The sequence below is a fragment of the Ranitomeya variabilis genome, chromosome 4 (genome assembly GCF_051348905.1).
Source record: "Ranitomeya variabilis isolate aRanVar5 chromosome 4, aRanVar5.hap1, whole genome shotgun sequence".
Lineage (NCBI taxonomy): Eukaryota > Metazoa > Chordata > Amphibia > Anura > Dendrobatidae > Ranitomeya > Ranitomeya variabilis.
In genome coordinates this window covers 266,416,041-266,488,129 of record NC_135235.1, presented here as the reverse complement: position 1 = coordinate 266,488,129, position 72,089 = coordinate 266,416,041, and the positions used below count along the sequence as shown (strand labels likewise).

The window sequence follows — 72,089 nt, the reverse complement described above, 5'->3', positions numbered from 1 at the left end:
ATCTATATAAACCTGGCCTGGGCCTTCAACCCCACATATATGGCCACGTTATATACGTGGCACTTATATACGTGGCACTTATATAAGTGCCACGTATATAAGTGCCACGTATTTAACCCTGCTGTTCTGTTTAGATTTCACATACACTTGTACTGACAAATAAAGTAAACAAAAATTAAAAAAAAAAAAAATTCCCACAGGGAGTACCCCCCTAATGACGAAAAGTCAGGGAGCCTCAAGTCTCAGAATCACACGCTGAATTTTTATAACATTATAGAATTTCAAAAACGGTCATTTTTGACCTAACAGAACAGCAGGGTTAAGTGCCACGTATTTAAGTGCCACATAGTTAAGTGCCACGTACTTAAGTGCCACGTATTTAAGTGCCACGTATTTAAGTGCCACGTATTTAAGTGCCACGTATATAAGTGCCACGTATATAAGTGCCACGTACATAAGTGTCACGTACTTAAGTGCCACGTACATAAGTTCCACGTATTTAAGTGCCACGTATTTCACGAAAATGCCACGATTTTTCAGTGCCACGTATAACCACGTAGTTATAGTATTTATAGTACGTGGCACTGAAATACGTGGCACTATGACTGTCAGAAAATGTTCATTAAACGGTTAGGTGTGAGGTCAGGGGTAGGGTTAGGGTTTGGATCCCTTTATCATCATCCGTAGTTCATTAATCGGATGAATCCACAGTTGTCTCCGTCTCCGTTGCTGCAGAAGCATCCTACGTCTTTCTGCTGCCGCCTCCTTCTCCCGCACTATGATATCCAGGCGATTTGTCTCAAAGATAACGTCGGTAACCAAACTAGCAATCCTCACAAGAACACCTTCCATCGCTGCCACAAAACTAAAACCCTCAAAGATGGGCTGTAAAAACAGTAACTATATAGTTTTCCATATTTTCCAGTAGCCAATCAAATTTGGGAGCCTCCCATTTTAAAAACGGATCCGTCGTAAAAACGGATGCAACGGATGGTAAAACGTATGCAACGTATGCAACGCATCCAGTATTTTCGACGGAAACGTTTAGCGGATTTGCGACGGATCCGTCGAAATGCTGTATGCGTTGCATACGTTTTTCACTTTTTTTGACGCATCCGTTTTTTCGGCAAAAAACGGATTTGCGACGTAATGCAGTTAACGCTAGTGTGAAAGTAGCCTAACACACGGAGCAACGGCACCACAAACGTACAGTTCAGTTGCTTCAATGGCATGCACCTCGTGCCGCACCCATTACATCAGGTTCCCTTTCCCGGTCTGGGGTCAGGGGTGACTCTGCGGCCACAGCCTGTCACAGGTGGCCTCAGAGAAGCAAGGGTGGCAGAGGTGGCAAGAATATCACGGGCACTCGACCGGGCCGAGCTCAAGTCCACATGCTGTAATATCTCTTCTGAGGTGCATAGAGCCACCGCCACTGCAAAATAGCCCCGAGGACAATGCTCTTTGAAAAAGGAGACCCAGTCCCCTTCTTCCAGCAGCCTTCCAAATTTTACCGAGGCTGCATTTTCATAGATTTTGTGATGGGGACCTTGCATATGAAGCAGTAGCCTCGTCCTGTTTCCACATAGGTGAGCTGGTCATAAGTGCGGTGACTAGCCATAGCGCCACCTCCTGGCTGACGCAATTCAGCCCACACTTCCTTCTCTCTTCTTTTTCTGCTCCACAACTTCAGCGATTCAGGCCTGTTGGTCGGGGGAAAGGACCCCCTCTGAGGTGAGCAGGACCTGTTGCTCCCTGCGGCACCTGGTGACACATGGCACACCTCCCCTCTAGTACCCGATGAGCTGTGGTGTGGCTCTGGACCTCCAACTCCCTGCAGACGGACAGGGACAGGACCCTGGGAACAGGTGACGTGGGAGAGGGCTCGCTTTCTTGGGAAGCCGGTCAAGGCTCACTCACCGCCTCGTGTTGTTGCTGTCCGTCTGCGTTAATGGTGTCACTGCTGTCTTCTGCGAAGGAGATGTGCAGTGGTCTCTCCATAAGTAGTCCCGGCTTCGGCTTTGCTTCCGGTGTAGGCCCTCATGGACGTTCGGCCACCGGTGGAGGTGAAGGCTCCGGCATCCTGGCTGTTGGCACCGCTCCTGAAGGATGGCCCGATCCCAGACCTGGAATCTTCGGACAGACCACCGCTTGCTCAGCTGGGGCTTGCGGCTGGTCTGTCTCAGGAAGGCACACAGTCTCAAGCAGACATTGAGGTTCTCCGGGTAAAGGTAGGGACTCCGCTCCCCACGTGACGTTGTTCTGTTGCACGGACCGGGCCCGCTTTCCTCTGCTGCCATTACTACTCGAAACAGCTCACTCCTTCACCGCCACAGGACCGATGCCGAATCACATAATGACACCGTTCAGCCGCCCCCATCATGTTCTTCTGCTTCCAGTCGCACCTCCCATTTCTTTTCAAATCGCCTTAGTAGGCGTGGCGGTAAATTTCTTCGGCGCATCCTCCAGAGGCGTCGCTCAAAGGATTTTCACGCTTTCAGCACAGACACACCCACGGAGGGTACAAGCATAGCAATAGTCTTTCTTTTTGGCGCCACTCACCACCATCTTGGTCGTCATCTTGGCTGGATCAATCCTTAACAAATTCTCAGTCACATGCAAGTTTTCCGCCATTTTCAGGGCATCCCTTCCTCCTGAAGTTGCAGCATTAGTCACATCAATCACAGTCTCTCTCTCTTCTCCGCGCCAGCTTCACCGCCATATGGGGCAGTGAGATCCTGCCAACTATGCCAAGTGAAGGAAGGACCAGGGGGTGCTAGTGTGATAGCCATGGCCAACAGTAATCCTTGTATGACTCCCTGGTCCCTTCCCCACAAAAGTTCACAATTCTCCGCTGCGTTACCTTTGTGCTGGCTTTCTGCATCATCTGGACTTGCCCGGTACGGGGATGGTTTCCTCACAGACGGCTCCAGAATAAAAGAGACACACTCCGGGTTAACTTCAATGATAACTTCTTCTTTTCTTAACAGAGCTTGATCAATTACAGGCACTTCGGGTAACGCATACAACACATTCTTCTCTGTCCGTACTCTATCCTTTCCTTCTTTGCATTCAGCCCCAGGTCGGACCCGCAGAATCGATTCCGTCCGGAATTCTTGCCTCACATGGGGGAGTCCTATACCGTTTTGCCCCGGTTCTAAGTACTGCCGCCCAGGCAAAGATCTGTCACATCTCGCGTGTAATGACCGTGCTGACCTGTCTTCTTGCTCTATATGGACAGATTTCCTTCAGCTGCATCCGCAGCACATCTGTTTGCGTTTCCTCCTAGAGGAATCCTTTCTTTATAACTGTTCTATGCTGGACCCCTTCTTAAACGTTGTGGGGCACAGCAACTTCTGGCTGGGCAGCCCAGTGAGCTGCACGGGCGCTCAGGCCCTGACTCCAACTAACTAAAAGTGGGAAGCTCTCACATCCCCTACACCTCCACATAGTAACGGTGCCCCCTCTGTGCCTCCTCATAGTAATAGTGCCCCCTCTGTGCCCCCACATAGTAATAGTGACACCTCTGTGCCTCCACATAATAGTGCCCCTCTGTGCCTCCACATAGTAACAGTGCCCCCTCTGTGCCTCCCCATAGTAATAGTGCCCCCTCTGTGCCTCCACATAGTAATAGTGACACCTCTGTGCCTCCAGATAATAGTGCACCTCTGTGCCTCTATATAGTAATAGTGCCCCCTCTGTGCCTCCAGATAATAGTGCACCTCTGTGCCTCCACATAGTAATAGTGACACCTCTGTGCCTCCACATATTAATACTGCCACCTCTGTGCCTCCACATAGTAATAGTGCCCTTCTGTGCCTCCACATAGTAATAGTGCCCCTCTGTGCCTCCACATAGTAATAGTGCCCCCTCTGTGCCTCCACATAGTAATAGTGCCCCTCTGTGCATACACATAGTAATAGTGCCATAGAGCCATGGATATTACCCCCCTAGCCTAAAAATAGCAGCCCACAGACACCCAGAATAGGTGCATCTATTAGATTCACCAATTCTGGTTCTTTGCCTGGCTTTTCCCACTTGCCCTGTAGCGGTGGCAAGTGGGGTTCATATTTGAGGGGTTGACCTTTGTATTATCCGGTTGACATCAATCCCATGGCTCAGTAATGGAGAGGTGTCTATAAGACACTCATCCATTACTAATCCTATAGTTACATGGTAAATAAAGACACGGCCAGAATAAAGTCTTTTATTAGAGATAAAACAAAACACTTTTACTTTTTTATTTAAAAATAACAAACACAGTTATACTCACCTGATGCCTAATTCCACTGAATCCCTCATCTCCTGTAATAAAACAAAAGTAAAAAACAACAATATCCCTCACCTCTCCGTCGTTCTGTCCCATGCCATAATCCATTTTTAGGGATAAATAGTTTTCAACCTGGACGGTGCCAAGATGCGACCATCCAGGATGAGAACAACTGGTAAATGAGCTAATGAGAGCGCAGCCTCAGTGACCAGTGGTGATGTCATTGAGGATACCGCCGGTCAGTGAGGCTGCATTCCCAGACAAGCCAATGAACTGCGGTGACCTCAGAGAAACCTCATGTAATTTTTTTTAAATACAGTTAGGTCCATATATATTTGGACAGAGACAACATTTTTCTAATTTTGGTTATAGACATTACCACAATGAATTTTAAACAAAACAATTCAGATGCAGTTGAAGTTCAGACTTTCAGCTTTCATTTGAGGGTATCCACATTAAAATTGGATGAAGGGTTTAGGAGTTTCAGTTCCTTAACATGGGCCACCCTGTTTTTAAAGGGACCAAAAGTAATTGGACAATTGACTCCAAGGCTATTTCATGGACAGGTGTGGGCAATCCCTTCGTTATGTCATTCTCAATTAAGCAGATAAAAGGCCTGGAGTTGATTTGAGGTGTGGTACTTGCATTTGGAAGGTTTTGCTGTGACGTATACATGCGGTCAAAGGAGCTCTTTCTGCAGGTGAAGCAAGCCATCCTTAAGCCGCGAAAACAGAAAAATCCCATCTGAGGAATTGCTACAATATTAGGAGTGGCAAAATCTACAGTTTGGTACATCCTGAGAAAGAAAGAAAGCACTGGTGAACTCATCAATGCAAAAAGACCTGGGCGCCCACGGAAGATAACAGTGGTGGATGATCGCAGAATAATCTCCATGGTGAAGAGAAACCCCTTCACAACAGCCAACCAAGTGACCAACACTCTCCAGGAGGTCGGCGTATCAATATCCAAATCTACCATAAAGAGAAGACTGCATGAAAGTAAATACAGAGGATTCACTGCACGGTGCAAGCCACTCATAAGCATCAAGAATAAAAAGTCTAGACTGGACTTTGCTAAAAAACATCTAAAAAAGCCAACACAGTTCTGGAAGAACATTCTTTGGACAGATGAAACCAAGATCAACCTCTACCAGAATGATGGAAAGAGAAAAGTATGGCGAAGGCGTGGTACAGCTCATGATCCAAAGCATACCACATCATCTGTAAAACACGGCGGAGGCAGTGTGATGGCTTGGGCATGCATGGCTGCCAGTGGCACTGGGTCACTAGTGTTTATTGATGATGTGACACAGGACAGAAGCAGCCGAATGAATTCTGAGGTATTCAGAGACATACTGTGTGCTCAGATCCAGCCAACTGCAGCAAAACTGATTGGTCATCGTTTCATACTACAGATGGACAATGACCCAAAACAAAGCCAAAGCAACCCAGGAGTTTATTAAAGCAAAGAAGTGGAATATTTTGAATGGCCAAGTCAGTCACCCGATCTCAACCCAATTGAGCATGCATTTCACTTGTTAAGACTAAACTTCAGACAGAAAGGCCCACAAACAAACAGCAACTGAAGACCACCGCAGTGAAGGCCTGGCAGAGCATCAAAAAGGAGGAAACACAGCGTCTGGTGATGTCCATGAGTTCAAGACTTCAGGCAGTCATTGCCAACAAAGGGTTTTCAACCAAGTACTAGAAATGAACATTTTATTTAAAATGATTGATTCTGTCCAATTACTTTTGGTCCCTTTAAAAACAGGGTAGTACATGTTAAGGATCTGAAACTCCTAAACCCTTCATCCAATTTTAATGTGGATACCCTCAAATGAAAGCTGAAAGTCTGAACTTCAACTACATCTGAATTGTTTTGTTTAAAATTCATTGTGGTAAAGTCTATAACCAAAATTAGAAAAATGTTGTCTCTGTCCAAATATATATGGACCTAACTGTATATTTATTTATAGGGCAGGTGGTGGCTGATGAATACTCCTATCAGTGGCCAACTGCTGTTAACAGTTGACTATAACTCTCAACTTTACCTACTGCTAGCGTTGATCGCCGGCAGAGCAGGGGACTGTGACGTGAGCTGTCTTTAGCACCCGGCTACGGGGAACGGCATGAACTGTACCACTGATTCCCAGGTGTCGGTACGTGTGATACTGATGCAGCACACGGGCGGCAAATAGTTGCCACACGTATGTCACAAGTATTAAACACACATACACACAGACACGGATATCTCTGGTACTGTTTTTTTCCAGTACCAGAAATATCAGGACATGTGAAAGAGGCCTAAGGCTGGGGTCACACTTGCGAGTTCAATGCGAGAAACTCGCGCAAGTCTCTCGTTTCAAGTCCCGTCACCGGAGAGTTCAGCTGCATAGAAATGCATGCAGCCGCACACTCTGGTCCCGAGTGCTGGCAGCAGTATTGGGTATTGATGCGCGAGTTTCTCGCATTGAACTCGCAAGTGTGACCCCGGCCTAACAACGATTTCAACAAATTTGTGAACAATATTTGAAAATATTAGTCGACTCTTAGGCTATGTGCACACGTCAGGATTTCTTGCAGAAATTTCCTGACAAAAACCTGACAATTCTGCCAGAAATCCACATGCGTTTTTTGTGCGTTTTTTACGCTTTTTTTGCGTGTTGTTTCCTAATGCAATAAATAGTGGGAAAAATGCGAAAAATCCGCAAAATTAATGAACATGCTGCTTTTTTTACCGCGATGCGTTTTTTCCACGGGAAAAAACGCATCATGTGCACAAAAATTGCGGAATGCATTCTAAATGATAGGATGCATATGTATGCCCTTTTTATGCGTTTTTATCGCAAAAAAAACGTGAAAATTCCTGAACGTGTGCACATACCCTTACACTTGGATGTGCAGTGGTGACCTCTTTGCTAACCAGTGACCTTGAGAAACCCAGTACTGTACACCAGATCACTGCTTTAGGCGGTGCAGAAATATCAGTTGTACACGACTGGAGGGGATCTTGTTTTGGAATGTTTGAGGGTGGGGGGTTTCTTAATATTTTTAAATAAACCTTACGTCATTTTTCATCAGTGCTGGATCAGTTTTTCATCTGGTTTTTGTATAAGGCTACTTTCACACTAGCGTTAACTGCAATACGTTGCAATGCGTCGTTTTGCCGAAAAAACGCATCCTGCAAAAGTGCTTGCAGGATGCGTTTTTTCTGCATTGACTAACATTAGCGACGCATTTGTGACGCATTGAAACACGTCGCAACCGTCGTGCGACGGTTGCGCCGTGTTGTGGTGGACCATCGGGAGCAAAAAACGTTACATGTAACGTTTTTTGCTCCCGACGGTCCGCTTTTTCCGACCGCGCATGCGCGGCCGGAACTCCGCCCCCACCTCCCCGCACTTCCCCGCACCTCACAATGGGGCAGCAGATGCGCTGGAAAAATGCATCCGCTGCCCCCGTTGTGCGGCACAGAGAACGCTAGCGTCGGTAACCTCGGCCCGACGCACCGCGACGGGCCGAGCCCGACGCTAGTGTGAAAGTAGCCTAAGAAGGAAAAGGGTGCACCACCATAAATCCAAAATATAACAGGTGAGTAGCAGGGTGCAGCACCTAGTATGGACAACACACTACGACTCAGTATTGAAGAAAAAAGACCAAACAAATAATCGTGTGTACACCTGACACAAAAATGAACATCAAATATATCCTTTATTAGACACCCTAGACATACATAAGGATTCATTAAAACCACCTGAAAACATGTATAACCATGATAAATAGATGACACTCCAGAAGAGTAACCATATGGGACATTAAATAAGTGGAGCTCCACAATTATACATATGACCTGGGCATAAGAAAGGCACGTGCTAAAGTCATATAAGTAAATTCACCATTATAGCATGCAAGGACATAAATATGTTCACATAGAATCCTCCTCAGATATAATATCAAGATATAATGCATCAATATAAATCAACCGCCGGCTGAAAGTATCCCCCTAACCACACATGCAAAGACTGAAATGCCCATATGTAATATACTCAGCAAAGCTGACATGGTTAAGAGGGAAAGGAGGCAGCAGCCATGTAGTAAGTCCTGTGGCATTTGGATTGCATGGTATAGCGTATGTAGCCCTGAAAACAAAGTGTTAACACAAGAGATAGTATGAAAACAGGTAAACACAAAAATAACCTGCTGGGAATTTAAGTGCAGGAATTTAAGGAGAAATGCCCATAATCACGAATGCCTCAAAGGGAGCTCACATTGAAAGCCAAAATGCTTGAAGCCCTCATGGAGCAGGGGTGTGGGAGAGACCCCACGGGCATCTCTGCTGGAAGCAGCTTCCTCAGGGGATATATATGCCCTCCATCCTGATATATATGTCCCTCATCCTTGTATATACAGTACAGAGCAAATGTTTGGACACACCTTCTCATTTAAAGATTTTTCTGTATTTTCATGACTATGAAAATTGTACATTCACACTGAAGGCATCAAAACTATGAATTAACACATGTGGAATTATATACTTAACAAAAAAGTGTGAAACAGCTGAAAATATGTCTTATATTCTAGGTTCTTCAAAATAGCCACCTTATGCTTTGATGACTGCTTTGCACACTCTTGGCATTCTCTTGATGAGCTTCAAGAGGAGCTTCAAGTGGTAGTCGCCGGGAATGGTTTTCACTTCACAGGTGTGCCCTGTCAGGTTTAATAAGTGGGATTTCTTGCCTTATAACTGGGGTTGGGACCATCAGTTGTGTTGAGAAGAAATCTGGTGGATACGCAGCTGATAGTCCTACTGAATAGACTGTTAGAATTTGCATTATAGCAAGAAAAAAGCAGCTAAATAAAGAAAAATGAGTGGCCATCATTACTTTAAGAAATGAAGGTCAGTCTGTCCGAAAAATTGGGAAAACTTTGAAAGTGTCCCCAAGTGCAGTGGCAAAAAACATAAAGCGCTACAAAGATACTGGCTCACATGAGGACCTCCCCAGGAAAGGAAGACCAAGAGTCACCTCTGCTTCTGAGGATAAGTTTATCCGAGTCACCAGCCTCAGAAATCGCAGGTTAACAGCAGCTCAGATTAGAGATCAGATTAATGCCACACAGTGTTCTAGCAGCAGACACATCTCTACAACAACTGTTAAGAGGAGACTTTTTGCAGCAGGCCTTCATGGTAAAATAGCTGCTAGGAAACCACTGCTAGAGGACAGGCAACAAGCAGAAGAGACTTCTTTTGGCTAAAGAACACAAGGAATGGACATTAGACCAGTGGAAATCTGTGCTTTGGTCTGATGAGTCCAAATTTGAGATCTTTGGTTCTAACCACCGTGTCTTTGTGCGACGCAGAAAAGGTGAACGGATGGACTCTACATGCCTGGTTCCCACCATGAAGCATGAAGGAGGAGGTGTGATGGTGTGGGGGTGCTTTGCTGGTGACACTCTTGGGGATTTATTCAAAATTGAAGGCATCATAACCAGCATAGCTACCACAGCATCTTGCAGCGACATGCTATTCCATCCAGTTTCCGTTTAGTTGGACCATCATTTATTTTTCAACAGGACAATGACCCAAAACACACCTCCAGGCTGTGTAAGGGCTATTTGACCAAGAGGGAGAGTGATGGGGTGCTACGCCAGATGGCCTGGCCTCCAGTCACCAGACCTGAACCCAATCGAAATGGTTTGGGGTAAGCTGGACCGCAGAGTGAAGGCAAAAGGGCCAACAAGTGCTAAGCATCTCTGGGAACTCCTTCAAGATTGTTGGAAGACCATTCCCGGTGACTACCACTTGAAGCTCATCAAGAGAATGCCAAGAGTGTGCAAAGTATTCTTCAAAGCAACCTAGAATATAAGACATAATTTTAGTTGTTTCACACTTTTTTGTTAAGTATATAATTCCACATGTGTTAAACCATAGTTTTGATGCCTTCAGTGTGAATGTACAATTTTCATAGTCATGAAAATACAAACAAATCTTTAAATGAGGTGTGTCCAAACTTTTGGCCTGTACTGTATATCCCTCATCCTGGTATATATATCCCCCATCCTAGTATATATATATATGTCCCTCATCCTGGTATATATATCCTGGTATATGACCTCCATTCTGCCACTGCTCTTTAATGTATAGAAAAAATAAACCATTCTACTCACCTTCCCTCCGCTCCCCCGCCGCACGACGTCTTCTTCTGAAATCGGCAGCTGACTTCAGTATGCAAGCGTCAGGAGCGCATGACGTCTCTGACATGTGCCCTCAGTCACATGCACGTCAACGTCAGCTGCCAGCCCATGATTGGCCCACATGTATTGCCGTGCATGGACCTGATGGGTCTCTGTGCCGCAATACACTTCAGCTGAATGTGCACATTCAGTTGAAGTATTTGGTGGCATCTGCAGCTCCTCACCGGCCAGGCCTGGTCGTGGTGGCGACCTCTGTGACAGTGGTAGTCACACCCCTGTATAATAGATATGTGCTCTATCTGTGAAAAACACATACGTTAAAAATGCCCATCTGAAGTTCCAAAAATACAAGGATTAAGAGACGCTTTTGGAATATGCGGCACGGTATAATACAGGGAAGCGTCCTAGCTTATAATACCACACAATTCTACAGAACGCCATTATCTTCAGCTTATTATTCAACAGCATTCTCCCAAAATATGATACCATGTCAAGCCATTTGGCATCTGGGAAGTGCCATGCAAATAACTAAAGGCAAATGAGATGTCCTTGTCACACAGCATGAATACAAGCTCTATTCACCGGTACGGCAGGCGCAGTATCCTCTGAACTTTCCGCAGTGAATACACAATGGTCCCTATGTTTCTTTTTGTCAGCATGTCTTTAAACCAGCCACAGATAAAAGGAGACTCATGTAAAGCCATGTATGAGTCATGTAAAAGCGCCACTGTCGGTCTGTTTTCTGTCAGTAAGCGTGAACTCGTTATCTATTTCTAAGATTCGGGAGAATATACCACGGTGTCATCCTTAAAGGGTAACTAAGCTTTTACAAACTTTTACAAACCTTTTACAACATGCTAAAACTTTTGATCGACGAGCCTGAGAAACCCAACTTCAAAGAGCGAGCCTAGAAGTCTATAGACTAATGGTATTTAAAGAGAACCTTTCAATAGATTTTTTTTTATTTCATAGGAGGACCTGTCCTCAAATTGACACCGCTCCACTGATTCTGGAACAGATTTTCTTTTTCTTTTGCTCCCCTCTGTTCCAAAGTTATGCCCAACGGAAATAGTGGAGAAAGTTTTTCCTCCGTCCAACTGGGCGTGTCCCACAGAACTTCTATGTGGGCGTGGCCATGTTTAGATTGGCCGGCCCCCGAGGAGAAAAAGCAAACATCCAAAGAGAATTTGTACCAATAAGCACAGCCGTGGGAGAAGTAAGCAGCCACAGTCTCATGGCAAGGGTTGGGTCTCTTAAAGGGAGACTATCAGGGCAAAATGATGTCCTAACATCAGGATGTTTCCATGTAGGGCAGCTTGCCATGAGAATATTCTTACCCTTTATTTCCAAATTTGCGGTCTGGATGTCCAGGGAAACTTCTTTAAAGAATGTATGCACATCTGCAACCCAGAGCATCGTCCCGCAGTGTCAGTCAGGTTGGACAGATCCTTTCTCATTGTACTTGATTTCATTCAGTCCACTGGTGTTTTGCATGGAATCTTGAGCACGTGAACTTCCGCATAGTTTTGGTGCATATACAGACAGCAGATGTGGAGACAACACTGTCAATCAAGGACTTGGGGGGAGGGAACAGTAGGAAGCCCCGCCCATGATCCAACAAGTGCCTAATTTCCCTACAAGTTTTCTGGACATCTAAATCCCTAAGGGCATGAATATTCTTAGCCAAACCTTCCCTACATGGGGATGTACTTACCTTGGACATCATTTTGCCTTGAGAGACTACCTTTAACACTTTAATTGCCATTTTCGGTAGCAGACTTTGAAGTGCGCTTTTTATTTTCTAGGGTCGGCAATCAAAAACCAGCAAATGGGGTATAACTATGAATCTCAGATCTGTCCGAAAATCCAGGTTGCTGCAATATACGTCGATTGTGTATAGACAGGTAGTAATGTAATGTTGTACTGCAAGATTAACACTATAGTTATAAGAAATCATTAAAAAAGGCAAAAATCTCAAAGCAGTAAAAAAAAAGTGTAAAAATAGCAATATTGTTTTTACCTTATAATTTGTGCCCAAAAGTAATGCCCTAAAAACTACAATGTATCCACAGAAAAAGGTCTCATAGACTCCAGGTCTCTATAGGGCTCAAAATAGTCATAGTTTTGAGCCCTGTAGACAAACTATGGTAAAAAAAAAAAACATTTTGAAAAAAGTGTGAGTAAAAACACTGTAAAAAAAACACACACCGGTAAGATATGAATTTATCTTTGCCTCAATGTCAGCTTTTTAGTGTAAAAATTCTCAAATTAATTTTCCTTTTTTTTTTCTGCTACTGATGGCATTGTTCTTATAAGTGGGTGGAGCCTAAGAGGGGGGTAATGGTCGCCCGTGGACCAACAAATTTACTGCATTTTATGCCAGAAAAAATGCATAAATTATAGCAAGAAATTATTTCTGAGTTTCAGGATTTGCATCACAGAAATAATTGTAAAAAATGGTGCCCAAAAAATTAAGTGGCGTGAGTAACGCCTCATTCACATGTCAGTATTTTCCACTGCCGATAAAAACGGGTGGATTATTTTGATCTGATTTACAGTACAGACCAAAAGTTTGGACACACCTTCTCATTTAAAGATTTTTCTGTATTTTCATGACTATGAAAATTGTACATTCACACTGAAGGCATCAAAACTATGAATTAACACATGTGGAATTATATACTTAACAAAAAAGTGTGAAACAACTGAAATTATGTCTTATATTCTAGGTTCTTCACAGTAGCCACATTTTGCTTTGATGACTGCTTTGCACACTCTTGGCATTCTCTTGATGAGCTGCAAGAGGTAGTCATTGGGAATGGTTTTCACTTCACAGGTGTGCCCTGTCAGGTTTATTAAGTGGGATTTCTTGCCTTATAAATGGGGTTGGGACCATCAGTTGTGTTGAGCAGAAGTCTGGTGGATACACAGCTGATAGTCCTACTGAATTGACTGTTAGAATTTGTATTACGGCAAGAAAAAAAGCAGCTAAGTAAAGAAAAACGAGTGGCCATCATTACTTTAAAAAATGAAGGTCAGTCCGTCCGAAAAATTGGGAAAACTTTGAAAGTGTCCCCAAGTGCAGTGGCAAAAACCATCAAGAGCTACAAAGAAACTGGCTCACATGAGGACCGCCCCAGGAAAGGAAGACCAAGAGTGACCTCTAGGGTTGAGCGAAACGGGTCGACCATTTTCAGAAGTCGCTGACTTTTGGCAAAGTCGGGTTTCATGAAACCCGACCCCTGTGTGGGGTCGGCCATGAGGTCGGCGATCTTCTGAATCTGGTATCGGGATTCCGATACTGAGTTCCGATATGTTTGCGATATCGGAAATCGGTATCAGAATCCACATTTAAGTGTAAAATAAAGAATTAAAATAAAAAATATTGATATGCTCACCTCTCCGACGCAGCCTGGACATCGCCGCTGGTAACCGGCATCTTCCGTTCCTAAAAATGGCGCTTGAAAGACCTTTCGAATGCTTCACGGCTTGTGATTGGTCGCGGCGGCCCATGTGACCGCTGAGCGACCAATCACAAGCCGGTGACGTTATTCTCAGGTCCTGTTCTGGTTCTCAGGTACATGAGAATTACATCACGGCTTGTGATTGGTCGCTGAGCGGTCATGTGGGCCGCCGCGACCAATCACAAAGCCGTGACGTCATCGGAAGGTCCTTCACGCGTTCATTCTTAAGAAGGAAGGCTGCCGGAAAGAAGCCGAGGGTGAGTATATTCCTATTAGGTATATACTCACCCTCGTACGTGCCCTGCTTCTTTCCGGCAGCCTTCCTTCTTAAGAACGAACGCGTGAAGGACCTTCCGATGACGTCATTGCTTTGTGATTGGTCGCGGTGGCCCACGTGACCGCTCAGCGACCAATCACAAGCCGTGACGTAATTCTCATGTACCTGAGAACCAGAACAGGACCTGAGAATAACGTCACCGGCTTGTGATTGGTCGCTCAGCGGTCACGTGGGCCGCCGCAACCAATCACAAGCCGTGAAGCATTCGAAAGGTCTTTCAAGCGCCATTTTTAGGAATGGAAGATGCCGGTTACTACCAGGGCGCGTCAGAGTGTGAGTATATCAATTTTTTTTATTTTAATTCTTTATTTTACACGTAAATATGGATCCCAGGGCCTGAAGGAGAGTTTCCTCTCCTTCAGACCCTGGGAACCATAGTATCCCATTGCACTGCATTGGGTTTCGCGTTTCGGCCGACCCCGACTTTTTTATAGGATCGGCCGATTTCACTCGACCCGACTTTTGAGAAAGTCGGGTTTCGTGAAACCCGACCCGATCCTATAAAAATAAAAGTCGCTCAACCCTAGTGACCTCTGCTTCTGAGGATAAGTTTATCCGAGTCACCAGCCTCAGAAATCGCAGGTTAACAGCAGCTCAGATTAGAGACCAGGTCAATGCCACACAGAGTTCTAGCAACAGACACATCTCTACAACAACTGTTAAGAGGAGACTTTGTGCAGCAGGCCTTCATGGTAAAATAGCTGCTAGGAAACCACTGCTAAGGACAGGCAACAAGCAGAAGAGACTTGTTTGGGCTAAAGAGCACAAGGAATGGACATTAGATCAGTGGAAATCTGTGCTTTGGTCTGATGAGTCCAAATTTGAGATCTTTGGTTCCAACCACTGTGTCTTTGTGCGACGCAGAAAAGGTGAACGGATGGACTCTACATGCCTGGTTCCCACCGTGAAGCATGGAGGAGGAGGTGTGATGGTGTGGGAGTGCTTTGCTGGTGACACTGTTGGGGATTTATTCAAAATTGAAGGCATATTGAACCAGCATGGCTACCACAGCATCTTGCAGTGGCATGCTATTCCATCCGGTTTGCGTTTAGTTGGACCATCATTTATTTTCCAACAGGACAATGACCCCAAACACACCTCCAGGCTGTGTAAGGGCTATTTGACCAAGAAGGAGAGTGATGGGGTGCTACGCCAGATGACCTGGCCTCCACAGTCACCAGACCTGAACCCAATCGAGATCGTTTGGGGTGAGCTGGACCGCAGAGTGAAGGCAAAAGGGCCAACAAGTGCTAAGCATCTCTGGAAACTACTTCAAGATTGTTGGAAGACCATTCCCGGTGACTACCTCTTGAAGCTTATCAAGAGAATGCTAAGAGTGTGCAAAGCAGTCGTCAAAGCAAAAGGTGGCTACTTTGAAGAACCTAGAATATAAGACATAATTTCAGTTGTTTCACACTTTTTTGTTAAGTATATAATTCCACATGTGTTAATTCATAGTTTTGATGCCTTCAGTGTGAATGTACAATTTTCATAGTCATGAAAATACAGAAAAATCTTTAAATGAGAAGGTGTGTCCAAACTCTTGGTCTGTACTGTATATCAGAATTTAGTTCAAGAGGTCTTCAGTTTTTCACGTATGAGGAGAAAAAAAAAGTTTCTCAAACTTCTCCTATGTGACAGTCCATAAAAAATGGACCATGCTCGGATGTCATGTAAGTGCGGTCCAACATTTTTCACGGACCCATAGATTTGCATGACCGATTTTGATCCAATGCTTGAATCAAAATCAGACATGTCTCTACTATTTTCCACTGGGTCTGCAGAAAATCACCGACGTGACCGGACCCATAGACTATCACAGGTACAAGTGCTATCCGTGAAAACCCGAGACACTCATGTGAAGGATGATAGAGCAATTCTAGGTTTGGTTTTCCGTGGCACAGGTTGCAATTCTGTGATTGACAGATAATAAAATTGCAAGATTCCCATACGGCCACGTTCCCATGGTTTTTGGTGAGTTTTGCACGCTGCATATTTTTGAAAAAAAAATACAAGTAACCTATTTTACTAAATGGGTGGAGAAATGGTGCTGAAAATGTGCACCATCAAAAACGCATCGTGGGCGCGTAGTCTTAGAAGCACAAGTTCTACTGTCAAAAACACAAAAAATTCCACATAAAATGTCTGCTACAGTAAGAAGAGTTTTGTTCAGTTAGAAAAAAATAAGTCTGTGGGAGAAAATCATTACAAAGAGGACATAAATAGAGCATAATCCTATTGAAAAAAGGATGTAAAAACAAAAAAAATAGAATGCTTCCAAAAAATGGAGTATATGTATTGCATTTAATATTTTACTATTGATTCCCACCATACTTTTTTATGCATCAAAAAACATGAGATAATGAGATACGGAGATACTGAGTGCAGCAATGGGCTATCGCCGGTTGTTCGGCAGGAATGAATGGAGAAGAGTTGCGCATGCGCGGCCACCACTCTGTTTCTATCGGGCAGTGCTGATTCCTGTTCTTGATAATTGGCAGAAGGATCCCCACCAGTCAGAACGTTATCACCAATTTTACAGAGAATTGATACTTTCAATGTTGGTAATAACCAGTCGGGTGCAAATGATGAACAAGGAGCGTACATGCACTAGAAAAATACAAACTGTTGGGTACGTCCTTTACTTTCTAGGGAGAGATGATTTGATAGTTGTTTAGATGATAAGTAAAGTCAATGGATCCAGACTAGTGATGAGCGAGTATACTCGTTGCTCGGGTTTTCCCTAGGACGCTTGGGTGGTCTCCGAGTATTTGTGACAGCTTGGAGATTTCGTTTTTGTCGACACAGCTGCATGATTTACAGCTACTAGACAGCCTCAGTACATGTGGGGGTTGCCTGGTTGCTAGGGAATCCCCACATGTATTCAAATCATGCAGCTACGGAGACAAAAACTAAATCTCCGAGCAGTCACAAATACTCGGAGATCACCAGAGCGTCCTAGGGAAAACCCGAGCAACGAGTACACTCGCTCATCACTACTCTAGACATGAAATATTCCACCGCTGCTCATGATTTGCATTTGAAGTCAACCGTTGGGATCTTCAGTGTCTTCATCTGATGCAGCAAACTGAAAAGCGCAAACAATTTATCAATCACCAACAGCAGGCGCCTGAGCGACAGCCGCCCCATTGTTCCACGGGTGACTTATAGGAGATACATGATGGCTGTGCCGCTCTGATACTTTATGCAAAGCAATGGATTATCTGACTAGAATCCCACACCAACACAAAATCATTCCATTGTTGACCGTGCGGGCCGTGTGGATTGAATAAACTATAGTTTTGTTTTTTTTAAAAAAAAGCTCAAGGTTTCAATCACACATTCCAAACGACAGCCAGCACTCACATCTTCTTAAAAGAATTGCTTTATTGATCCAGTACTAAAAAAGGCACAAAAAATGGTTGAGTACAACAGCGCAAAAATAAAAAAGGCACAAAAGAAATATCCACTGCGCTCCCAGGCAACATGTTTCAGACCTACATGGTCCTTTGTCAAGCCTACAGGTCTGAAACATGTTGCCTGGGAGCGCAGGGGATATTTTTTTTCTGCCTTTTTAATTTTTGCTATTTTGTTTTCTACCATTTTTTGTGCCTTTTTATACTACTGGATCAATAAAGCAATTATTTTAAGAAGATGTGAGTGCCGGCTATCGTTTGCACTGTTGCTATTACACCATGTTCCAAATTATTATGCAAATGACATTTTTCTCGGATTTTCCTATATGGTCGGTGCAAATGACAGTCAGTCTAATAAAAGTCATCACCTGTTAAGAGTATACATCGAATTTTATTGAAGAAACCTCCCAATGATAACAGTATAATCTCCAAAATGAATAAAAACTCAAAATGCACTGTTCCAAATTATTAGGCACAGTAGAATTTCTAAACATTTAATACGTTTTAAAGAACTGAAAATGCTCATTTGTGGAATTTGCAGCATTAGGAGGTCACATTCACTGAATAAAAAAGCTATTTAACTCCAAAACCTACTAACAGGCCAAGTTACATGTTAACAGAGAGGAGCCTTCTTTGATATCACCTTCACAATTCTTGCATCCATTGAACTTGTGAGTTTTTGGAGAGATTCTGCTTGTATTTCTTTGCATAAAGTCAGAATAGCCTCCCAAAGCTGCTGTTTTGATGTGAACTGCCTCCCACCCTCATAGATCTTTTGCTTGATGATAATCCTAAGGTTCTCTATAGGGTTAAGGTCAGGGGAAGATGGTGGCCACACCATGAGTTTATCTCCTTTTATGCCCATGGCAGCCAATGACTCAGAGGTATTCTTTGCAGCATGAGATGGGGCATTGTCAGCATGAAGATGATTTTGCTCCTGAAGGCACGTTTCTGCTTTTTATACCATGGAAGAAAGTTGTCAGTCAGAAACTCTATTTACTTTGCAGAGGTCATTTTCACACCTTCAGGAACCTTAAAGGGCCCTACCAGCTGTTTCCCCATGATTCTGGCCTAAAATATGACTCCTCCACCTCCTTGCTGACGTCGCAGCCTTGTTGGGACATGGTGGCCATCCACCAACCATCCATTACTCCATCCATCTGGACCATCCAGTGTTGCTCGACACTCGTCAGAAAATAAGACTTATGGAAATTAGTCTTCATGTATGTCTGGGCCCAATGCAACCATTTCTGCTTTAGGGGAGGCCGAATAGTAGATTTATGCACCACAGCAAGCCTTTGAAGCATCCTACACCTTGAGGTTTGAGGGACTCCAGAGGCACCAGCAGCTTCAAATAACTGTTTGCTGCTTTGTAATGGTATTTTAGCAGTTGCTCTCTTAATCCAATGAATTTGTCTGGCAGAAACCTTCCTCATTATGCCTTTATCTGTATTAAATCTATCTGTGCTCTGTTTCAGTCACAAATCTCTTCACAGTATGATGATCACTCTTAAGTTTTCGTGAAATATCTAATGTTTTCATCCCTTGTCGAAGGCATTGCACTATAACGCTTTTCAGGAGCAGAGAGATCCTTTTTATTTCCCATATTGCTTGAAACCTGTGGCCTGCTTAATAATGTGGAACATCATTTTTAAGTAGTTTTCCTTTAATTAGAATCACCTGGAAAACTAATTACCACATGTGTTTAAGATTGATTTCAGTGATCCATTGAGCCCTGAGACACAATACCAGCCACGAGTTTATTTGAAAAACAAAACAATTAAATCTTTATGACACTTAAAGCCAATTTGCATAATAATTTAGAACACGGTGTACTAGAGTATTTTGCTGCGCACTTGGACAGGATTGCTGATTGCTCCTTTTTCACATTTTCAAACACACACGTTCATTTTGGGGAACACATACCGTATATACTCGAATATAAGCCGAGATTTTCAGACCACTTTTTTGGGCTGAAAGTCCCCCTCTCGGCTTATACTCGAGTCATACCCAGGGGTTGGCAGGGGAGGGGGAGCTGTCTATTTATACTCACCAACTCCTGGCGTGGTCCCTGCAGGTCCCTGCTTCTCAGTGTTGCAGTTTCTTCCTGTACTGAGTGGTCACATGGTACCGCTCATTACAGTAATGAATATGCGGCTCCACCTCCCATAGGGGTGGTGCCGCATATTCATTACTGTAATGAGCGGTAACGGTGACCACTCAGTACAGGAAGAAAATGCGGCGCCGGGGAACAGACGTGCAGCGACGGCGCCAGGAGCAGGTAAGTATGACGGGGGCAGTGCGCGATAGTCACCTGCTCCTCGTTCCACCGTCGGCGCCGCTGTGTCTTCCGCAGTGACGCTCAGGTCAGAGGGCACGGTGATGCGATTAGTGCACGCCACCCTCTTCCTGAACGTCGGTGCAGAGGATGGGAAGACACAGCGATGGTCAGCGGTGGAACGGGGAGCAGGTTACTATAGCAAGTGCCGGGGGCCGGAGAGGTGAGTATGTAATTTTTTTATTTTTTTAATCGCAGCAACAGCATATGGGGCAAATATCTGTATGGAGCATCTTATGTGGCCATGTGCAGCATTATGTGGGGGCAAATATCTGTATGGGGCATCTTATGTGGCCATGTGCAGCATGATATGGGGGCAAATATCCGTATGGGGCATCTTATGTGGCCATGTGCAGCATTATATGGGGCCCTGTGCAGCATTATATGGGGTCATGTGCAGTATGATATGGGGACAAATATCTGTATGGGGCATCTTATGTGGCCATGTGCAGCATTATATGGGGGCAAATATCTGTATGGGACATCTTATGTGGCCATGTGCAGCATGATATGGGGGCAAATATCTGTATGGGGCATCTTATGTGGCCATGTGCAGCATTATATGGGGCCCTGTGCAGCATTATATGGGGTCATGTGCAGCATGATATGGGGGCAAATATCTGTATGGGGCATCTTATGTGGCCATGTGCAGCATGATATGGGGCAAATATCTGTATGGGGCATCTTATGTGGCCCTGTGCAGCATTATATGGGGTCATGTGCAGCATGATATGGGGCAAATATCTGTATGGGGCATCTGTATGGGGCCATGTGCAGCATTATATGGGGCCCTGTGCAGCATTATATGGGGCCATGTGCAGCATGATATGGGGGCAAATGTCTGTATGGAGCATCTTATGGGGTCATAATCAACATTTGTGCAGGATTATATGGGGCATAGTTTAATATGGAGCATCTTATGGAGCCCATCATAAACTGTATAGAGCATTATATGGGGCTCCTGATTCAATATGGATATTCAAAAACAGTTAAACTACTGATGTCTCAATTAATTTTACTTTTATTGGTATCTATTTTTACTTTTGACATTTACTGGTAGCTGCTGCATTTTCCACCCTAGGCTTATACTCGAGTCATTAAGTTTTCCCATTTTTTTGTGGCAAAATTAGGGGCGTCGGCTTACACTCGGGTCGGCTTATACTCAAGTATATACGGTATGTTAAGATTTTAATTTCCGGTAAAAAAAAAAAGAAGAAAGAAATGCAAAAAAAAAACTTTATGATGTATTTTTGCTCTTTCCACATCTTCTACCAGTTATCAGAAATAATCTACTGATAATTGTTTTGGATATGGGAACACGAAATGCGTTGATACATTTTCTAAAAATACTTCCTAAAAAAGTATTTATTCTATTTTGCAGATGTTTTTCAATCATCTTTTTGAATGCAAACCTTTTTTCAGATCTCAATTTCTTTTTATTCCTACTCGGCCACATTCACACTCTCCTATTTTTCTTTGCATATAACACTGTTTTTTCATCAGTGTGTTGGATGAAATGTTCCCCCCATTTTTGGTGCACGTGTCCGTTCTTTACCGTCAGTGTAAGTCAGTGTATGAAAAACAAAAAAAAATTCCAAGAAGAACTTAAAAGACAGTGGGACGCTATATTTCCGTGTGCTGTCCTTTTTTGCAAGAAACCCATTGATTGGAATGGGTATATTAAATTTGTAACTGATCAAAATTAGAAATTATTCAATTTTTTTTTGGGGGGGGGGGGTTTCAGACACTTGATCACAAAAAAAAACAACTTAGACATCATAAATTATTACATGTCTTATCCGTGAAAAATACAGATAGAGGGAAAAATGGACGACCGAATTCAATTATTAATTATTACTATTTCGCTTCATCATGCACACGTTTTCATTGTTTAATATTTTGTCATGCCTCTATTTAAGGCTGCCATCACACTATCAGTATTTGGTCAGTATTTTACATCAGTATTTGTAAGCCAAAACCAGGAGTGGGTGATAAATGCAGAAGTGGTGCATATGTTTATATTATACTTTTCCTCTAATTGTTCCACTCCTGGTTTTGGCTTACACATACTGATGTAAAATACTGACCAAATACTGATAGTGTGACGGCAGCCTAATAAGTAAAGTTTTAGCACCTTTTTTTCAGCTGCGCTTTTAGCTGCATTTTTTATTTTTAAAAGAACTGCAGTTTACAGAATACATGACTCAAATAATCATTTTACAATCAATTGATTTATAAGGTCAAAAATGCAAAAAAAAGAAGAAAAAAAAGCCACCAAAGATGCGTATTAAGAAGTGCACTTTATAGGTTGTGCGCCTACAATGAAGTTTTGATTTTGCGTGTTTTCTCTGCATCAAAAACGCAGCATCTTAGTTCACATGTTCAATATTTGGTCAGTATTTTACATCAGTATTTGTAGCCAAAACTAGGAAAATCCACGTCCAAAGTTCACATTTAAAAGAAAAATAATTTTTAAGTTTCTGGTGTTATTGGTGATATATATTTTTCAGCCTTTATTGATTCATGGTCGTGTTTGGATGATTTTTTTTTCAAGCAGAAACACCTAAAAACTGACATGTTGCTTATTTCTCTCCACTGAAAAAAGCGCAGATTTATAATGCTAATCTGTTTTCCTTTAGAGCTTTATTCCCTTGAGGAGCTTTTCGGTGAGTTTTTGATAATGCAGATTTTCTGCACCATTTCTTTACCTATTAAATAAAATAGGTTATTTGCATTTTTTAAAATACGCATCAAAAACGAATTATTGGAACGTAGCTTTAGTCCTAACGGCAGCACAACGATGCGGTCATTCTGCCCCACTGTACAAATAGGACAGGGGGAAATTTTAAATTAATCTCTAGTGAATGCAAACCTCCTGACCCTATAAAAAGCGGCCTAGGCCCACCTACTTTCTTACTGTAGCACCACCCACCTTGTGCCTGTAGCCCCACCCACCTTGTGACTGTGATCCCATGTACCTTGTGACTGTAGCCCCACCCACCTTGTGACTGTAGCCCCTCCCACCTTGTGATTGTAGCTTAACCTACCCTGTCACTGTAGCCCCTCCCACCTTGTGAATATAGCCCTTCCCACCTTGCTATTGTAGGCCCTCTCACCTTGAAACTGTAGTCCCACCCACCTTGTGACTGAAGCCCCACCCACCTTGCTACTGTAACCACTCCCACCTTGTGACTAACTCCTTCCACCTTGTGACTGTAACCCCTCCCACCTTGTGACTGTAGCCCATGCATCTTGTGACTGTAGCTCCTCCCACTTTTTGACTGTAACCCCCTCCCACCTTTTGACTGTAGTCCCATCCACTATGTGACTGTAGCCCCTCCAACCTTGTGACTGTAGCCCCACCCACCTTATGACTGTAGCCCCACCCTGTGTGACTAGCCCCACCCACCTTAAGAATGTAGCCCCTCTCACTTTGTGACTATAACCCCTCCAACCTTGTGACTCCAGCCCCACCCAACTTATGACTGTAGCCCCACCCTCTGTGTGACTGTAGCCCCACCCACCTTATGACTGTAGCCCCACCCTCTGTGTCACTGTAGCAACACCCACCTTATGACTGTAGCCCCACCTTGTGTGACTGTAGCCCACCCACCTTGTGATTTTAGCCCCTCACACCGTGTGATGGTATCCCTCCTACCATGTCATTATAAACCCTCCCACATTGTGATTGTAGCTCTTCCCACATTGCGGTCATATCCTCTCCCACCAAGTTGAAACTCGGTCAGGAGACCTAATTCAACCATCTACCATAAACTTAATACATTTTTTGCCTTAGTGTGTCCAGGAGACAAAATTAATAAATTTTCATCCTTTTCTGCTCTCCCAAATTAATATATCTGAAGTCAACAGGATAGATCTAGAAACAAAGATCACATTCCTCAAGAGAGGACGAATTCGGACAAAACACTGGAAGGGATCACCTAATCCAGGTTACAAATTAGTGAACTTTTGGCTTTGAAAAGAAGCACTTTACAGTTTCTATTATACTTTTCCTCTGATTGTTCCACTGCTGATTTTGGCTACAAATACTGATGTAAAATACTAAAATAAATGACCCAAAAATATATAGTTTGAACATACCCAAATAGGGGTTTTTATACACTTTTTTTAATTAATGCATTATTTTTTATGGATTTTATTTATTTTACTTTTTTTATGCTTCAGATATCTTCTCCCCCATTGTTTGCCGTGATTGGCACTGAAAGTTTAAATAGAAAAGATCAGTGTCGAGGATACTGCTGTCTTCAGCACGGCTTCATTCCTGGAGTGACTTCTCCTTCTACAGCTAATGGAGCATCCTGGGGGGAGCTGGAGTAAAGCTCCTTCTACAGCTCTCTACATCCTGTGGGGAGCTGCCCTCCCCAATAACTTGAATGCTTTACCCCCTCTCTCCTATCTGATCTACTGTATACAATATTTTCTATGTTGCAATCTCTAACCCCCAAGAGATGTTAGGGGGAAAGCAGAGCCAGGTTCTCTGATTGATTGGTGTTATGTTTTGCCGACCAGCTAGCTAAAATTTCAACACTATTTTTCTATTTCATAGACTACAGGGCTCCAGGCAACAAGTACAGCAGGACCAATATTCTAGTGATTTCTAGCCATTGCCATAATTCCATATACTATGAAACTAAAGGGGGTTGTCCAGGGTTGGAGCTCTAGTGCATTCTAAATACCCATAGACTTGTGAATTCTCACAGCGTGCAGTGCGCACGCTGTCAGGACTCTCCAGTGTCGGCACCTGACCGCCAGTATGTGATTTGCATACATGTGGTCACATGCCAACTAGACGTGCACGGCCTCACTCAATATACCTGAATTAAGTGAAACTGGATAAGTCTAGTTGGAATGTGGCCGAAAGTATGCAAATCACACACTTGTAGCCATATAACCGCCCGATTGCAGAGCCGGAAAACCCTGTGTGTACTGAGTACACTGTGAGGATTCACAAGTCCGCAGTCACATAGAGGAACTGCAGACTGGAGCCTGGACAAACCCTTTAGGAATAGTGAGTTCATGCTTTCCCTTTATGAGCCTGTATTAGGATGTATGGGATTTTGTCAACTTTAGTCTAGAAGGAAAGTAAAAATTGAGAGTAAAAAAAACCAAAACTGTTTTATGCAATAGTGCAACGGCATAGATATACGGTAGTTTATTGTCCGATGTGTGATAATGCACGGCTTGTTAAGACATATACACGATAGCTCGGGATCAGTCTACTCTGACAATGCAAATCATGGAGACATACAAGCAAAAGAGGATTTGCATGTAAACAAATAAGGGAAAAAGTCATTTTGGACTCTCTGCAAACTGGGAAAATGTCCCTTTCTCTCCACCTTTGTACTTAGCAATGTGATCACACCATATCCACATTCAATTCCTTCCCGGGCTGTCGAGAGGACTCATGCTGACGGCTGACTCTGAGATAAAGCAGCAGGACTGGAAGCTGGTGACAAAAAATGGAGACAGGTTAGTATGTAATGGGGTAGGAAGGATGCCTACATGACATGAGGGTCACCTCTGAGATCAGTTCGGTACATAGGTGTCTGGGAAATATGGTTTTATCAGCATGGTTGCTATATATGTGCCGTTTTTATCAATTCTTTACCTGTCTGATCAATAGATGGAGCACACAACGGTAGCATTAATAATTGTATGGCTTGTGAGGACATGGTTTTTATTGTACATCACAAATATATGTGGCTTTATGGGTTTGTCCTTCTTTTCCCATGAAAAAAAAATGTATCAAGAACTCTACGAAGAGTAGACTTACAGTTTTTGATATGTTGTAGACCCTATTTAGCATTGTTGATAGGTGAGGGTCCTGGTCCTCCAGAATTGGTAATGCCAAGGAACTAAAGCTTGAGCTTGACCAGAATGATGGCTAAAATAAAAGTCTATGGGTCCATCTATGCTTGATCATAAACTGGGCACTTTTACCCCTTGACTTGAGAGATCAATGGAGGTTCTGGAAATTAAAATGCAAGAAATGGTTGAAATTGGACAACCCACAGATGATTGTGCTCAATAGGCCTTGCATGTAATGTCGCAACAAGTTGGGTCCACCAAATATTGAGTCTTGTTCTGCAGCAGCTTTACTTTCTGGCTATATGGTGGGAGATGTATCGTGAAACCTATTAAGAGTAGCTAAACTTTTAAAAAGTATTTATGTTGATGACCCTGTTTAGCATTGTTGATCGGTGAGGGTCCTAGTACTTCAGAATTGCTATAGCCAGGTGGGTGTCCTAGTTCTCACCAATTGCTCAAGCCAAGGGGCTAAAGCTTGAGCATGGCCAGAATGATGTACAGGCTCAAAGGAACGACTATGGGACCACATATAGCTCTGGTCACGCTTTAGAATAAACCATGCGCGCTTACCTCTTAGCTTGAAAGATCAAATGGGGTTTTGGATATTAAAATGAAAGGGATGGTTGAGTTTGGACAACCTACAGATGATCATGCTAAATAGGCATTGCATTTAATGTGTCAACAAGTTGAGTTCTCCAAATGGTGAGTCTCACTCTGCAGCAGTTCTGCTATCTAGCTATAGTGGGAGGAAATGTATTGTGAAACTTTCTAAGAGTAGCTAAGCTTTTAAAAAGTGTTTGATATGTTGAAGACAACTGGTAGCTCAGAGGTCGAGGTCATGGTCATGAAACCTTCACGGATCTCTCAAATCAAAAGGCTGAAGCACTCAGCTCGAGTGACTGGTTAAAGTCTCTGGACATGGAAATTGGGATTAAAATGCAAGAAAAGGTCCAGTTCGAACAACATCGTCCTGTCTTATTAATGCCCTGATCCTGAGGTGACAACAGATGATCATGCTCAATGGGCCTACCAATAAGTTAGGTCCTCCATACAAGGAGTCTCACATTGCATCATCTCTGCTTCGTGGCTTCACCAGGAACATCTTATATATATGAAACTTTTAGAAGGCCTCAATAGGACTGAGCTTCTGGGTCAGAGCAGAGAGTGTCTTTCTTGGCCATGAGGTCTATACAGGGTCAACCAGCATCAGTCAAATATTGTCAGAAGATATGGTCTCCTGGGTTTACTAGCTCTGTGATTTGAGAATTTTCAAGAACACGATAAGAGTGAGGAAAGATAGAAGCCCACTGTCACTCAAGGGCACACATGCCCCTGAAGTTGGCACTGGTCCACTAGTGTCCATTTAAACCAATGAAAGGCAATTGACATAAATAGGCAAAACGTGTAATACTTCATTTTTTCTTTACCTAGGTATCAGTTTTGTGTTCTTTTAGGCTTTGCGTAGTTATTGGTCATCGTTAGTTTTTGTGTAATTTTAGGCTGTTTGTAGTTATTGGTGATCTGTAGTTTTAGTTTTTGTGTAGTTTCAGGCTTTTTGCAGCTATTGGTGATCTGTTTCGTGTAGATCTAGATTTTTGGTAGGAAGATTTGTATTTCCATGAGTTACATGTGTCTGCCTAAATGGTTTGTCACACTGTATGAATGACTTGAACAACATTTTGTTCTTTGACTTGGTTATTATCACAGTTTTTGGTGAGGTTTTCACGGCGGAAACCCATAAAAAATACAGCCTATTAATACACACCAATTTATAATTAAAACCTTCATGAAAAAATGTGTGAAAACTACTATTCCATTAACCTTCAGGTTAAGAACTAATACTTTAATACTTTGACGCAGGTGTAGCCCTTCGTGACTGTCTACGGTAAATAGATGTAGGCACTTGCTGGATTTTGTGCAGCGCCGATGTTTATCTACTGTCGGTGGCCTCACTGGGTCCCCCAGAGTCTTGCAAGTGTTGGAATTCCAGTGACGAGCGATGACTCTGAAAGGTGACATCACTGGGACCTTATTCGCTCAGGTCTTGATGATGTTAACCCTGTGTTATCTTCTAGATGCCACGATCAATAGCGATCATGCCATTTAGAAGTTTATGAAAGGGAGGGGGCTCCTTCTCTCACCACTCCAGCACCCCCACAACGCGATCACGGGGAGCCGAGGATTGTCATGGACAGAAAGAGGTCAAATGATGACCTGTTAGACCCAGCATCAGGGTCTAACAGGTGATCTGCCAGTGTAAAGCTGACAGTTCTCATGCATTGCAATATATATGCATTGCAATGCATGAAACCAGTGATCAGAGGAATAAAAGTTGAAGTCGCATACTAAGTGAAATAGTAAAAAAAGGTTTCATTTTTTTAAACTATTTTAAAAAATCACAAAATAAATAAAAAAGCAATTAAAAAATAATAAACCAATTAATTTTATATTTATGTAAAAATAAAAATAAACAAAAAAGTACACACACATACTGTATATGGTATCACCACATCTGGAATGACCAGACCTATAAAACTGTCACATTTGTTAATTAATCAATGAACACCATAAAAAATGCAAAAAAACTATGCTTTTTCATTACCGTATATCGTCAAACAAATAGTGGAATAAAAACGGGATCAAAAAGACAAATGTAAAAAAAATCTGGTATCACTGAAAACATAATCTTGTCCCGCAAAAATCAGGCTACCACACAGATCCATCAGCAGGAAAATAAAAAGGTATAGTGCTCAGAATATAGAGGTGCAAAAACAATAGTTTTTTCTATAAAATAGTTCTTATTGTGTAAAAGCGGCAAAACATTTTAAAAAGCGTTATAATTGTGGTATCACTGTAATCGTACTGACCCGAAGAGTAAAGCTGCCTTGTCATTATTACCACACGGTGAATGGCATATAAAAAAAAAACTAAAAAAATCCTGAATTTCAATTTTTTGTTCATTCTGCCTCCCAAAAATAGTAATAGACAGTGATCAAAAAAATGTTATGTGCCTGAAAATGGCACCAATAAAATCATCAACTCTTCCCACAAAAATCTAGCCCTCACATGACTATGGGCCGAAATATGGAAAAACTATAGCTCTCAAAATATGGCAATGCGCTTGACAATAAAAAGTGTCTTTTAGTATGAGACAGCAGCCAAACAACAAAACCCAATATAAATCTCGTATCGCTGTAATCGCACCAATCCGAAGAATAAAGTTACCTAATCACTTATACTGCACAAGGAAGGGTGTAAAAAATAAATAAAACCAAGTTTTCACTTGCTACTGATCTGCTCATTCTGCCTCCCAAAGATCACAGTAAGGCTTGGCGCACATTTATCCTGCGATCTGTGCTAAGCGCTTACACCAGGGTTTCCGTGTAAATCTTTGAAATACGTGATTCAGACGGAACCTCTGGTGGAAGATTCTCTATAATGAGGCAGATCAAGGCACTGTTTGGTCTGTGATCTGGTGGTGTCCGTCTTTTCAGGCGGTCCAACAGTTTAATGCACCTCTGAAAAGAAGGACAACACAGAACAGAGACCACACTGAGTTCAGAGTAACTCTGCTGCCTCACTATAGTGAATGGATCCCTCGGGGGTTTCATCTGAATCAAGGCATTATGAGATTTAGATGGAAACCCCAAAGTAAGTGCTCAGCATAGAGCGCAGGATAAATGTGATCCCAAACGTTATGTAAAATGTTCCCAGCAAAAGCTTCAAATCAATCCAAAAAAGCAAGTCCACACTCAGGTCTGTCATCTGTTAACGGAAATATAGGGAACTCTCACATTGCTGGTAGCACAAAGGCTCTGGAAAAGCGCTACGCCCCCCCCCCCAAAAAAAAAAAAAAAAAAAAGAAAAAACAACAAAAAATCAAATCACACCCTCCCAAATCCAAATGCCTCCCTCTATTCTGAGAATCACAGTGTGCTTAAACCACATTTAGTGTCCACGTTTGTCATTTCTGTAGCAATGAGAGCCCTCTTAATTTATGGGTGCATTCTCCAGAAGAACGAGGTGGGCACTATAACATACAGCTAACACCACTGGCTATAGGTGGCCTGCACAGACGTAAGGCCCTCACAACACGAGTACAACACCCAGACAGGACCCACACTTGTAAAGCGTCGGGGCATAAAAGGAGACTAGTGCCTAGCCCGTGGCTGCCACCCCGTGACACGCTACAAGTGCACCCCTAGATGATTTAATTGAGAGGTGTGGTTTTTAAAATGGGGTCACTTATGGGTTCTGCTGTTCTGCGATTTCAGGGGCTCTGCCAATGTGACATGGCTTCCGCAACCCACAACACCAAAATCTGCACACCAATATGGCGCTCCTTTCATTTTGAACTTTGCACTGTACTTCAAAAGTAGTTTTCGACCATTTATGGGGTATTAGGTACTCAGGAGAAATTGCACAACAAACAGTACTATTTGTTTTCTCTTATATTTGATAATTAAAACTTGGGACAAAAGAAACATTTTAGTGGAACAAATTATAATATTTCATCTACTCAGCCCAAAGTTATACAATTCTGTGAATCGCCTGAGGGTTAAAAATGCTCACTACGCCCCAAGATGAATTTCTCAAGGGGAGTATTTTCCAAAATGGAGTCACTTGTGGGGGTTTCTGCTGTTTTGGCACATCAGGGGCTATTCGTTCCAAGGGCTATTCAAGTATGACATGGCATCCACAACCTAAACTTCTTGAATGTGGTTTTGAGCACCTTGAGGGGTGCGGTTTTTAGAATGGTGTCACTTTGGGGTATTTTCGATCATATAGGTCACTCAATGTCACTTCAAATGTGCTGTGGTCCCTAAAAAGTTGGTTTTGTAAATTTAGTTGGAAAAACGAGATATCGCTAATAACATTTTAACCCTTCTAACTTCCTACCAAAAAAAATTAAGTTTCCAAAATTATACTGATAGAAAAGTAGACCTGATAAATATATTATTTATTAACAATTTTGTGTGATGTAATGATCTGGTTTAAGGGCGTAAAATTAAAACAATTTGAAAATTGTAAAAATGTTCAAAGTTTTCTCCAAAATTCAGATATTTCCACAAATAAACGCAAAAAAACATCAACCTAAATGTACCACTAACATGAAGTACAATGTGTCACGAAAAAAACATTCTCAGAAACATTGGGACACATTTAAGAGTTTTAGAATTATTAACTCATAAAGTGACAATGGTCAGAATTGAAAAAATGTGCTTGGTTGGGAAGGTGAAAACAGGCTGTGGCACAAACGGGTGAATAATGGGACCTGTGTGATGTAAGAATTTAAAAAAATGATACTAACCTACTGGACCTCCGTCCTTCTGCTGTATTGCTGTCGGGATCCACTGTGATCTCCTGGTTTTCTCTTCCAGCAATAACGTGGGATGATCAATGACCACTGATTGGCTGCAGCAGTCATGCTCTATCTGATCCAGAACAAACACTCTGTTTAGCTCTTTCTTCTACATCAAGGGGAACATGACCACTGCAAACAGTCAATGGCTGCTGGCTGGCTCCAGTGGTCACCTGATGTTCTCCATTGGAAGGCAAGACCAGCATAGGACAATGGCAGTAAGGTCCTAGTAGCTGCATATAATTTTTTTAAATTATTTTTTACACCAACCTGGGTTAATTTGTACCAAAGTCGTGAACAACTCTTACAAAGGGCTTCTCCACTTTCGACAACAAGGATCCCTTAACAATACATTGATGACCAAGTGTATCCCCACCGGGACGGCCAGCGACCAGCCAATATATCTGGTTAAAACCAGGCAGTGAGTGTTCAGCTTCCTTGCAGCGCCACAAAAGGACAAATGGAGCATTACATGTCGGCCATTTAAAATAATCTGTGTAATGTTGGACAGATCAGAACATCTAGAGAAGTGATTGTCTTCTTTTCTGTTCTTTGGCCAACAGATGATCCAGAATACAGGGCCCCCGATTATTACAGCAGAATCTTGGCAGCCCATTACTATATCAGAACATGGGCCCACCAGAGGACCCTTCTTTAGTCTGAAGGCCAGACTAACCCTGATTAGACTTACCTTGAATATTAAAGGGGAGAATCTACATAGACAACAGATAAAATGTTTCATTATGGGTGGGGTTCTGGAGCCATCGATTGGAACCTCCCAATCACTAGAATAGAGGAGGAGAATGTATCTGAGCAATGGTCGTGTGTCCGCTCTCCTGTAGAAGATGAAGAGTGTCCTTAGTTTGAATATACTATTATCAATATGAGCTGCATTCACAATTCTGCTGGTTGATAATGAAAGCCCGAAGAACTCAGAGATAGTTATATAACATGCTAATTAAAAATTGGTGCCAAAGAAGACAAAGTATATGCCTCCAGATTTCACAATACAAAGGCATTATTAAATAGTTATTGGACCTGATGAGGCTGGTGTACTCACATTGAAAACTGACGTCTGAATGGCTGCATTAAAATTAAATGAATATTAATAGCATTTTATGAGTGATGAGTGCAAATGTATTCAGCTGCGGCTTGTACTGAGCAGAGTGAGATCTCTGGTGCTGGAGACAGATTACACTTGACAACAGGCAGTGGACAGTAAGGGAAGGGAGACACCTAGTGGACGCCCTATATAGTGTTTTTTGTGGCTCAGACAACATGATTTGTAAACAAAGTGATTTACAGATCGTCTATTTATCACGGTATCTCTAAAATAATATCAAGTTGTTTGAAAGTTCAGACACAATTTAGATGGGCAGTCTTGTAACAAAAATGTAATGAAATTACTTAAGTTAGAAAAATTACTAAATATATTTTGTATCTGAAAAGTGCCTGATCTTCATCGACAAGGGGGAATAAACTGGGGAAAAGCAAAGGTTCGGAAGCTATTTATATGCACTTTTTATATAGAAAAAAAAAGAAGAAGATCAAAAAGTCCCAGGTAATAGTGAAAATACAAAAGTTTTTTTTTTATTAGAAAACTTAGGGTAGGGGGTCAGGAGGAACGTGTACACACATCTGAAAAATTAAGAACACAAAAGGCAGGAGCGTGGGCATATAGATATACAATACATCACATGATAAATACTAGTAGTGCATAGATTAAACTCCTGAGCAAAGCCCAACACTGCAGTAATAAGAAATAAGTAGGTATCAAGGAATGCAAATGTAGCTATATACAGTTGAAACCTGAAGTTTCCATCCACTATATAAAAAGACATATCTGCATGTTTTTCTCAATATCTGACATGAAATCAGAAAAAACCTTTCCCATTTAAGGTCAATTAGGATTTCCATAATTATTAATATTTGCCAAATGCCGGAATAATGAGAGATAGAAAGTTTTAAGGCAGTTTTATAACTTACTGCAAAGTCAAAAGTTTCCATGCATTTCATTAGTATTTGGTACCATTGCCGTTAAACTGAACGACTTGGGTTAGACGTTTGGGATCTCCTTCCACAAGCTTCTCACAATCATTGGTCGGAATTTGGGCCCATTCCTCCTGACAAAACTGGTGTAACTGATCCAGGTTTGTAGGTCACCTTGCTCGCACCGGCCTTTTCAGCTTTGCCCATAAATTTTCAATAGGATTGAGATCAGGGCTTTGTGATGGCCGCTCCAAAACATTGACTTTGTTATCCTTAAGCCACTTTGTTACCATTTTGGCAATATGCTTCTGGTCATTGTCCATTTAGACCCATTTCCGCCAAAGCTATAACTTCCTGGCTGATGTGTTATGGTTCTCAATGGCAAGAGAACATAGCCCAGCAAACATAAGTACTAGCTCTTGGAAGGATGGAAACTAAACTGACCATGAACTAAACCTGCCGCACAACTAACAGTAGCCGGGTAGCGTTGCCTACGTTTTTTATCCCTAGACGCCCAGCGCCGGCCGGAGGACTAACTAATCCTGGCAGAGGAAAATATAGTCCTGGCTCACCTCTAGAGAAATTTCCCCGATAGGCAGACAGAGGCCCCCACATATATTGGCGGTGATTTTAGATGAAATGACAAACGTAGTATGAAAATAGGTTTAGCAAAATTGAGGTCCGCTTACTAGACAGCAGGAAGACAGAAAGGGCACTTTCATGGTCAGCTGAAAACCCTATCAAAATACCATCCTGAAATTACTTTAAGACTCTAGTATTAACTCATAACATCAGAGTGGCAATTTCAGATCACAAGAGCTTTCCAGACACAGAAACGAAACTACAGCTGTGAACTGGAACAAAATGCAAAAACAAACGAGGACTAAAGTCCAACTTAGCTGGGAGTTGTCTAGCAGCAGGAACATGCACAGAAAGGCTTCTGATTACAATGTTGACCGGCATGGAAGTGACAGAGGAGCAAGGTTAAATAGCGACTCCCACATACTGATGGAAACAGGTGAACAGAGGGGATGATGCACACCAGTTCAATTCCACCAGTGGCCACCGGGGGAGCCCAAAATCCAATTTCACAACAGTACCCCCCCTCAAGGAGGGGGCACCGAACCCTCACCAGAACCACCAGGGCGATCAGGATGAGCCCTATGAAAGGCACGGACCAGATCGGAGGCATGAACATCAGAGGCAGTCACCCAAGAATTATCCTTCTGACCGTATCCCTTCCATTTGACCAGATACTGGAGTTTCCGTCTGGAAACACGGGAGTCCAAGATTTTTTCCACAACGTACTCCAACTCGCCCTCAACCAACACCGGAGCAGGAGGCTCAACGGAAGGCACAACCGGTACCTCATACCTGCGCAACAATGACCGATGAAAAACATTATGAATAGAAAAAGATGCAGGGAGGTCCAAACGGAAGGACACAGGGTTAAGAATCTCCAATATCTTGTACGGGCCGATGAACCGAGGCTTAAACTTAGGAGAAGAAACCCTCATAGGGACAAAACGAGAAGACAACCACACCAAGTCCCCAACACAAAGCCGAGGACCAACCAGACGCCGGCGGTTGGCAAAAAGCTGAGTCTTCTCCTGGGACAACTTCAAATTGTCCACTACCTGCCCCCAAATCTGATGCAACCTCTCCACCACAGCATCCACTCCAGGACAATCCGAAGATTCCACCTGACCAGAAGAAAATCGAGGATGAAACCCCGAATTACAGAAAAAAGGAGACACCAAGGTGGCAGAGCTGGCCCGATTATTGAGGGCAAACTCCGCTAAAGGCAAAAAAGCAACCCAATCATCCTGATCTGCAGACACAAAACACCTCAAATATGTCTCCAAGGTCTGATTCATCCGCTCGGTCTGGCCATTAGTCTGAGGATGGAAAGCAGATGAGAAAGACAAATCTATGCCCATCCTAGCACAGAATGCTCGCCAAAATCTAGACACGAATTGGGTTCCTCTGTCAGAAACGATATTCTCCGGAATACCATGCAAACGGACCACATTTTGAAAAAACAGAGGAACCAACTCGGAAGAAGAAGGCAACTTAGGCAGGGGAACCAAATGGACCATCTTAGAGAAACGGTCACACACCACCCAGATGACAGACATCTTCTGAGAAACAGGAAGATCCGAAATAAAATCCATTGAGATGTGCGTCCAGGGCCTCTTCGGGATAGGCAAGGGCAACAACAATCCACTAGCCCGAGAACAACAAGGCTTGGCCCGAGCACAAACGTCACAAGACTGCACAAAGCCTCGCACATCTCGAGACAGGGAAGGCCACCAGAAGGACCTTGCCACCAAATCCCTGGTACCAAAGATTCCAGGATGACCTGTCAACGCAGAAGAATGAACCTCAGAAATGACTTTACTGGTCCAATCATCAGGAACAAACAGTCTACCAGGTGGGCAACGATCAGGTCTATCCGCCTGAAACTCCTGCAAGGCCCGCCGCAGGTCTGGAGAAACGGCAGACAATATCACTCCATCCTTAAGGATACCTGTAGGTTCAGAGTTACCAGGGGAGTCAGGCTCAAAACTCCTAGAAAGGGCATCCGCCTTAACATTCTTAGAACCCGGCAGGTAGGACACCACAAAATTAAACCGAGAGAAAAACAACGACCAGCGCGCCTGTCTAGGATTCAGGCGTCTGGCGGACTCAAGATAAATTAGATTTTTGTGGTCAGTCAATACCACCACCTGATGTCTAGCCCCCTCAAGCCAATGACGCCACTCCTCAAAAGCCCACTTCATGGCCAAAAGCTCCCGATTCCCAACATCATAATTCCGCTCGGCGGGCGAAAATTTACGCGAGAAAAAGGCACAAGGTCTCATCACGGAACAATCGGAACTTCTCTGCGACAAAACTGCCCCAGCTCCGATTTCAGAAGCGTCGACCTCAACCTGAAAAGGAAGAGCAACATCAGGCTGACGCAACACAGGGGCGGAAGAAAAGCGGCGCTTAAGCTCCCGAAAGGCCTCCACAGCAGCAGGGGACCAATCAGCAACATCAGCACCCTTCTTAGTCAGATCAGTCAATGGTTTAACAACATCAGAAAAACCAGCAATAAATCGACGATAAAAGTTAGCAAAGCCCAAAAATTTCTGAAGACTCTTAAGAGAAGAGGGTTGCGTCCAATCACAAATAGCCTGAACCTTGACAGGATCCATCTCGATGGAAGAGGGGGAAAAAATATATCCCAAAAAGGAAATCTTTTGAACCCCAAAAACGCACTTAGAACCCTTCACACACAAGGAATTAGACCGCAAAACCTGAAAAACCCTCCTGACCTGCTGGACATGAGAGTCCCAGTCATCCGAAAAAATCAAAATATCATCCAGATACACAATCAAAAATTTATCCAAATAATCACGGAAAATGTCATGCATAAAGGACTGAAAGACTGAAGGGGCATTTGAAAGACCAAAAGGCATCACCAAATACTCAAAGTGGCCCTCGGGCGTATTAAATGCGGTCTTCCACTCATCCCCCTGCTTAATTCGCACCAAATTATACGCCCCACGGAGATCTATCTTAGAGAACCACTTGGCCCCCTCTATGCGAGCAAACAAATCAGTCAGCAGTGGCAACGGATATTGATATTTAACCGTGATTTTATTCAAAAGCCGATAATCAATACACGGTCTCAAAGAGCCATCTTTCTTAGCCACAAAGAAAAAACCGGCTCCTAAGGGAGATGACGAAGGACGAATATGTCCCTTTTCCAAGGACTCCTTTATATATTCTCGCATAGCAGCATGTTCAGGCACAGACAGATTAAATAAACGACCCTTAGGGTATTTACTACCCGGAATCAAATCTATGGCACAATCGCACTCCCGGTGCGGAGGTAATGAACCAAGCTTAGGTTCTTCAAAAACGTCACGATATTCAGTCAAGAATTCAGGAATCTCAGAGGGAATAGATGATGAAATGGAAACCACAGGTACGTCCCCATGCGTCCCCTTACAACCCCAGCTTAACACAGACATAGCTTTCCAGTCAAGGACTGGGTTATGAGATTGCAGCCATGGCAATCCAAGCACCAACACATCATGTAGGTTATACAGCACAAGAAAGCGAATAATCTCCTGATGATCCGGATTTATCCGCATAGTTACTTGTGTCCAGTATTGTGGTTTATTACTAGCCAATGGGGTGGAGTCAATCCCCTTCAGGGGTATAGGAGTTTCAAGAGGCTCCGAATCATACCCACAGCGTTTGGCAAAGGACCAATCCATAAGACTCAAAGCGGCGCCAGAGTCGACATAGGCATCCGCGGTAATAGATGATAAAGAACAAATCAGGGTTACAGATAGAATAAACTTAGACTGTAAAGTGCCAATTGAAACAGACCTATCAAGCTTCTTAGTACGCTTAGAGCATGCTGATATAACATGAGTTGAATCACCGCAATAGAAGCACAACCCATTTTTTCGTCTTAAATTCTGCCGTTCACTTCTGGACAGAATTCTATCACATTGCATATTCTCTGGTGTCTTCTCAGTAGACACCGCCAAATGGTGCACAGGTTTGCGCTCCCGCAGACGCCTATCGATCTGGATAGCCATTGTCATGGACTCATTCAGACCCGCAGGCACAGGGAACCCCACCATAACATCCTTAATGGCATCAGAGAGACCCTCTCTGAAATTCGCCGCCAGGGCGCACTCATTCCACTGAGTAAGCACAGCCCATTTACGGAATTTCTGGCAGTATATTTCAGCTTCGTCTTGCCCCTGAGATAGGGACATCAAGGCCTTTTCCGCCTGAAGCTCTAACTGAGGTTCCTCATAAAGCAACCCCAAGGCCAGAAAAAACGCATCCACATTGAGCAACGCAGGATCCCCTGGAGCCAATGCAAAAGCCCAATCCTGAGGGTCGCCCCGGAGCAAGGAAATCACAATCCTGACCTGCTGAGCAGGATCTCCAGCAGAGCGAGATTTCAGGGACAAAAACAACTTGCAATTATTTTTGAAATTTTGAAAGCAAGATCTATTCCCCGAGAAAAATTCAGGCAAAGGAATTCTAGGTTCAGATATAGGAACATGAACAACAAAATCTTGTAAATTTTGAACTTTCGTGGTGAGATTATTCAAACCTGCAGCTAAACTCTGAATATCCATTTTAAACAGGTGAACACAGAGCCATTCCAGGATTAGAAGGAGAGAGAGAGAGAGAAAGGCTGCAATATAGGCAGACTTGCAAGAGATTCAATTACAAGCACACTCAGAACTGAAGGGAAGGGAAAAAAAAAAAAAAAATCTTCAGCAGACTTCTCTTTTCTCTCCTTTCTCTGTCAATTAATTTAACCCTTTTTTGGCCGGTCAAACTGTTATGGTTCTCAATGGCAAGAGAACATAGCCCAGCAAACATAAGTACTAGCTCTTGGAAGGATGGAAACTAAACTGACCATGAACTAAACCTGCCGCACAACTAACAGTAGCCGGGTAGCGTTGCCTACGTTTTTTATCCCTAGACGCCCAGCGCCGGCCGGAGGACTAACTAATCCTGGCAGAGGAAAATATAGTCCTGGCTCACCTCTAGAGAAATTTCCCCGATAAGCAGACAGAGGCCCCCACATATATTGGCGGTGATTTTAGATGAAATGACAAACGTAGTATGAAAATAGGTTTAGCAAAATTGAGGTCCGCTTACTAGATAGCAGGAAGACAGAAAGGGCACTTTCATGGTCAGCTGAAAACCCTATCAAAATACCATCCTGAAATTACTTTAAGACTCTAGTATTAACTCATAACATCAGAGTGGCAATTTCAGATCACAAGAGCTTTCCAGACACAGAAACGAAACTACAGCTGTGAACTGGAACAAAATGCAAAAACAAACGAGGACTAAAGTCCAACTTAGCTGGGAGTTGTCTAGCAGCAGGAACATGCACAGAAAGGCTTCTGATTACAATGTTGACCGGCATGGAAGTGACAGAGGAGCAAGGTTAAATAGCGACTCCCACATACTGATGGAAACAGGTGAACAGAGGGGATGATGCACACCAGTTCAATTCCACCAGTGGCCACCGGGGGAGCCCAAAATCCAATTTCACAACACTGATGTCTTGAGATGTTTCTTCAGTATTGCCATATAATCTTCTTTTCTCATGATGCCATCTATTTTGTGAAGTTCACCAGTCCCTCCTGCAGCAAAACCCCACAACATGATGCTGTCAACCCCGTGTTTCATAGTTGGGATGGTGTTTTTAGGCTTCCAAGCTTCTCCCTTTTTCCTCCAAACGTAACGATGGTCATTATGCCCAAAAAGTTCAATTTTAGTGTCATCAAACAAAAGGACCTGTATCCAAAAATTAAGGTATTTGTTCCTGTGTGTATTTGCAAATATTTATCTGGCTTTTTATGTTTCTTTTGGAGTAATGGCTTCTTCCTGGCAGAGTGGCCTTTCAACCCATGTTGCTACAGTACTCGTTTCACTGTGGATACTGACACAATCTTACCAGCTTCCACCATAATCTTCACAAGGCCTTTTACGTTTGTCCTTGGGTTGATATGCACATCGGACCAAAGAACGTTCATCTCTGGGACACAGAACCCATCTTCTTCCTGAGCAGTAAGATGGCTGGACATTCCCATCTTGTTTGTACTTGCATATAATTGTTTGTACAGATGAACGAGGTACCTTCAGGTTTCTTGAAATTGTACCCAAGGATGAGCCAGACTTGTACAAGTCCACAATTCTCTTCCTGATGTATTGGCTGATTCCTTTATACTTTCCCAAAATGCTACACAAAGAAGCAGTGTGTTTCAGGTGTGCATTAAAATGCATCCACAGGTGTGTCTCTAATTAACTCAGATATTGCCAAAAAGCTTCTAAGCACATGACATCATCAAACGAGCAGATCAGAATTGTTTAAAGGCATAGTAATCTTAGTGTATGTAAACTTTTGACTTTGCAGTAAGTAATAAAAATGCCTCAAAACATTCTCTCTCTCGTTATTCTGGCACTTGGCAAATATTAATAATTATGGTAATCCTAATTGAGCTAAAAAGGGAAAGGTTTATTCTGATTTCATGTCAGATATTGAGAAAAACATGCAGATGTGTATTTTTATATAGTGGATGGAAACTTCTGGTTTCAACTGTATATGCAGTTGGTAAAAATGAGATATGCAAATCATAAAAAGTAAACTATTGGATTACCTAAGAATAACACCAAATGAATGCAGTGGGTCCTGGGTGAGTGTGCATCCACTCCGACGAGCGTTTCGGAACCAGCCTTCGTTTTAGGGGAATAAAGATAAATTCCATAATACAGTGATTTGCAAAGTTTCCTAACTTTTACTAAAAGTAAAAAAAAGTGAAGTTAAACATTAATCATTGTTTTCCCCTTAATCATTTCTATATTACCCAACTATTGCAATATCATATTTAACTTGTAAAAGAGAAAAATTAATGGCAGAATTAAATTTTTCATATATCTACCTTCAAAAAGATTAAAAAATAAAAAGTGGTACGGATGAAAACAGCGAAAAATAGGTCTTCATGTAGCTTCGTCAATGGAAAAAATTCAAAAGTAATAGGTTTCTGAAAATGTGACATAAAAAAAAAATGAATATAAAAAAAGAAAGATTTTATTGCACAAATGTAGGAAAACTTAAATAAAAACTAAATCAATTTGGTATCGCCATAATTGTTTTGACTTATAAAATATAGATAAATTGACATTTACTGTGAGGTGAGCACTGTAAAATAAATTTTGCAGAATTGCTGTTTTTTCCATAACTACCCCCCTTCCAAAAAGCAAAAAATCTTCAACACATCCCATGCACCAAAAAATACAAGAAATACAGAAAAAACAAAATGGCGAATGGAGACTTTTACAAATTAAACAGCAAAGTGATAAAGAAGAATGTGAAAAAATTATTGCTGTATGAATTAAAACTCCTGGAATCGGATTGTTTGTGCATTTTTGTGCTGTTTGTGATGTTTGGCTAATAAACTTTGATAAATTATATTTTGCCAGATAAAGCAGGTGCAGAATTCAAGATCCTTGGCTCTTCGCCCCTCTATATTAGAAAATAAACTTTTGGGAGGTGTCTAATACGCACTTATCAAGGAATGCGCTGTGTGTGCCGGGTCATCTCACCTCCGCATCTACAGATGTACAGGAGCTCTGCATTGTGATCCCGCAGCACACACTGCTGTCATCAAGGCGTCGGGACGTTGTGTGCCTCCTGGCATGACACGTTGTGGCGCCTCAGTCCATAGCTATGTCCTGAAATCCAATAGTCTTGGCACAACCTGGTGCAGAAGCTTTATCATAAAATGGAAAAACGAGGAAGCAAAAATCGACAACAGGTGCAAAACGTACAAATATTCTCAGCCTTAAATATTACAGATATAGAGAATCAATTATTAAAAATGGTGCAAACAAAAAGTAGTGCAAAAAGTGGTCATGTTGGAGATGGACATGCTGCTCATGTTCCTCCATCAAAAACAAGTGCAATGTTATGTTGTGTAATGTGAATTGGGACTTTCGTTTATTATGTTAATGTTGTGTACTGCCTGACAGAAGGTAAGGTTAGTGTTAAGTTTGCGACTTGCCAAGAGTGGGAGGGGCTAAGTTGAAGGGACAGAGACAGTTTCCTGTCGGAATGTCAGGCAAATGTCTAATTTGACTATGAAGTGGGTGTCCCGATTGTGAGAGGAGACCGAGACAGAAGATAGCAAGATCTTAGCAGAGAGTAAAAGAAAAGTGACTGAAGAAACAGATCGATCGATAGAAGACGGGTCCTAAGTAGTGATGGGTGAACCCCCCCGATGTTTGGGACCGGCGGGTTCGCCCGAGTTGTTCTGTAAAGTTCGAGTTCGGGGCCGGAGATGATGCGAACTTGCGTCCGAACCCCGGACTTGGACTTTGCAGATATGAGATGGGGAGGGGGGGCTATAAAAGAAAGCCTAAAATTAATAATAAACATTATAATTATACTTACCTGTTCAGCGACGCGTCCTCCCGTCCTGCTGTTTCACGGCCGCATCTGCTTCCAAAGCCGCTCATTACCTTCCGGCGGCATTCACTGCACTCAGCAGTCTTCAGCTTTTTCCGGCAATGTTCGTGCGGTGACGTCAGATGCGGCCGGGAGACAGAGGGACGGGAGGATGTGTCGCTGGACAGGTAATTATAATATTAATAATGTTTATTATTAATTTTGTTTTCTTTTACAGCCGCCCTGGACCTGAACTGGACCCGAACTGTAACACGGGTTTCCCATAGAAACCTGTGTTCGGGACCTTGTGATCGAACACTATGTGTTCGGTACGGTCCCGAACTTCACAATTCGGAATCGCCCATCCCTAGTCCTGAGTCACGATGCTTAGTAGTATGACCCAGAGTTTATGTAGCGCCCCCACTGTCGCAGGCCCGAGGGGTACCCGGTACCGGGCCTCTGAGTCTCTGTTCTGGGGTTGTCACGGTGGCTAGACCCGGCCCGTGAACCTGCTGAGGGGCGTACAATGATAGGTGTGAGGGAATGATGATGATGTTGTGGTGGTGCAGTGCAGGTTGCAGTGAATAACGAGGACACCAGGTTGCAGTCTCTTTACCTATCTACTGAAGGCTTCAGGGTCCTCAGTCCGGAATATGGTTAACCAGGCTACGCAAGTCTGGCCGGTCCGATGGCACCTCCAGAGTTCCCTTTGCAGGTGGAAATCTGTGCCTACCTTCTAGCGCTTGTGTGTTGTAGTCCTTCCCTGCTAAGCACCACGGGATAGTCCTCACAACTGTTGTGTCTGTTTCTCGTGTTCCCTCACAACTCGATTCTGATGTTCTTCCACGTCCCCCAGATCTTATGGTTAGGACGCACCCGTATGACGGGGAGGCTCGGAGCTCTTCCGGGACTCTAGCGTCGCCCCACTCCTGTTGTTACCCCCCTGTGTCTTCCTAGGTCAATTGTGTGAGACAGCCCGCCTCTAACTGACTGTCCTGCCGTAGGTTTGAAGTTTGGCTTGGAGCTCTATACTTCCTCGGCATTCCGGCCACCGGTTATGCGCCTCAATAGGATGTTGCCTCGTCTTACAGCACGACTCCTACTGGTATTCTCCTTGTTGCGTTGATCTCGTTTCTCACTCAGCACAATAAACCTCGCTTCTTGTCCTTTCTTGGGGTACCGCCGCTATATCGTGCAGGCGCGGTCCCGTAACGTTCTCTCTGGTTGCTAGGCCTCTGTCAGAATCCCACCCCTGACAGAGACCCCTCTGAATCTTCCCCTACAACACCCTCTGCCACAAGGTGTTGCCTGGTTCCAACCCAGTCAGCTTTCTTCCTAACTTCCTGCCAAACCCCCAGTTTTACCAGATTGTGAAGAGTGGCCTAATAAATAGAACCCTTAGCTCCCCCTGGAGGCCAGACTGTGAAATGTATTGGTGTCTGTGATACCTGGTCAGATGAACTCCTTCAGTGCCATCAGACGTACCATAGCCCCCCTGTTATGGTTCTCAATGGCAAGAGAACATAGCCCAGCAAACATAAGTACTAGCTCTTGGAAGGATGGAAACTAAACTGACCATGAACTAAACCTGCCGCACAACTAACAGTAGCCGGGTAGCGTTGCCTACGTTTTTAATCCCTAGACGCCCAGCGCCGGCCGGAGGACTAACTAATCCTGGCAGAGGAAAATATAGTCCTGGCTCACCTCTAGAGAAATTTCCCCGATAGGCAGACAGAGGCCCCCACATATATTGGCGGTGATTTTAGATGAAATGACAAACGTAGTATGAAAATAGGTTTAGCAAAATTGAGGTCCGCTTACTAGATAGCAGGAAGACAGAAAGGGCACTTTCATGGTCAGCTGAAAACCCTATCAAAATACCATCCTGAAATTACTTTAAGACTCTAGTATTAACTCATAACATCAGAGTGGCAATTTCAGATCACAAGAGCTTTCCAGACACAGAAACGAAACTACAGCTGTGAACTGGAACAAAATGCAAAAACAAACGAGGACTAAAGTCCAACTTAGCTGGGAGTTGTCTAGCAGCAGGAACATGCACAGAAAGGCTTCTGATTACAATGTTGACCGGCATGGAAGTGACAGAGGAGCAAGGTTAAATAGCGACTCCCACATCCTGATGGAAACAGGTGAACAGAGGGGATGATGCACACCAGTTCAATTCCACCAGTGGCCACCGGGGGAGCCCAAAATCCAATTTCACAACAGTACCCCCCCCCTCAAGGAGGGGGCACCGAACCCTCACCAGAACCACCAGGGCGATCAGGATGAGCCCTATGAAAGGCACGGACAAGATCGGAGGCATGAACATCAGAGGCAGTCACCCAAGAATTATCCTCCTGACCGTATCCCTTCCATTTGACCAGATACTGGAGTTTCCGTCTGGAAACACGGGAGTCCAAGATTTTTTCCACAACGTACTCCAACTCGCCCTCAACCAACACCGGAGCAGGAGGCTCAACGGAAGGCACAACCGGTACCTCATACCTGCGCAACAATGACCGATGAAAAACATTATGAATAGAAAAAGATGCAGGGAGGTCCAAACGGAAGGACACAGGGTTAACAATCTCCAATATCTTGTACGGGCCGATGAACCGAGGCTTAAACTTAGGAGAAGAAACCCTCATAGGGACAAAACGAGAAGACAACCACACCAAGTCCCCAACACAAAGCCGAGGACCAACCCGACGCCGGCGGTTGGCAAAAAGCTGAGTCTTCTCCTGGGACAACTTCAAATTGTCCACCACCTGCCCCCAAATCTGATGCAACCTCTCCACCACAGCATCCACTCCAGGACAATCCGAAGATTCCACCTGACCAGAAGAAAATCGAGGATGAAACCCCGAATTACAGAAAAAAGGAGACACCAAGGTGGCAGAGCTGGCCCGATTATTGAGGGCAAACTCCGCTAAAGGCAAAAAAGCAACCCAATCATCCTGATCTGCAGACACAAAACACCTCAAATATGTCTCCAAGGTCTGATTCATCCGCTCGGTCTGGCCATTAGTCTGAGGATGGAAAGCAGATGAGAAAAACAAATCTATGCCCATCCTAGCACAGAATGCTCGCCAAAATCTAGACACGAATTGGGTTCCTCTGTCAGAAACGATATTCTCCGGAATACCATGCAAACGGACCACATTTTGAAAAAACAGAGGAACCAACTCGGAAGAAGAAGGCAACTTAGGCAGGGGAACCAAATGGACCATCTTAGAGAAACGGTCACACACCACCCAGATGACAGACATCTTCTGAGAAACAGGAAGATCCGAAATAAAATCCATCGAGATGTGCGTCCAGGGCCTCTTCGGGATAGGCAAGGGCAACAACAATCCACTAGCCCGAGAACAACAAGGCTTGGCCCGAGCACAAACGTCACAAGACTGCACAAAGCCTCGCACATCTCGAGACAGGGAAGGCCACCAGAAGGACCTTGCCACCAAATCCCTGGTACCAAAGATTCCAGGATGACCTGTCAACGCAGAAGAATGAACCTCAGAAATGACTTTACTGGTCCAATCATCAGGAACAAACAGTCTACCAGGTGGGCAACGATCAGGTCTATCCGCCTGAAACTCCTGCAAGGCCCGCCGCAGGTCTGGAGAAACGGCAGACAATATCACTCCATCCTTAAGGATACCTGTAGGTTCAGAGTTACCAGGGGAGTCAGGCTCAAAACTCCTAGAAAGGGCATCCGCCTTAACATTCTTAGAACCCGGCAGGTAGGACACCACAAAATTAAACCGAGAGAAAAACAACGACCAGCGCGCCTGTCTAGGATTCAGGCGTCTGGCGGACTCAAGATAAATTAGATTTTTGTGGTCAGTCAATACCACCACCTGATGTCTAGCCCCCTCAAGCCAATGACGCCACTCCTCAAAAGCCCACTTCATGGCCAAAAGCTCCCGATTCCCAACATCATAATTCCGCTCGGCGGGCGAAAATTTACGCGAGAAAAAGGCACAAGGTCTCATCACGGAACAATCGGAACTTCTCTGCGACAAAACTGCCCCAGCTCCGATTTCAGAAGCGTCGACCTCAACCTGAAAAGGAAGAGCAACATCAGGCTGACGCAACACAGGGGCGGAAGAAAAGCGGCGCTTAAGCTCCCGAAAGGCCTCCACAGCAGCAGGGGACCAATCAGCAACATCAGCACCCTTCTTAGTCAGATCAGTCAATGGTTTAACAACATCAGAAAAACCAGCAATAAATCGACGATAAAAGTTAGCAAAGCCCAAAAATTTCTGAAGACTCTTAAGAGAAGAGGGTTGCGTCCAATCACAAATAGCCTGAACCTTGACAGGATCCATCTCGATGGAAGAGGGGGAAAAAATATATCCCAAAAAGGAAATCTTTTGAACCCCAAAAACGCACTTAGAACCCTTCACACACAAGGAATTAGACCGCAAAACCTGAAAAACCCTCCTGACCTGCTGGACATGAGAGTCCCAGTCATCCGAAAAAATCAAAATATCATCCAGATACACAATCAAAAATTTATCCAAATAATCACGGAAAATGTCATGCATAAAGGACTGAAAGACTGAAGGGGCATTTGAAAGACCAAAAGGCATCACCAAATACTCAAAGTGGCCCTCGGGCATATTAAATGCGGTCTTCCACTCATCCCCCTGCTTAATTCGCACCAAATTATACGCCCCACGGAGATCTATCTTAGAGAACCACTTGGCCCCCTCTATGCGAGCAAACAAATCAGTCAGCAGTGGCAACGGATATTGATATTTAACCGTGATTTTATTCAAAAGCCGATAATCAATACACGGTCTCAAAGAGCCATCTTTCTTAGCCACAAAGAAAAAACCGGCTCCTAAGGGAGATGACGAAGGACGAATATGTCCCTTTTCCAAGGACTCCTTTATATATTCTCGCATAGCAGCATGTTCAGGCACAGACAGATTAAATAAACGACCCTTAGGGTATTTACTACCCGGAATCAAATCTATGGCACAATCGCACTCCCGGTGCGGAGGTAATGAACCAAGCTTAGGTTCTTCAAAAACGTCACGATATTCAGTCAAGAATTCAGGAATCTTAGAGGGAATAGATGATAAAGAACAAATCAGGGTTACAGATAGAATAAACTTAGACTGTAAAGTGCCAATTGAAACAGACTTATCAAGCTTCTTAGTACGCTTAGAGCATGCTGATATAACATGAGTTGAATCACCGCAATAGAAGCACAACCCATTTTTTCGTCTTAAATTCTGCCGTTCACTTCTGGACAGAATTCTATCACATTGCATATTCTCTGGCGTCTTCTCAGTAGACACCGCCAAATGGTGCACAGGTTTGCGCTCCCGCAGACGCCTATCGATCTGGATAGCCATTGTCATGGACTCATTCAGACCCGCAGGCACAGGGAACCCCACCATAACATCCTTAATGGCATCAGAGAGACCCTCTCTGAAATTCGCCGCCAGGGCGCACTCATTCCACTGAGTAAGCACAGCCCATTTACGGAATTTCTGGCAGTATATTTCAGCTTCGTCTTGCCCCTGAGATAGGGACATCAAGGCCTTTTCCGCCTGAAGCTCTAACTGAGGTTCCTCATAAAGCAACCCCAAGGCCAGAAAAAACGCATCCACATTGAGCAACGCAGGATCCCCTGGAGCCAATGCAAAAGCCCAATCCTGAGGGTCGCCCCGGAGCAAGGAAATCACAATCCTGACCTGCTGAGCAGGATCTCCAGCAGAGCGAGATTTCAGGGACAAAAACAACTTGCAATTATTTTTGAAATTTTGAAAGCAAGATCTATTCCCCGAGAAAAATTCAGGCAAAGGAATTCTAGGTTCAGATATAGGAACATGAACAACAAAATCTTGTAAATTTTGAACTTTCGTGGTGAGATTATTCAAACCTGCAGCTAAACTCTGAATATCCATTTTAAACAGGTGAACACAGAGCCATTCCAGGATTAGAAGGAGAGAGAGAGAGAGAAAGGCTGCAATATAGGCAGACTTGCAAGAGATTCAATTACAAGCACACTCAGAACTGAAGGGAAGGGGAAAAAAAAAAAAAAAATCTTCAGCAGACTTCTCTTTTCTCTCCTTTCTCTGTCAATTAATTTAACCCTTTTTATGGCCGGTCAAACGGTTATGGTTCTCAATGGCAAGAGAACATAGCCCAGCAAACATAAGTACTAGCTCTTGGAAGGATGGAAACTAAACTGACCATGAACTAAACCTGCCGCACAACTAACAGTAGCCGGGTAGCGTTGCCTACGTTTTTAATCCCTAGACGCCCAGCGCCGGCCGGAGGACTAACTAATCCTGGCAGAGGAAAATATAGTCCTGGCTCACCTCTAGAGAAATTTCCCCGATAGGCAGACAGAGGCCCCCACATATATTGGCGGTGATTTTAGATGAAATGACAAACGTAGTATGAAAATAGGTTTAGCAAAATTGAGGTCCGCTTACTAGATAGCAGGAAGACAGAAAGGGCACTTTCATGGTCAGCTGAAAACCCTATCAAAATACCATCCTGAAATTACTTTAAGACTCTAGTATTAACTCATAACATCAGAGTGGCAATTTCAGATCACAAGAGCTTGCCAGACACAGAAACGAAACTACAGCTGTGAACTGGAACAAAATGCAAAAACAAACGAGGACTAAAGTCCAACTTAGCTGGGAGTTGTCTAGCAGCAGGAACATGCACAGAAAGGCTTCTGATTACAATGTTGACCGGCATGGAAGTGACAGAGGAGCAAGGTTAAATAGCGACTCCCACATCCTGATGGAAACAGGTGAACAGAGGGGATGATGCACACCAGTTCAATTCCACCAGTGGCCACCGGGGGAGCCCAAAATCCAATTTCACAACACCCCCCTTAGTGGCGGAGCTACAGTACTGCAACGACCAGGACTCTGGGGCGCTGCACTCCCCCCGGTTAAATCCAGTACTCCTGGACTGGGAAGAAAACAACAATACATGTCAGCAAAAAGACATACAATTTTGAAAATGCAAGTACAAGTAAACTTTTTAACAGAGCTTCCCTTTATGGGAGGTGAGGACACTTGAACATTACAAACATGGTTAAATACTTTAAATAACTTACTATAAATACTTTTCTTACCCAACCGGGTATTCTACTAAGTGCGAAATTTTTGAACAATAATTTAACTTTGCCTTTAAGGACATACTCGCTGGATCCACTAAAGACCTTCTTATAAAACATTATAAGGCTAATCAACTTTTATGCATTCTCCTTCTTTACATCGGCAGGACCGCCTGTCCTAACTGCTCCAGACCTACTGCCTCTCCTTTCTGTTACAGGACCGCCCCTTTCTGCCCGGGCCTACTGTCTTTCTACAACTATACACAGTATAGAACATATCATCCATCTTTCGGTTCAGGATTACTGAGCCATCTCTGTATGGCTCCTAGGAGGACTCACTGACTAACCCCGTACGGGTTCACTTTCTGTCCTCATTCTTTTATCAACATTATTAAACATCTCTTACAATTAACTAGCTTTCTACATATAACTTTTACATATCAGCATTGTTACTTCTTCTTTTAAAGCATCATCATTCCTTAAGTGCTATCGATGAACATCCCCTTTAAGAGGGGACCAAGTCTCTATGAGGTAGTGCAACTTCTCAAGCTGCAAGTCCGTATGCAGCAAGGACTCCGGTACTGCTTCCAGGAACAGTTTCTTCGCAAAGAGTCCTTTCTTTTATAAAACCAGTAGAGGGCACCATTAAGAAGGTGCAAACTATTTACAAAACAGTTTGTGAATCATTCACCGTCCATGATTCGGTAGTCTTTATAACATGGGTGAATAGGGAGCAAAAGGAAAATAAAAGCAAAAATAAAAGCAATAGGGATCCCGGGTAAACGAAGGGATCCCTTTAAGAATAACCCTAGTCGGGTTTAAGCAGCAAAAAGCAGGGAAACAAGCAGTTAACTATTTACATCTCCATGGCATCGAGGTTTACTCTCGCTCTAGCGGCCGTAGCTCTGCATAGACCTCGCTCGGCAAGGTGATCGGCGAGATCGGGGCCTTTAAGAAGTGCTCCATATCCGGGGCCTGATCCCAGGGTGTAAGGCGCCAGTCTATAGGTCTCAGGGAGAGGGGGTGCCGCGACGGGGCCTATCAGCAGGTCCTCTGCTGGCGGGGCAGGGTCGTTCTTCATACCTGCTTCAGATGCGGTCCCTCCGGTGCCGGTCTGCTCTCCCTCCGCTGGGGTCTGGAACGCTGGTTGTGGGGCCTTGTGCTGCGACGTTGTCATCTCTGCTCGCAGCATCTCGCTTTCCGGCAGGGCCTGGCTTTCTGGCTTTGGAGCGCTGTAACTTCCTTCTTGCTCCGGACCAGACAAGGCTGCCGACAGACGTCTGGCGAGGCTCCCGATGATGGTCTTCTTCCACCCGGCCTCAGTGCTCAGCTGCGTCTGCAGGAGTTGGTGGATCAGCTCGTCCGCTCCGGTCTGCAGGAGGTCAGCGTCAACTGTGGATGTCTGGCTGCGGTGCCTCTCCAGGTAGCTGGGGGAGTCCTCGGCTCTGACCCCACGCTCCGGCTCTGGGCAGCTGGCCATGGCGTCCTCCATGTCACTGACTTCTTCTTCCTGGTCCTTTTCTCGCTCTCTCCTCCGTGGGCGGTCTCGTTTTCTTTGTCTCTGCCCACCATTGAGGATCAGGAGACGGATCTCGGCTGCTGACGGACACGTCCTCAAGGGCCAGAAATACTTAGACTGGGCGGCCATTGTCTTTCGCCCTCTTCAGCTTGTTTACGCCCACTTCACGCCCCTCTTATTCTCCTGCGCTTTCCTTAGCGCTGTAATGGCGGCGGCTTTGGTGGGAACTTTTGGCGGCAAGTGGCAATGCACAGTCTTTGCAATAAGTCACAGTCCAAGTATAATAAATCACAGTTCCAAGGCACACATGACCTGATTTTTCAGGCTTAAGTAGATCCTGTTCGTGACGCCAAAATTGTAGCGCCCCCACTGTCGCAGGGCCGAGTGGTACCCGGTACCGAGCCTCTGAGTCTCTGTTCTGGGGTTGTCACGGTGGCTAGACCCGGTCCGTGACCCTGCTGAGGGGCGTACAATGATAGGTGTGAGGGAATGATGATGATGTTGTGGTGGTGCGGTGCAGGTTGCAGTGAATAACGAGGACACCAGGTTGCAGTCTCTTTACCTCTTTAATGAAGGCTTCAGGGTCCTCAGTCCGGAATACGGTTAACCAGGCTGCGCAAGTCCGGCCGGTCCGATGGCACCTCCAGAGTTCCCTTTGCAGGTGGAAATCTGTGCCTACCTTCTAGCGCTTGTGTGTTGTAGTCCTTCCCTGCTAAGCACCACGGGATAGTCCTCACAACTGTTGTGTCTGTTTCTCGTGTTCCCTCACAACTCGATTCTGATGTTCTTCCACGTCCCCCAGATCTTATGGTTAGGACGCACCCGTATGACGGGGAGGCTCGGAGCTCTTCCGGGACTCTAGCGTCGCCCCACTCCTGTTGTTACCCCCCTGTGTCTTCCTAGGTCAATTGTGTGAGACAGCCCGCCTCTAACTGACTGTCCTGCCGTAGGTTTGAAGTTTGGCTTGGAGCTCTATACTTCCTCGGCATTCCGGCCACCGGTTATGCGCCTCAATAGGATGTTGCCTCGTCTTACAGCACGACTCCTACTGGTATTCTCCTTGTTGCGTTGATCTCGTTTCTCACTCAGCACAATAAACCTCGCTTCTTGTCCTTTCTTGGGGTACCGCCGCTATATCGTGCAGGCGCGGTCCCGTAACGTTCTCTCTGGTTGCTAGGCCTCTGTCAGGATCCCACCCCTGACAGAGACCCCTCTGAATCTTCCCCTACAACACCCTCTGCCACAAGGTGTTGCCTGGTTCCAACCCAGTCAGCTTTCTTCCTAACTTCCTGCCTAACCCCCAGTTTTACCAGATTGTGAGGAGTGGCCTAATAAATAGAACCCTTAGCTCCCCCTGGAGGCCAGACTGTGAAATGTATTGGTGTCTGTGATACCTGGTCAGATGAACTCCTTCAGTGCCATCAGACGTACCATAGCCCCCCCTAGTGGCGGAGCTACAGTACTGCAACGACCAGGACTCTGGGGCGCTGCATTTATAACTCAAAGAGTTAACGGGCCGAGACGGGAAAGGGTGCATGAGATGAAGAGAGTGTCCCGGGTGGGAGTTCCAAGGCGTCAAGGACAGAGAAGATAAGTACCAGCCATACTGGCAAAATAGTTTCCTAGAGGGGAAAGAAGATGCAGAACCGCAGGTTGAGAATAGGGCTCTTACTGACTGGACTGCAGTACTGAGCTGGGCAGTGGTGAAGAAGAGAGGGATGGTGAAGAAAGAGAAAAAAGCAAAGAAGGAATTGAAACTGTGTGGAAAATGCTCTGTATTGTGAAGGAAACGTTCATCAAGTTGTGGCCCGCTATCTACTCTATAAAATTCCCCCCAGTTATCGTTGAGCAAAGAGTTTATTTTTGACTGGTGGTCTCCCTCATCGAACTGTCAACCATCTGGTCCTGGCCAACCAAAGTCATCGGTTACATGCGGCATGCAAAGGCGTAGCCCCCCATAACCCAAGTCCACACGCCCAGCCAGGACCCTCACCTTCATGTAACGGAGCGTAAGAGATGAGTATCTTGCCCATGGCTACCGCCCCTCAGTGATCCAGCAGAAGATTACCTCATTTGGAGCAATCCCTCGTCTTCACGGTCTCCCTTCTCTTTATTTCTCATGGGTTGATTCTAAACACGAATAAAACGATTGTAAAGGAATCAAATTTTGTTTGGAATTTCCCCAAAATTTGTGGATTCTAGAAAATCTAAAAATTTTGGGGGGGATTTAATTCTCATAAATGGAGCAAAGTGGTCATTTTGCAAGGTTAATATGGATCATTACTCATACGGTTCATTATCACCCAAAAAGTAATGACAGAATTGTGTTTTACACCATTTCGGCCAATTTTCTTTTTCTGTTTTTAAGACATCATTTAAAACTACAACTTGACCCACAAAAAAACAAGCTTTAAAGGGAACCTTTATTCACATTGCGGGGCTGGGATTCACAGGCAGGGCGGCCGCGCAGGCGCAGTCAGCTGGACTGCATATGAGGAAAGACGGGCAGCGCTCACTGCGCCTGCACCAGGCAGGAGAAAAGAGCGCAGGCGCCGACTACTTTTGAAAACAGCGGTGAAGATGTGAGTGACAGCTGTGTGCTGTCTGAAGCAGGGGGGAAACGCCGGCCCACTTCACTGAGGACCAGGTACTTCAGACAAATTATAAAACTGATTATTTCTCAAGTTACAGCACCCAGAACTAAAAGAGCCACCTTGTCAGAATGCAGCATTACTGCTGCACAAGGTGGCTCTTTTTTTTGTTTGAAACGACTGGGTGGGTTGACAGGTTCCCTTTAAAAAGAGTTTTTATTTACTGGCTGGCAATGAAACTGTATGTTATGACTAAGACCGTGTAGATCGATAAGCGTCATTGTAGCATTTTCTTCCCGCCATGTTCCTGATTTTATGGAACGATCAGTAAAATGAAGAAATTTTATATGGATTTATCCACTTTCTTTTTCCTTTTTCACAAAACACCATCTCTCGAATGGCTATGTTGATGGCAGAAAAAAAATTGGGGCTCTGGGAAGAAAGCCAGGGAAAAAACAAAGGCGCAAAAACGAAAAATTTGTGAAGTCGTGGAGATCAATGGTAAAGGGCAGAACTTCAGAGCGCGGCTGTCCATGAGGAACATACAAAGGTTGATATCAGTGTATTCCAATCTTATTTCACACTTTCCATGAATGACCATCTTTGCCGTATATGTTGGGCAGACATCCCGCCTGTTCCATCGCACTGTGCAAGAATTCGCTCTCCTGCACTAAAAAACTGAAAGACAGTGAGAATTATGAGCAGATGCTAAAAGAAAAGAAAGCGGTTACTAAAGCCGGGCACATCTGTACACGGCCGTCTCCGAGCCTGAACATAACGCCGTCCATATGTTTGCTTTACACAAAGACACATCACCATATTATTTGAATGCAGAAGCCATAAAGAGACTGAGGACGGAGGAGCAGGTGCTGGGGCTTCAGACATATAAAAGAGGCCCCGCGAAAAGTGCTGTCCCCCGGCGAAACCCCAGACAGTGACAAACATGTGGATCACATAAGCAAATACAGAGTCCCAGGTAATGGATTCCACCACGGAGCGCAGGCAGTCTATGATGGGGTACATAGCAGAGGAGTACGGAGGGGAAGATGGGGCCCCTGATACATGACGGCCTATCCTCTATGTGAGGGTGCGGGGTAACAAGTCATCCACATCGGGCTGCATTCATCTGGAGAGAGATTACAGAAAGATAGATAATAGATAGAAGAGAGACATGTAATGTTTTCTATACTGTTTCCCATCATCATTTAGTGACACACTGTCACGGTAGGTTTATGCTACACGTGTCTATAGGAGGCCACCCAGTGGCTGTCATGTGAGTTGCAGCCTGTCCAGGTTTTCGCTAGCAAGTCCAGATATTGCATAGTGGTGGATAGATAGATAGATAGATAGATAGATAGATAGATAGATAGATAGATAGATAGATAGATAGATAGATAGATAGATAGATAGATAGATAGATAGATAGATATGAGATGGGTATTCGATAGATAGATAGATAATAGATAGATAAATAATAGATAGATAATAGACAGATAGATAAATAATAGATAGATAATAGATAGATAATAGATAAATAACAGATAGATAATAGATAGATATGAGATGGATATTAGATGGATATATAATAGATAGATAATAGATATAGATAGATCGATAGATAATAGATAGATAGATAGATAGATAGATAGATAGATAGATAGATAGATAGATAGATATGAGATGGATATTCGATAAATAGATGATAGATAGATAAATAATAGATAGATAATAGATAAATAATAGATAGATAATAGATAGATATGAGATGGATATTAGATAGATAGATAATAGATAGATAGATAATAGATATAGATAGATCGATAGATAATAGATAGATAATATATAGATAGATATGAGATTGATAATAGATAGATAATAGATAGATAATACATAGATAGGAGATGGATATTAGATAGATAATAGATAGATAGATATGAGATGGATATTAGATAGATAGATAATAGATAGATAGATAATAGATATAGATAGATCGATAGATAATAGATAGATAATATATAGATAGATATGAGATTGATAATAGATAGATAATAGATAGATAATACATAGATAGGAGATGGATATTAGATAGATAATAGATAGATAGATATGAAATGGATATTTAATAGATAGATAATAGATAGATAGATAATAGATATAGATAGATCGATAGATAATAGATAGATAATATATAGATAGATATGAGATTGATAATAGATAGATAATACATAGATAGGAGATGGATATTAGATAGATAATAGATAGATAGATAATGGATATAGATAGATCGATAGATAATAGATAGATAATATATAGAACAAGTCGGCCACTCTTTCTTCCACCTGCTCTCTCTCTCTCTCTCTCTCTGCTTCTCCTCACTGCTGGAGACATATCTCCCATCCCTGGACCCCCACATCTCATATCTCCCATTACTACTCCCTCCTATCGCTCCCTATCCAACATGAACTACCGCAATCTTTCCCACATAAAACCCGTGCCCCTGATGCCCACCCCCCTGTTCCCTCTCTCTGGAGCACTCTGGAATGCCCGCTCAATCTGCAATAAGCTTCATGTGATTCACAACCTTTTTCTCTCCCGCAATCTTGCCTTCCTTGGCCTCACAGAAACATGGCTAACACCCTCTGACACCGCCTCCCCTGCTGCTCTGTGTTACGGAGGCCTCCACTTCACCCACACCCCTCGACCCGGCAACAAACATGGTGGAGGAGTGGGTCTTCTCCTTTCTTCACACTGCACCTTTAACCCAATCCCGCCTCTTCCCTCCCTTATTCTCCCCTCTTTTGAAGTCCATTCTGTCCGCATCTACTCTCCCTCCAACCTCCAAGTGGCCGTCATATACCGACCTCCGGGCCCTGCCACTGTCTTTATTGACCAATTCTCCACCTGGCTTCTTCACTTTCTCTCTGCTGACATTCCCACCATCATCATGGGTGACTTCAACATCCCCATTGATACCCTTCAGTCAACAGCCTCCAAACTTCTGTCCCTTACCTCATCTTTATGACTTACTCAACGGTCCTCCGCAGCCACCCACACGGACGGGCATACACTAGACCTGGTATTCACCCGTCTCTGCTCTCTATCTAACTTCACCACCTCCCCTCTCCCTCTATCCGACCACCATCTGCTCACCTTCTCATCCCTGTCCTCCTCACCGGTCATCCATGTCCAGCAACATGCGCACCCACGCAGAAACCTTGCACACCTAGACACCCACACACTCTCTGACTCCATCCTACCACTGGCATCCATATCCTCACTCCACAACACAGACACTGCCACTGCTTTCTACAATGCCACTCTCGCATCAGCTATTGACACGGTTGCCCCTCTCGTCCATGGCAGAGTGCGACGTATCAATAGACAACCTTGGCACAATAACACCACTAAAAAGCTCCGGCAAGTGTCCAGGGTTGCGGAGCGGCGTTGGAAGAAAACACACTCGCAAGATGACTTCACTGTATTCAAACAAGCAACACTCGCTTTTAAATCTGCACTCACCTCTGCTAGACAGGCCTACTTCACAACCCTCGTATCTTCCCGATCCTACAACCCCAAACAGTTATTCAAAACCTTTAACTCCCTCCTCCGCCCCCCACTGCCCCCTCCAACCTCCCTCATCTCTGCTGAGGACTTTGCCACACACTTTCAAAATAAGATCGACCAGACAAGGCAAGTCTTCATTGTTCAACCACCACAACCCCTTTGTATACCAGACCAATGCCCAAACCCCATAACCTCCCTATCCAACATCACTGAAGGGGGGCTTAATTGTCTCCTCTCCAAATCGCACCTCACCACCTGTGCGCTCGACCCCATCCCACCTCCTCCCCAACCTCACCACCACACTTATCCCATCCCTAACCCACCTCTTCAAATTTGAATAATCTGTCACGGCACTCCTGTTGCAAACGAGGTATCTGGTGCTCAGAAAAGGGATGCCAACCCCTATCAATAATATAAGAGAAAAAGTCCGGCACTCAGAATATTATGCAACAATATTTATTTATTTGATACTCCAAAGAGTCAATTAGTTGACTAATTGACTCTTTGGAGTATCAAATAAATAAATATTGTTGCATAATATTCTGAGTGCCGGACTTTTTCTCTTATAACCCACCTCTTCAACCTATCACTAACTTCTGGCACCTTCCCCTCTGCGTTCAAACATACCACAATCACGCCTATCCTTAAAAAGCCAACCCTCAATCCAACTGCTATGTCCAGCTATCGCCCAATATCGCTGCTCCCATTCGCTTCCAAACTCCTGGAGCAACACATCCATGCTGAATTCTCCTCCCACTTCTCAACTAACTTGTTGTTCGACAATCTACAATCTGGTTTCCGCCCCCATCACTCAACTGAGACTACCCTGACCAAAATCACTAAAGACCTACTTACCGCCAAAGCTACTGGACAATACTCTGTACTCCTCCTTCTAGACCTGTCCTCTGCTTTCGACACAGTTGACCACTGCCTCCTACTACAGATCCTCTTCTCCTTTGGCATCAAAGACCTCGCCCTATCCTGGATCGCCTCGTACCTTTCCAACCGCACATTCAGCATCTCCCACTCCCACACTACCTCCTCATCCCACCCTCTCTCTGTTGGAGTCCCCCAAGGCTCTGTTCTAGGACCCCTACTCTTCTCAATCTATACACTTGGCTTGGGACAACTCAAAGTCCCATGGATTCCAGTACCACCTCTATGCTGATGACACTCAGATCTACCTCTCTGGCCCAGATGTCACCGCTCTGCTGCCCAGAATCCCAGAGTGCCTATCAGCCATATCCTCCTTCTTCTCCACTTGCTTCCTCAAGCTCAATGTGGACAAATCTGAACTCATCATCTTTCTTCCATTCCACAAATCTTCCTTACCTGACCAATCTATCGCAATCAATGACATCATGCTTTCCCCCGTACCCGAAGTCCGCTGCCTCGGAGTAACCTTCGACTCTGCCCTGTCCTTCAAACCGCACATCCAAGCTCTTTCCACCTCCTGTCGCCTCCAGCTCAAAAATATCTCCAGAATCCGTCCTTTCCTCAACCCTCAATCTACTAAAATGCTTGTGCATGCCCTCATCATCTCCCGCCTTGACTACTGCAACATCCTTTTCTGCGGCCTCCCTGCTAACACCCGTGCACCTCTCCAGTCCATCCTTAACTCTGCTGCCCGACTAATCCATCTCTCTCCTCGCTACTCCTCTGCAAATCTCTTCACTGGCTCCCATTCCCTCAGCGTATCCAGATCAAATTACTAATACTGACCTAAAAAGCCATCCATAACCTGCCTCCTCCATATATCTCTGAACTAATCTCCAGATATCTTCCCTCACGTAATCTCCGGTCCTCCCAAGACCTTCTTCTCTCCTCCACACTTATTCGCTCCACATCCAATCGCCTCCAAGACTTCTCCCGAATATCCCCCATCCTCTGGAACTCTCTGCCGCAACAAGTCCGACTATCAACCACAGTCGGATCCTTCAGACGGAACCTGAAAACTCATCTCTTCAGGAAAGCCTACAGCCTGCACTGACACCGCTGCCGCCTCATCACTATCGAAGCTACCGCCTCACCAACACCGGAGCTCCTGCAACCCCCAACCTACTGTCTCCTTCCCCATAATCCTGTAGAATGTAAGCCCGCAAGGGCAGGGTCCTCGCCCCTCTGTATCAGTCCATCATTGTTTGTTTACTGTAAGTGATATCTGTAACTTGTATGTAACCCCTTCTCATGTACAGCACCATGGAATCAATTTTGCTATATATATAACTAAATAATAATAATAATAATAATAGATAGATAGATAGATAGATAGATAGATATGAGATGGATATTCGATAGATAGATAATACATAGATAGATAAATAATAGATAATAGATAGATAATAGATAAATAATAGATAGATAATAGATAATAGATAAATAATAGATAGATAATAGATAGATATGAGATGGATATTAGATAGATAATAGATAGATAGATAATAGATATAGATAGATCGATAGATAATAGATAGATATGAGATGGATAATAGATAGATAATAGGTAGATAATAGATAATAGATAGATAGATATGAGATGATATTAGATAGATAATAGATAGATATGAGATGGATATTCGATAGATAATAGATAGATAAATAATAGATAATAGATAGATAATAGATAGATAAATAATAGATAATAGATAATAGATAGATAATAGATATATAATAGATAGATAATAGATAGATAATAGATACATAATAGATAATAGATAGATAGATAGATAGATATAATAGATAATATATAGATAGATAGATATGAGATGGATAATAGATAGATAATAGATAATAGATATATATATAATAGATAGATAATAGATAGATATGAGATGGATATTCGATAGATAATAGATAGATAAATAATAGATAATAGATAGATAATAGATAGATAAATAATAGATAATAGATAATAGATAGATAATAGATATATAATAGATAGATAATAGATAGATAATAGATACATAATAGATAATAGATAGATAGATAGATAGATATAATAGATAATATATAGATAGATAGATATGAGATGGATAATAGATAGATAATAGATAATAGATATATATATAATAGATAGATAATAGATAGATAGATAATAGATACATAATAGATAATAGATATAGATAGATCGATAGATAATAGATAGATAGATAGATAGATAGATAGATATGAGATGGATAATAGATAATAGATACATAATAGATAGATAATAGATAGATAATAGAAAGATAGATAGATAGATAGATAGATACATAGATAATAGATAGATAGATAGATAATAGATAGATAATAGATAATAGATAGATAGATAGATAGATAGATAGATAGATAGATATGAGATGGATAATAGATAGATAATAGATAGATAGATAGATAGATAGATAGATAGATAGATAGATAGATAATAGATAGATAGATAATAGATAGATAATAGACAGATAGATAATAGATAGATAATAGATAATAGATAAATAGATAGATAGATAGATAGATAGATATGAGATGGATAATAGATAGCTGATAGATAGATAGATAGATAGATAGATACATAGATAGATACATAGATAATAGATAGATAATAGACAGATAGATGATAGATAATAAATAGATAAATAGATAGATAGATAGATAGATAGATAGATAGATATGAGATGGATAATAGATAGCTAATAGATGGATAATAGATAAATAATAGATAGATAATAGATAGATATGAGATGGATATTAGATGGATAATAAATAATAGATAGATAATAGATAGATATGAGATGGATATTAGATGGATAATAAATAATAGATAGATAATAGATAGATAGATAATAGATAGGTAGAAGATGGTAGATAGATATGAGATGGATATTAGATGGATCTGGTGTATTCTGTGCTCGGGGGGCGCGTCGGACCCTGTGTATTTCCTTCACACAAGCTGTAATCATCGTCTCTTTGTGCCGAGAACAAATAATCAAAAAATATAAATTTGTTCATTTTTTTCAAAATCCGAACTTTCATCAATATTCAATATTTTAACAGTTTGGTGACATTCCAACAAGTTTCTCTCTTTTTTCTCTTGTGTTTTCGGCAGGACACATTCCGCCGTCACTGTTTGCTCAGGGGGTTCTCATTATATAACAAATTCCACAGGTCCAGGTGTGAGAATCTGTTTTACTCTTCTGTAAAGTGAATATTTGCCGAGTGTCTCTGAAATCCTTCACAAATAGAATCAATGTCATCGGGACACAAGTGGCCATAGCCATCAATATTCTATGGGGGGATAATGGATCCGGGGAGGGTCGCTGTCCAGACTCGGCCTGGGGCGACACAATGCGGGGAGATTTATCAAGATGGAGATCCAGTCCAAGATACAGGATCAGTGGGGTAAACTGCTCCACATTTATACAATTGTTACAAGCCACTTAATAAATCATTCACTGGCGGGATGTGCTGGAAAAAGAAGTCCAATCCATGAGGGCTGCATTGAGCAACATATAGGACTTAAAGGGCTTGTTCACCTCTGGGGATTTTTTTTTTCCATTACTTGAAGTTGGGAATTTTTGGCTAAAAATCATCTTTGTAAATGGTTTTAATAAAAAATAATGTTGTACTGATTGTTTTCCGAGGCCTCTGGACGCACTGTTTATCGCTGGCTGTAGAATGAGTTAACTGAGAATCCGTCAGTGAGCTCGTTCTGACACTGTAACAAGAACGTTTGTAACTCATTTGTTATCTGAATTCAGTTAATTTGTGACAATAGACTACATCAAATCTTGTAAAAGAAAACGGAGCAAACTTTTTAATGGAACCCAATTGCAAAAATGGTTTTTAGCCTCAAAACAAAATAATAAAAAATATATATATATATATATATATATATATATATATATATATATATATATATATATATATATATATATATATATATATATATATATATAGACAATCCCTTTAAAGGATCCTGTATGCTGGTGAAAAGGCCAAAGGACACCTTCAGAGGTCCTATAGAGTCCAGGACCCTACGGATCTGAGCTGTTTTGGGGGCCAAGTGAGATCTATATAGCATTTTTTCAGGTTTTAATGTTATGGTTGATAAATCGCAAACGCTTTTAAACCTTAGGAAAGAAACAAATGCAAAAGTTAAGCGACTTTCTAAGCAGTCGTCATTATTTTTTGCAACTTTTACAACTTTGCTGCTGCATTGAGTCTGCTGGTCCTTTAATATAGCTCAAAGTTTTTGCAAAAATGTTACAAATCTGCTCCAGGTTCTGATGTCTCTTGCTGCTCTTGCCATCCCTTCTCTCATTGTTATGGCTCGTGCAGAGAACAGCAGATCCGTCCAAACATCCGACCACTGCTATTTAGTGAGGCAGAGTACATGTCCGATTTCTTTCTCAGACTGAGTGGTCTAAGGAACAAAATGGCAACACGCACGATTTGCATCTGATAATCGGATGACACTTGCTCAATAACGTCCATGGGCCTGTGGAAAACATCAGACATGGATGATATCCGAGTGCAGTCCGATTTTCACAGACAGATTGAGGGGAGAAGATGGAGAAACTTTTTTTTTTTAATTCTCCAAATCCGAGAAAATCGAATCACACTCTGATCAAACTCTGATCAGATTCAAATCAGAGTGTGATTAGAAGAATTGGAACGATTTTCTCAGATGTAAAAGATACAGTTTTGGGACCCTAGGCTTAGGCAGAAAGAGCGTTTTACATAGATCTCTACAACGTGGAGAGAAGAAAAGCATCTACAGTCTCAGGGAGGGCAGAGACAAAGGCTACAGATGAGGAAGAAATAACATAAAGATGAAATAAGTGCGGAAAAGAAGCTGTGCTGATATAGGAGAAGTGAAGAAGAGATACAAGAGAGCTCATATCCAGCCTGTATTACAGGGAGTGACAATCCTACAAGAGAAAAATCAGAAACTTGGATCAGGCTACAAACTGAATATCAGAGGGTGAAAGGATGGCGATTGCAGAATGAAACTAGGTACAATTTTATTAACAATGAATGTAAACATCATACAAGAGGTGTCCATCAGTAATCAGTCTGATCAGCAGCCAAGGGGACCCCACTGACCTTTAATGGGGCCTGTTGGGTCCTGTTGCGATGTTTGTGAACTCGATGGAACATTAGCGCTGAAGGGACAGAACGGAGCTCGGAACGCAGAATTGAACGGAGCTTACTATTCGTTTTTTGTGCCTTTTATTAAATTTCGTTCGAAGCTTTTGAGGTTTATTTTGCATATGAATAGATTACTTTTCATATTGAGGAAAACAAGGAGCTTTTTGGATTAGTTTTGTGGCATTTACCGGTGACCTAAAAAGTAAAGTCGGCCAATAACTTGACATGACTCCCTACTTAAGTGATCACTTCTGAAGCCAGGGTCTCACTTCAGCCAAGTTTTTCCAATCTTGGAAAACTTCTTTTAATAAAGCATTAAAAGCTTAGTATGGGGACAACAATATTTAAAAAAAAACAGCCAAAAAAAAGGTGCACAAATTACAGGTGAATCATCACCTTTAAGAATGGAGCCGTTACTAGATTTAAAGTGAAGATTAAATATTTATAAATTTGTGGAGCAATGAAGCTTCCCAAAAATTTTTTTTATATATCATACATAGCAAGGCAGTCAAAACATAAGGAGCCATAAATTTATAAATATTTAATCTTCACTTTAAATCTGGTAACGGCTCCATTCTTAAAGGAGATGATTTTTTTTTTGCATATTGCTGTCCCCATACTAACCGGTTTTACCTTTAATCTTTTAATGTTGTATCAATAAATATTTTCGTGTAATTTTATGGCATATAGCTTCCCATCTATTTTTTGATTTATGTAATGTTTGGAAGTGCCATGGATCTAGGCATGGTATATACTCTTCGAGGTTTCTTTTAATAAAGTATGTAGGTAGTATAAGTCATCGGCTGACATGAGTTTACAAGGATGCACCTTTTTTTGGTGTTTTTTGAAAGCAAAAAAGATAACATCTTCTGAATATCTGAAACATGAGGATGGAGAGGAAGCGAGAAAAGCAGCCAACCTCCGGAGGCCAGAGAAACATCTCAGCTATGCCCCTGCTCTATGACATTCTGTGGTCTCATTGGTAGACAAATTGCTGTTTTTGGCATCACTATGATCCCTTTTACAGTGATCACAAATCGTTGGGTCGTGTTGCAGCTCGCCTGTGGACTCAATGACAAAACGTATTGTCGGGAGGACAATCCGATCGAGAAAATGATCAAAAAGCAAAGTTATTATCCGAGTCCTCCATACTTCTAGGAGCTCGGGTCTGCATTGTATCAGGGCGTGTGCAAACATTCCGAAAACTCCCTTTGTCTCCGTGATACGCAAGTATGGGATTTGTGTTTGCTGTGCCGGATCATTGTTTCTTTCTATAAAGTACTAAAGCTGTAGGATATCCGTATAATGGAAGGGTCGATGGTGGTGGTGGAGACTTTCTTTCATGGAGACGTCTTGCTATTCATTGCCCGGTGATATGTACAGTAGAACAATGATGGAAGCATGTCAATGGTATGAGAAGAATATGCGCTAAGCAAACAGCGGAAGAAATGCGATATTGTATGATACATTGTATTGTGGGTTACAGTGGATTGCGACCTTCTTACAAAAGGTTTGTTTGTCTGTACACCACACACGGCAGCTGCAGCCGTAACACCCGAAGGGGACTTCTATCAGCGGATTTTATTGTCCTTTAAAAAAAAAAGCTACAAGGCAAGATTTATCATTCCGGAATTTATTTTAGCGGAATTTGATACTTAAGGGAATTTTCTGGTCAAAGCCAGTAATGGTGTTAACTGTGGACCTCACCCATTGCCGGGATGGAGGACTTGCTCCACATTCGCTCATCTCTACTTGTGACCCTCATCTTTCTCTAGAGTTTAATGGAGCTGGTGGTCCAAACATTTCCTCTTCTGTTCCATTCATAGTTGATGGAAGTTGCAAAAGAATCCAACTGTAATCTTCATCGGTGCCGTAGACTTGACTAGAGGGCATGCAAAGTCTCTACATCCAACGGAGAGTAGTAGACACAATCCCCAATTTTGGAAATCAATCTAACAGCTATCATCTATCCAGTAGATTAGTTTCCTAGACCTGAAGACCCCCGTTAATGAAGTATTGGGCTTTTATGGCTCCTTCAGGCTAATATATGAAGGTTGGTTATCACAGGGACAAGCCTCGTAGACATGGGAATCAAGACAGTGATCAATTCTGGTCAAGACTGATCGCTGAGGGTCTGCACAAGTTCTGGAGACAGTCAAAATGTTTCTTCCTGCAGCCTAAAATTTTGTTTTTAAAGTTATTCCCTATCAGTAGGATAAGAGATACTGATCACTGAGGGTTCGACCGTTGGGAATCCTGAGCTCTGAGGAGTGCCAACTGAATGGAGCGGAGGTCGAGCACCGGACTTCTCCTCCATTCATTCTGCAGACAGTGAAGTACACGGCGACGGTTCATGTAATACCAATGCTGGAAGAGTCGCAACGAAAGGCGTAAGGTTGTAGCAAATATGGAAAGTTTTATAATGTAGCCTTAATAGTGATGGGATCGGGTGTTATCTGAGCATGGTCGGGGGCTAACCGAGTGTCTTTGGCGTGTTCGAAAAATACATTTGAGTCCCTGCGACTGTTAGGCAGCCGTAACACATGCATGGACTACCTAACAGACAATCCCTAAATGTGTTGCTTCTGCTTAACAGCCGAGAGACATTCAGCCGCGGGGACTCGAACATATTTTTCGAGCATGCCAAAGACACTCGGTTAGCACCTGAGCATGCTCGGACGATGCCTTATCTGAGCACGTTCATTCATCACTAAGCCCTAATTTTTGTGTGCAGTGATGGCCATGTAACACGGACGATGATCACATCGCAATGCTCAGACTGGCCGGCGGCTCTCCCAACCAGAACCTGACAGCTTCATATATTTCCATGTAGTTGTCACGCTTAAGTCAGGAGAGCCGCCGGCAGAACACTACGGGGGTTTTTTGGTGTTTTTTCCCTTATAGCCTGAAAAGCACATGAAAAATTGCAACTGTATTTTTTTAACTGCAAAAAAAAAGCACTCTAAAAAAGCTGTATAAAAAAGATGAATATAAAAAAAAAAAGAAAAAAGCCTGGAGTGACAAAGGTGCGCGTGACCTTTTGGAATGGATCTGACAGATCAAATGGATCCAATTCACATTATTCTGAAATATTATTTTATAGGATTTGCATGAAGTCTCCACTTTGGGGATGAGGATAGATACATTGGTCGGTGTCATACTTGTCACAGGATACACTGCAGGATACAAGTCATGTAACGCCAGATATAGGGTTCTTCTTCAGATTCACAAATGCCTAAAAGTGCAGTTACACATTAAATACAGAATATAGATGTCAGCTTTATGTAGATGTTTGCTTTTATCTTTATTATACACCTGTCCTTTATAGGGATCTTATAAGGAAACTAGTAACATTTCTATAGGTAGACACGACCAGGTGGCACTAATGTCTTCAAAAACTATAAAAGTTTAACAACTTTACCAAGGTTCTGCAGGCGATGTGCTGCATACTATAATACATCTCACCTTTGCACGTTTACCATGAAAGATGTGTAGAATATAAAACTTCTAGAGATTAATGAATCTTTTGAAGCTCGTATTCTCCAGGTTCACCAAATTTTTCCCCAAATAGTGAATCCAATTGCCTTTGACTCACAAGTGCTTCAAAGCCTGCAATTGCCCTGAAAAGATGTCTGTAACACTCTGAGGTCACTTATGACTGTATCCAATCCTTTTTAAGCTACTTAGTAAGGTCCAAGTGACTTCAACATATATGGCTGTGGGTAATCGGATAGTAGATGTTCTTCACTGATGTCCTGTCATGCACTATTTGTATTGTATTGTTTATTCTTCATTTATAATTTCTCCTTCTATATTGCTAAGCTGTGAGCTGTGAAGTCATCTCCATATCCAGAATCACCATACAAAATGACTGCTGCATTCCCTGCCTCGACTTTTATAGTGGCTATGATAGTCCCTCCTGATTGATTGCTCTATACTATGTGATAGATGCAAGGCACTATAGGGAAGAACACACTATTTCTAATGTTTTTCAATGTTTTATCATTTTCTGTTATCTCTATTGCTAAGCTGTGATGACCTCTCACTGTCCAGAATCACCATGCCAAATGACAGCTGTATTCCCTGCGTCGGCTTTTATAGTGTCTATGATAGTCCCATTCTGACGGAATGCTCTATATTTGCAAGGTATTATGGGAAAGAATGTCTGACTGTCCATTCCTGACGTCATGAGAACCTTCTCTGGTTGATGCAATCTTTTGCTTTGTGTAAAATGGTGGCAGACATTTTTTGGCAATTTGCATGAATCGAATAACAAATTGTTGGAATTTCCTAAACTAGCACACATTCAACTCACATCAAATCGATTTGCTCATCTCTAAAAAATTACAGTAGAAAAGTTTTACAGTTTCTTTAAAACTTTCTTAGATTACCTTTTTTATTTCATATAACCCAGGACAACGATCGCCAACCATAAAACCAGGGCAGATTCCAGAGTCATCTTCTGGCCCACATGTCCTAGAAAGTCCAGTTTTCTGGGAAAACCTTGGTTGGGATAATGTAGGAAAAAAGCTCAAACCGGGAGAAGACATGGAAATTTCATGAAGATGTTGCCCATTGTTCCTGTAGTAAAGTATCTAGGAGAGGGGGTGCAGCGCCCCAGAGTCCTGGTCGTTGCAGTACTGTTGCTCTGCCACTAAGGGGAGTGATGGTACGTCTGATTGCACTAAAGGAGTTCACCTGACCAGGTATCGCAGACACACACTACACCTCACACTCCGGCCACCAGGGGGGGTGGTTCTATCTATTAGACCACTCCTCACACTTGGGTAAAACTGGGGGTTGGACAGGAAGTCAGAGAGAAAGGAGCTGGGAAGAGCTCGAGTGAGGACCTGTCAGAGGTGGGATCCTGGCAAAGCCCTAGTGAACAAGAAAGAACGTTACGGAGCCGTGCCTGTGCTTACAGCGGCAGTCTCCTAGGAAAGGACAAGAAGCGGGGGGTATTGTGAAGGAGTGAGAAACGGGAATACAGCGCAGAGGTGATAGGACCAGAAGGAGTCGTGCTGTAAGACCGAGGCAACATCCTTCTGAGGCGCAAAGTCGGTGGCCGGAACGCCGAGAAAGTAAGAGACTCTAAGCATTACTTCAAACCACGGTAGGACAGCCAATTATAGGTTGGCTGTCTCACTTAAACACCTAAGCAGACAACGGTGGCAGCTGTGGGAGAGGGGCGACTCTAGGGTCCCGGAAGAACTCCAGGCCTACCCGTCATACGGGTGCGTCCTACCATATCATCTGGGGGAAGGAGAGAACGAACATCAGAGACAGACACAACAGTTGTGAGGACTATCCCGGGGTGCTCAGCAGGGAAGGACTACAACACACAGGCGCTAGAAGGTAGACACTGATTCCCACCTGCTAAGGGAACTCCGGATGTGCCTTTGGACCGGCCGGTGTCAGCCAGCCCTGTTAACAGTGCTCTGGATTGAGTATCTCGAAACCTTCAGTAAAGAGGTAAAGAGACTGCAACCCTGTGTCCTCGTTATTCATCGCACCCTACACCACACATCATCACTCTCAACTTTCACTGGGTCACGGACCGGGTCTAGCCGCCGTGACAATCCCAGAACCGAGACAGAGAGGCCCGATACCGGGTACCCCACGGCCCTGCGAAGGTGGGGGGGGCACTCCAGGGGCACATACTTTATCCTTTCATAAAGAACAAGCACTAAGCATTATTCAAAGATGTCTAGTCATATCCGCTATTCAAAAATTGTGTTCTTATTAATCGACAAGCCTTCTATACATATTTCTCAGTATTTGTACAATCAGGACAATGTTGTTTTTCAGCTGGTGAGAAGGATCCTCCAAGCTTTTGACCCAGGTGATTAGATCATAGGCAGCACAGACAGGTGGCAGCAGGAAAGTAACGGCAGTAATAGGTGGTGTCGAAGAAGTAGCAAAGCTGGAACAGTGGAGTTGTTCCAGTGAAGACCAGATGTAGCAGAACAGAAACAGCAAAGCTTTTACAGTGGAGAACAGATGTAGCAGAGCTGGAACAGTGGAACTGTAGAGATAGCCATATTTAGCAGAGCTGGAACAGTGGAGTCGTAGAGAATAACCAGATATAGCAGAGCTGGAACAGTGGAGTCGTAGAGAATAATCAGATGTACCAGAGCTGGAACAGTGGAGTTGTAGAGAATAATCAGATGCAGCAAAGCTGGAACAGTGGAGTCATAGAGAATAACCAGATGTAGCAGAGCTGGATCAGTGGAGTTGTAGAGAATAACCAGATGTAGCAGAGCTGGAACAGTGGAGTTGTAGAGAATAATCAGATGCAGAAAAGCTGGAACAGTGGAGTTGTAGAGAATAATCAGATGCAGAAAAGCTGGAACAGTGGAGTTGTAGAGAATAACCAGATGCAGCAGAGCTGGAACAGTGGAGTTGTAGAGAATAACCAGATGCAGCAGAGCTGGAACAGTGGAGTTGTAGAGAATAACCAGATGTAGCAGTGCTGGAACAGTGGAGTCGTAGAGAATAACCAGATGTAGCAGAGCTGGAACAGTGAGGTTGTGGAGAATAACCAGATTCAGCAGAGCTGGAACAGTGGAGTTGTAGAGAATAACCAGATGTAGCAGTGCTGGAACAGTGGAGTCATAGAGAATAACCAGATGCAGCAGAGCTGGAACAGTGGAGTTGTAGAGAATAACCAGACGTAGCAGAGCTGGAACAGAGGAGTTGTAGAGAATAACCAGATGTAGCAGAGCTGGAACAGTGGAGTTGAAAAGAATTACCAGATGCAGCAGAGCTGGAACAGTGGAGTCGTAGAGAATAACCAGATGTAGCAGAGCTGGAACAGTGAGGTCATGGAGAATAACCAGATTAAGCAGAGCTGGAACAGTGGAGTTGTAGAGAATAACCAGATGTAGCAGAGCTGGAACAGTGGAGTTGTAGAGAATAAACAGATGTAGCAGAGCTGGAACAGATGAGTTGAAGTACAGGCCAGACATAATAGAGCAGGAACAGTGGAGTTGTAGAAAATAACCAGATGTAGCAGAGCTGGAACAGTGAAGTCGTAGAGAATAACCAGATGTAGCAGAGCTGGAACAGTGAGGTCGTAGAGAATAACCAGATTCAGCAGAGCTGGAACAGTGGAGTTGTAGAGAATAACCAGATGTAGCAGAGCTGGAACAGATGAGTTGAAGTACAGGCCAGACATAATAGAGCAGGAACAGTGGAGTTGTAGTAGAGATCAGATATAACAGCTGGAACAGTGGACTAGTAGTGAAGACCAGATGTAGCAGAGATGCAAGAGAGGAATAGTGAAGACCAGATGTAGCAGAGCTAGAATAGTGGAGTTGTAGAGATCAGATATAACACAGAGTTGGAACAGCAGAGTTGTAGTAAAGACCAGATATCATAGTTCTGGAACAGTGGAGTAGTAGTGAAGGCTAGATGTAGCAGAGCTGGCACTGTGGAGTTGTTGTATTGAAAACCAGATGTAGCAGAGCTGGAACAGAGAAGCTATGGTGAAAATCAGGTTTGGCAGAGCTGAAGCAGGGGAGCTGTAGTAAAGTCCACATATACCAGAGGTGGAACAGTGGACTTGTCTTGGAGACCAGATGTAGCAGAGCCAGAACAGCAAAGTGCTTGTACTGTAGAGTAGATTTAGCAGAACTAGAATCGCAGATTTGTTGAAGTGTTAACGAGAGAGAGATAGAATATTTTCCAGCTCAACAGTTCGGGTCCCGATTGTTTTCAATGGGTCAGTACCATTGTATACAGCTTTTTTTCAATATGTGTAGCAAAAACTTCAATTTAACATGGACTTCTCAAATGCTTTGAGACTGGTACGATCGCAGAGATTTTATTTTTCAAAGATGCTTTATGAGATGCTCTTTTAACTTAAAAAAAAAAAAAAAGTTTGCGTAAAGTTTTCAAACTTTCTACTACAAGTTCAGTGCACCAGATCTCTCTCCTCCTTCATATTGGCCTCCATGATGCTTCCCCCATCGCTACTCACTGCACATCCAAGCACTGATCGCATGAAGGAATCCTTTAGAAACCATTAGAGAATAAATTATTTGAACAGGAGACATATGTCAACTCTTTCCATCACCGGGAGGATGTATTTAATCCTGGTGTTTACTAAGGAAATGAAAAAAAGTCTTTGTGATTATTTGGACAGTGAATCCAAGTTCCATATAAAAGTACTGAAGCTTGATGTGCACCTGCCGCCGCAAATTACCATGTTGTCGCCCAGCGTTGTGTAAGTGGTCCCCGTACTGATGTCTGTGCATTGTGTATATTTGTATCCTGCTCATCCCACCCCTCCTGGTTCACAATGTCGGCTTTATCTGTGTGTGTACACTCCATAAAGTGCTGTCTCACCTTTACAGAATGATCTGTCACACAGGCTATTTCCCCTGAATGAGATGTTTCCAACGCTACAATCATTGTTTTCTGTGTCCCATGTAAAGCACTAAATCAGGTTTTATAGACTGCAGATGTCGGCGTTCCCATAAGTATTAACCGAGAAGGCAACAATGTATCATAAATGGAATGCAGCGATTAAGAAACGTTTCCATTCTCTAAAACATATCATTTATTATTAAATATTGACGTTGATTTCAAAGTATACAAATCGCCTCTTTATAGATGAAGAGAACGGGGTCTCTAATGTCACTTACCAGAGAAAATCATCCTAGAGGGCAATATGGACCCTTCAAGGAGCTTTGGTATAAAGCCAAACCTGAATGTATGCAGCTGTTTTGGGGGGTCTTGCACCTCGTCAGTGCAAAGTAGTAGATAGGCTGGCTGGGCGAGAGGACCTAGATCCCTCATCGAAGGGGTAAAGTCTCTTTATGGTGGTGTTGTGAATTCTGCTCTTGGGCTCCCTCCGGTGGTTGTAAGTGGTAGCGCTGCTGTCTCTGAATCACAGCATTTATCAGGTGTTTTCACTTTTTGCTATTTGGACAGGGCTATTTAGTCTTGCTTCACCCTTTAGTCAGTGCCAGTTGTCCATTGTTCCTGGAGGATTCACATCCCTG

General features: G+C 43.2%; 1 long non-coding RNA gene across 1 annotated transcript; it reads right to left on the bottom strand.

Moving 5' to 3' along the window:
- Positions 1–25,146: 25,146 nt before the first annotated feature.
- On the bottom strand, positions 25,147–71,769 carry LOC143764354 (uncharacterized). Its single transcript, XR_013213165.1, has 8 exons — positions 71,063–71,769; positions 67,473–67,676; positions 66,257–66,316; positions 52,869–52,930; positions 41,339–41,493; positions 40,393–40,468; positions 31,896–32,040; positions 25,147–25,480 (listed from the first exon to the last, which is right to left on the bottom strand). It is a non-coding gene; the product is annotated as an uncharacterized LOC143764354 (long non-coding RNA).
- Between the last annotated feature and the right edge of the window lie 320 nt (positions 71,770–72,089).